General features: G+C 38.6%; 2 protein-coding genes across 2 annotated transcripts; both read right to left on the bottom strand.

The window, feature by feature from the left end:
* Window positions 1-42,593: 42,593 nt before the first annotated feature.
* LOC126700855 (uncharacterized) lies at window positions 42,594-43,124 on the bottom strand. Its single transcript, XM_050399034.1, has one exon. It carries the CDS (start codon window positions 43,122-43,124, stop codon window positions 42,594-42,596), a length of 531 nt encoding a protein of 176 aa, XP_050254991.1.
* A 17,369-nt stretch (window positions 43,125-60,493) lies between these two features.
* Window positions 60,494-61,647, bottom strand: LOC126700854 (uncharacterized). Its single transcript, XM_050399033.1, has 2 exons — window positions 61,599-61,647; window positions 60,494-61,083 (listed from the first exon to the last, which is right to left on the bottom strand). The coding sequence occupies exons 1-2, from the start codon at window positions 61,645-61,647 to the stop codon at window positions 60,494-60,496; spliced, it is 639 nt and encodes a 212-aa protein (XP_050254990.1).
* Window positions 61,648-72,089: the final 10,442 nt, after the last annotated feature.

The raw sequence follows: 72,089 nt of genomic DNA, 5'->3' as shown, positions 1-72,089 counted from the left end.
ATTCACCACCAGCTACAAGCACACCCGCTTGTGTATTCTTTAAGCTTTAATGGCAGCAACTGAATTGATCATCAAGGCGTAGAAAATATCTTCTCCTTAAAAACCCTAAGTTTGTGTAAAGGAAAGCTCCTCTAGATCTCACAATAGATTTACACAAACCGCAAATATAAGCAACACTAAAACGTGGCTAGGGTTTGCCTTTTATACTTAGGACAAATAAGAAACTCTAAAAACGTTTTAAAACAAATAGGACTGAGTTGGACGAATCTGCAGAAAAACATTCTGCCCGAGCTTCGATCGGTCGAGCCTGAGCTTCGATCGGTCGAGCCTGAGCTTCGATCGATCGAGCCAGGCCGAAAGGCATAATCCTTTCTGCTTTCACTCGATTCCAACTTTACATAAAATCACAACTTTGAGCTAGACTTAAATACTTCTAAACACATTGTTTTGATCATGGTTTGCCAACAATACATATTAGAGTTCTAAATACATAAAGTTCTAAACTTTAGAACCAAATAAACTCCCCCTTTGGCAATCCGTGACAAAACACAACTTAGAAGCTCAAATTTTACAAAATGAAAAGCCCTTTACAAAATAATGCTCATAAACCAAATTCAATCCTAACTACTATCTATCAGTTGCAAGTGTAAACAGCAGCTCAATTGAATCAACCTATATATTTCCTGAAACACTAAACAAAATGCATAACCGCATGTGTGGAAATAATACAAGTAAACAAAATAACTTCTTGATTTCAAACAACACACAAATAAAGACATATATCAATGAATAACTCATAAATATAAATCAATAAGCAGTTTAAAACAAGAAACAAATAAAGTACCAATAGAACATAAAACTCCCCTAACATGAATATCCCATCAAAAAACAAGATAAGAGCTAAAAAATGTTAAGTACACAGTGAAGCACCTAGATACAATCTAAAAACTCCACAAGCTCCAACCAAAGACAAATAAACTCTCCCTGAAAACAAAAATCCTACAAAGCAAAGAAGATCCAAAAAACCTACAAGTACTCCGCCTTTTTGTGACGGAATGCCAAAGGGCAAACAAGATATCCATCATCAAAAGGGAGGTGGTCTAAACTACGCCAACTCCGCACGCAAGGCACGGATCTCATCAAGCACATCCACCAAAATCTGTCCTTGAGTCGCCTAAACGGTCAAGACATGATCCAACGTGCGACGAATGTCTAAATCATCCGAAGCAGTAGGTGGAGGAACATCAGCATCAGCATCAGCAGCAGCACCTGAAGTCTTAGCAGCAACTGTACCTGTAGAAGAGGAAGGAGGGGGAACACCACTCGATGACACACCTCTAGTATGAGGAGGAGCAACTCTCAACTGAGCAGCCCTCTAACGAAGAAAGGTGGCACCTATGGGAGCAATCACATGAATAGGCTCACCAGACAGAAAACCATCTAGACCTAAGTAGAGCAAAATCCTATGAATGAAAATAGGATGAATCAGTGCATGCTCTACGGCAGAACTCCTATGAACCTCATTCAAAGAACGAAGGAACAAGTGAGGAAAACTGATAGACGCTCTAGAAGAAAAGGCGTACAAAAACACACATCACTCTAAAGGGATGGTGTGGAAGTGAGAGATAGGCCACAAGGAATGACATGCAATCCTAAAGAAGAGATAGGCTGTCTCGGTAAGCTCAGCGGACGTGATCCAAGGATCAGAACCCTACTAGATAGATGACCCAGTGATATAAGACATGACAACGTCTAATGAGGGTGACTCAGCATAAGGATAGTTAGCATCCCGAACAACCGGCACCTCAAGAGCCTCAGCCACTACCCGAGGGGTAATGGTGAACTCTACATCTCGTATCCAACTCTTAACTAGGGTGTTGAAATCGTAGATGTGGCAAGAGAGGTTCGAGTAGAACTCTCTAATCAGGGCAGTCAGGGGTGGATGATCTATCTCTACGAGAGGCAACCAACCCTTAGACTCAAAATTGGCCCTAATAGTCGGATCAAGCACATCTAACACAAAAGCTCGCTCAGACCAGATCTTACGCTTACAGTTCAAAGTGTCATAGGCTTCTCTACACTTATCATTCTTAAACAGCTCAACTCTAGTGAGAGACTCAGAGGAAGTGGAAGTGGTCCTATGGGCTCTAGTTTTCCTAGGCATGGTGCTAAGATAAGGATCAAAACACAGAGCGAAAGACCAAAGACCAAAAACCACAAAACCAAAACAAAGGGCAGACTGTGAGTTAACACAAAAACAAAATATAGAATCAAAATCTATATGATGCATGAACAAGTTTAAATGTCATGATGCATGTTTTAATACAGTGAATCAAGTCCAAAAGGTTCAAATTACAAAATTGGCTTCAACATTAAGGTTTTTAACACAAAAACCCCAAAATTTAGAAAACCACTTGATCAATTTGAAAAATATTGACGAATTGATCATTACACATGTTATAATAACAAAAATAATGACCAAATACATCAATTGGATAAGCCAATTTCATCAATTTGAGCCAATTTGACAAAATCCCCAATTCGGATCAAATTCAAAACCCTAGAATTTTTAATTTTTCAAAAACCACAAAATTGTTCAAATTAAACTATAGGGAACATCATTATAGCATCATAGCAAAAAAACCCATTGATCAATTTCACAAGAATAGGTTTGAATCATCAAAAACCCCAATATATTGAAAGTTCCGAAAATCCCCATGAAAATGCATGAAATAAAGAAATAAACTTGAAAAAGAAGGGTAAAAGGGACTTACTGGCTTCCAAGGACAAAAACCTTGCAAAATCCATGAAGGAAAACGACAAAAAAATGGATGGTGGAGCCTAGAGCCAACGCGGAGAGAGAGAAAAGCAAAGAACTATTTGAAAAGTGCCTTCGAAAAAGTCTAATTCTGCCTTTTAAAAAATCTGATTCACGAGTTTCGATCGGTCGAAAATTAGCCTTGACCGGTTGAAACAGATAGAGACTCCCTCTCTCAAATTTTAAAAATTTTAAAAATTTCGATCGGTCGAAAAACAAAATGGACCGATCGAATCAGGCAGAGGCTCACCATTTTTGAGGAAAAACACAATTTTTAAAAAACAAGATGATTTAACTTAAAGCATTGAATTTTATTAACAAAAATGCATGAGTATGAGATGATATGATTTTCAAATCAAGGATTTTAAGCCCAAAATTCCCAAAAAAAAAAAAAAAAAAAAAAAAATTTGCATTCTCCACAAATTTTCAAGCAACAATTTAAATTTGCACATAATTCAAAGTATTTGCAATAACTTGGTTGGTCAGACCATAAACACACACAATAACATATACAATGTTTAGTAAAGAATAACTCGTGTAGTGTATGCAACTAGCAAAAACTTGAGATACATGTGAGGTGATATGTGAATAGCAATCAATCACAAAGTCTACAAAATTCATCACAAAGAATTTAAAAGAGACTATCACCTAAAGAGTTACATCATATAACTCCCACATCTCCTAGATCATAAGCTTACAATCATGTAAGTTTCTTGATTTTATACCTCATAATATACATTCCAATTTTAAGTCATGTGAGTTTGGCATCAAGCCTAATAATACACACCAATTTTGATTTTAAGAATTAAGCACTTTAACCGAGGCTTCACCTTATGTTCTTTTTGTGAATGTGCTACACTTTCTCAAGTACAAAATCTTATGATATGCACTAAGGTGTTCATGATTGGCTAGTGAATAGTGGTGAGATAGTTATTTATGCCTTTCTCTAAAAGTTCAAGTCCAACATTTAAAAACATGTGACTTCAAGATTAAGACATAGTAATCAAAAACCATACACATCTTTCCCACACAACATGCACTACAAATCTTCAACTAGTAAAGTGCAATAAATAAGCTCATCAAAGCTAAACAAGGTACAAAAGACAAGTTATGTGAAAATAAATTGACCAACCTTGTTCTCAAAAACCAAGAAGAATAGTGCAAAACAAAATGTGCTTCATTTTTCTTCCATTTTTTTTATTTTATAAAAAAAAAAAAAAAAATCCTAGAATGAAATGCATGAATGTTATGCTATGGAAATCCTAGAAACAAAAAAAAAAAAAAAAAACAAAAAAAAAAAAAAAAACAAAACAAAACAAAACCAAAGAACAATGGTCACAAGGGTAGAGCAATGAAGCACAAGGACCATGTCAGAAAGACTCAGTTAGGTCGAGTCTTTTGCATCCAAAACCTTTTAGATGCACCACGAGCATTGGAGTTTTTATTCACTTAAGAATGATTACCAACTCTAGGATTGGAATAAAGGTTTAAAACCTTTACCAAATCACCAATAAGTACCATAGGATCAAGTGCTTGAGGCACAGGTACTTTTGGTTTGTTTGCTCTCTTAGCAACTTGCAGCTTGTAGCAATTTGGACGAATGTGTCCAGTCTTTCCACAAAAGTGACAAACCCATGCAGGTTTATCATGTGTCTTGTCCTTAGATAAGGTAGGCTTCTTAGGCTTAGATTCTTTCAGATTAACCCTAATCGTCCTAGATGATGAACCTTCTAAGGGTTTAGCAACCTCACTCACAGAGGGTTTGACAGTTTCACTCACTATCACATTCACTGAAGGTTCAGAAGAAGAAGATGAAGGAACAAACTTAGTGGAATGGGGAGCGGACACATAGATGCTATCAACATAACCTAAACCAGTTTTGTCAGAAGACGACTTTTGAATACTCAGCATTTGATCAAGTTTAGAACTAACAAATCTAGTAACAGATAAATCAAGTTCCAAATATTTAACTTTATCAAGAAAAAGCATGTTTTTAGTTCTCACATTGTTCAAAAGATCATTAGCATCAAGCAATTTAACAAGCAAGTTTTTCTTTTCAAGCTCAAGAGATTCAATTTTCTTCAGACCAAGTTCAACATTCATAGCATCCTTTGCAGCAACTTTGCAAAGTTTGTTATAGGCCTCTTGAAGATCTGCATCTTCAGAGAGTTCCCCATCAGAAGGGTTCTCTTCAACAGATATGCTCTCATCAACTACAGCAGTAGCAGTGAAAGTAATGAAGTTTCCATCCTCATCACAATCAGACTCATGATCAGAAACTTCACCATCACTAAGGGTTACAGCCACAGCCTTACCCTTAGACTTCAAATAGGTTGGACATTCAAATTTTATGTGTCCATACCATTGACACCCAAAACACTAAGAGCCCAAGGAATTATTAGAAGCTTGACCTACTCTTTCTCTAGGCTTATCATTGTTGTTAACCTTAGTGGGATCATGCTTCTTAAAATTTCTAGGTTCAGCAGTGTTTGTGCCTCTTGCCTTTCTATTGCTATTCTTGAGAAAGTTTCTAAAGTTTTTGGCAAGATAGGCAATCTCTATAACAGAGAGCTCATCATCAAATCCACCACCTTCAACATCATCAACTGACTTAAGAGCCATTGATTTGGATTTGGTAGTTTTGGGTAGATCCAACTCATAGGATTGAAGAGATCCTACAAGCTCATCAACAGGGATGGAGTCCACATCCTTGCTTTCAGTAATGGCAGTCACCTTAGGTCTAAAGTCTTCAGTCAAAGATCTAAGAATCTTCCTACCAATTTTAGGTTGATCATAGATTTCACCCAAGTTAAAAGCAGAATTAACAATATCATTCAGTTTAGCATAGAATTCATCAAAAGATTCATCATCAGACATCCTAATGCTTTCAAATTTAGAAGTCAATTGCTGCAATTTGTTTATTTTGATAGCCTTTGTGCCTTCATGCACAGTCTGGAGGATATTCCAAGCAGTATGAGCAATCTCAACATTCAGGATTCTCTTAAATTCCTCCATAGAAACAGCGTTAAAAATCGCATTCATAGCCTTGCTATTAAATGAAGCTACTTCTTTCTGAGAAGTTTCCCACTCACTGACAGGAGTAGTGGGCTTCTCCCATCCGTATTCAACGAAGTTCCACACCCTATCATCAATGGATTTCAGGAATGCTTTCATCCTTACTTTCTAGTAAGCATAATTATTCCCATCAAAGTGAGGAGGAATAACTAGAGAGTGTTCGTGTTCCATGACAACAGGGGTCAAGGATCAGCTTAGCGATCAAAGGATCAACAACAAAAGAGCTACCTGCTCTGATACCACTTGATAGTTTTTAGACCCCTTAAACAATTGATTAAACCTAGGTAATTAGCCAAGTTATTACTTAGTCCAATTAAACAAGTCTAGGTTATCACAATAATAAAGATCAAATCATGCAAAGCAGCGGAAAATAAATAAGACAATATATGATCACCCAGGAAACCAAACCGGTAAAAACCTGGGGAGGATTTGACCTAACTATCCTCAAGGTAAACTTGAATCCACTATCTTGAAAGAATCGAAGTTCATACAATAAAACTTACAAGCCCCCATGCTCGAACTTTTATTGCTACCAACCAGTAGAATTTACTGACATGATCACGTGCAAGCTCCGAATCCACAGACTCCTTCTTTCTTGGATTTACCACCAGCTACAAGCACACCCGCTTATGTATTCTTTAAACTTTAATGGCAGTAACTGAATTGATCATCAAGGCGTAGAAAATATCTCGTCCTTGAAAACCCTAAGTTTATGTAAAGGAAATCTCCTCTAGATCTCACAAGAGATTTACACAAACCGCAAATATGAGCAACACTAAAACATGGCTAGGGTTTGCCTTTTACACTTAGGACAAATAAGAAACCCTAAAAACGTTTTAAAACAAATAAGGCTGAGTTGGACGAATCTGCATAAAAACATTACGCCCGAGCTTCAATCGGTTGAGCCTAAGCTTCGATCGATCGAGCCAGGCCGAAAGGCACAATCCTTTCTGCTTTCATTCGATTCCAACTTTACATAAAATCACAACTTTGAGCTAGACTTAAATACTTCTAAACACATTGTTTTGATCATGGTTTGCCAACAATACATATTAGAGTTCTAAATACACAAAGTCCTAAACTTTAGAACCTAACAATATTCATTAAAACACAACAGTAAAATGAAAGCTAAAAGAGTAGGGAAGAAGAATGTTAACACAAGATTACACTTCGATGTGTTATCGAAGAGGAAACCAAAGTACCCGACGTAAAACCTCTCCGCCGCCCTCCAAAAGGTAAATCGATCCACTAGACAATCAGTTAGGATACATGAGTAGCAAGAGAGCCTCCAAACCTAATCTACCTAATGCAACTAAGCCCTCCAAGCTCCTACTCCAACAAGGCTTCTCGGAACTGTGTCTTGTCTAGCTCTCTGGATCCTACAATACGACCGATTGCATCCGCCAAAGCTTGGCTTCTTCCAATGCTTTCCAGCAGCACCAAAACCTCATTTAACACTCTAAAAGGGTGTGGTAAGTGTTTGGGCTATCAACCTCTCAAAGGTATGGAAATGGAGAGGTAGGAGCTGAGGAAAATCCACTATGAATTGTGTAGAGAATTGTGGGTATAACAATCTCTAACTCTCAATGGTTGTGGCTAGGGTTTTCTCTCAAAAGCACTCCTCAACATATGTGGGCAATGGAGGTATAAATAGTGTGGGTACAGAAAGTGTGTATTAGATATGACAGTTTAGCAAAACAAAATGCTTCATTGGTATCTCGCAGGAAGGCCTTACCTGCGAGATACTCACGAAAACCAGCTGTCTCCATCCTGTTTTGACTCTTCACATTCTAGTCATGTGCAGGGCACATGCTTCACTTTGTGGGAAGCTTACTCGTGAGCTACCTACGAAAACAACTTTAGTCTTCAATTGCCTTGAGTCTTCACACTCTCTCTTTTACACACAACCCTTACAAATAAATCCCACATAAAATACAGGGTACATAAGATTGAACATAATTACAATCTAATTTGGCATGAAATTAAAGCCAACATAAACTAGTTGTAAATTACAACTTTACATTATAAAATTTATAACATAAGGATTACAAAGATATATCACCAATTACAAAAATTTATTCAAGAATGCATTTAATTGTTTGTTGAATTCTACGTATCATATTTATTGTCACATCAAATTATAAAAGTTATGTAGTAAAATTCATAATACTTTTAACATTTTTCTCTTTGAATTATTTGTGATTAGTGACGCATTTATTTGTAAGACCTATTTATTTAAGTTTGTCTTATATCTTTCTCTAGTATTACTTAATTCTTTGGGCCTTCTTAATAGTGAAAAAATAAATGTAGACTAATTTTTTTTAATATTTCATGAAAATTTGTTTAAAAAAAAAATCAATTTTTGCCATCCAAATTTGGAGGCCTTTCTATAGTAAGGGCCCTAGGCAATGGCCTATGTGGCCTAAGTCTAGGGCCAGCCATGGGCAAAGTAACAGTGAAAGAACCCACTCGTAAAGATTATCTTTCTTGGAAGTCGACTTCCTTCTTTTTTTTTTTTTTGGCCATGATATTGAGAATCAATCCCAGTCTTTCATTTTATAAATGGTTTAATAGCTAGCATGTGATGCTTTATAAAACAATCTCAATTGTATATTTAAAATCTTTCTATATATGTTTTATTGAAAACAAGTTAATTGAACCATATTGCATAGTAAAAGAAAAAAGAATAAAGTAGAAAATTTACACATGAACCTTGGAATAGGAACAAATGATAGGTGGTAGTGAATACCAATATCATTTTTTGTATTCTATTTTATGTTGGATCAATCATAACTTTTTCCTTATGGATTACCATGATTGGTAGATATTAACTGAAAGCACATAAAGTATCCGGATGGATGATTTGTAACTGGGAAAAACTTATAAGAAGAAGGTATACTTATTTCACTAATCATGTGGCTAATTTATTTCAATTAAACTTGATAGATCATGATGTTATTTCATTAATCATGTCCTTGTGACAAAATTAGCGAAGGTACTTGAGGGGGAAATCCTCTCACTTTCATTTGGGCAGTAATTGGTCTCCAGCTAATCTTTGTCTCTGCAAAACAATAGCAAGAAATGCATGAATACAAATCATCTTCTTCGGCATATTAAGAGATACGATAGCATCGTATGCACAAAGAAAGTATTCTCAGTTTCTCACTCTCTCGCGCACACTTGCATGCATGCAAATGCATACACAATGATAATGGCATGATTAATTCATAGACACAGTTACACATGTAAAAAGAAAACGACTCGCTGGTTCGTAATACAACGTTGCTCTGTTCGGCAGCCATTATTGCAGATGAGAGAGACAAAAATAGGAGCATGTAGATTATCAGAATCCTAATAGATGTCTTGAACTCCATATTTTAGCTTCCTTGTTTTAGCTCTAGCTATCTATATATAGAATCATAGATAGATAGATTATAGAATCATAGATAGATAGATAATAGATTATTGATTATATACTCTTAGAGGCAAGCTATATGTTCAGTTAAATATATCGAAGTCAACAAGCGTTTTTCCTGGAAAACCTTTCAACAAATTTGTCCAAGGGTTTTCTTTTTATAATTTGCCGCCTAACACTAAATAAAAGAAGCAGTTGGGAGATCCATTGCGTATTAATTAAATTTTTTTATTAAAAAATCATTTTGTTTAGAGATTTCATAATTAATTTGTTACCCCTAATGATCAGTTTTGTGATCAAAATGACAAACTTCAAATACAATTTTTAAGATGCAGGGCATTATGTTATCTAGACAAATTCAAACATATTGTCATGACCACATTGGCAAATAAAAAACACAAACGATATCATATTTTTTGAGGAAAACAAAATTCAACATAATTGTTTATTTGAATTTTATCGAGGAATCTAATATAATATAGAAAGCTTCACCTAAGTTTTACCCTAATATAAAATGCTTTTCGGCATCGTCACAATAGCATGTCAACTAAGTAACAGTACCAGTATCTATCAGCATTGAGTAGAAACTAAGTAAATGGGTTATATTAGGTATATACATACATACATCATGCACAATGTAAGCATGTAGAATAGGAAAGTAAAGGCCTACATCCCAAGAGCATGGCCCAAAATATAAGTGTAGGAAAGTAAACAGGGGTCATCATATATTTAGAGATGAGGACAAATGGTACATGGTATGATGTACCTAATAAAACCCATTTAAGAGAGAAATGAGGGAGGAAGGAAGAGGGTTTAAAAGAATACATAACCAAATGAGAGAGGCTAGACCCCTAAATCTACTGAACATGGCCACTTGGCTTATATCGACATGCTTGCATCCTCGTCCTTTTTGTTTGTGCCTGGGAGACTATGCCCTAGCTCTATGCGTCCTCGCTCCATATGTGTACATGCAAAGGCAAGAACAAGAAACCAGCAAACAAGCAATGGAAAGAAAGAGATGCGTAGAGCATATGAAAGAGGCATAAAGTAGATAAGCATGATAGACATGGAAAACAAAGAAATAAGAAAGCAAGCAAACAAACAAGCAAGAAAGTAAAAAAAAAGGTGGTGTCCACGAGGGACAAATGTAAGTTTGGATCGAATGTCGATAACTTCATGGTGTTGAAGCATGAACGACACACTAGCAAGCAAGACTCATGCATGGACATGTGAGCAAGTGTGTAGAGATGCATAGAAAGCCAACAGGTGGTGCAAACAAACATGGTAAGCATAGCATCACACGGAGTAGAAAAGGGAAGGGTACACATGGATCAACCCGACATCTGGAGATGCCTCCCAAATGGTCACATCCAAACAAGACCTCATAGGAGTCAGATGTAACCAAACAAGATCAAGCCCACGGAGGGCGTCAAGCATGGCAAAGCCTAGAATAAAAGAGGCTAGCACAAGCATAAAGCATAGAAGCAAGCAAGCATAGACATGCAAATAGGATGATCCAAACCCTTTGATGTGGGCCTTGGTGTATGGATGATGACAAAGCCCATAGGGTCTAGATCGGGTCTAAACCAATAGACCAAAACACAAGAAAATGCGATAAAGGAACAAAAGGGCTACAATAGAACATGGCATGACAAACAAGGTCTAGTCCTAAGCACATAAACATGGTGTAAAGCACGCAGTCACATAGATGATGGCATAAAGCATGTAGAGAACATCAATCTAGGCATGTAAACACACCAATCTACACATATAAGCATGGAAATGCGCATGTAAGCATGTGGATGTACATCTAATCATGTAGATATAAATATAAAGGCATGGGAGAACGCAAAGCCAAGCATACAAGCATGTGACTAACATGGACATAGGCATAGGAGCATAGAACATATATACAAACATGTAGATCCAAGCAAGGCATAACCATAGACATGATATCAAGCATGTGGGCATGTAGACCCAAACATCAACGCATAAGAAAGAAAGATCTAAACATGGCATAAAGCATGAAGAAAAGGTAACTGACACATGAACAAACATGGAAGCATATGGAAATAAGTTAAAAAGCATGCTAAAAGCAAGATAAATGCTAGAAAAAGATTTAGAAAGTTAGGGGTGTGGATAGTAGCTAAAAAGCTACATCCGCTCCCCTAAACCCCAAATCCAAGGTGTAGAACCAAGGAAAAGAAGATTGGGTATAAGGTCAATACCTTGTATTTTTAGTAAAGTGAAGAATCAAGAGGCTTTGATTTGTTTTGTGTGTAGAAAAATGGTGAGAAAAGAGAGAAAAAAAAAAGCCCAAAAAGATGCCCAAATAGCTCTTAAAAAATTTATTCCCCTCATTCTGAGCTGCCAGGAGCCTTTTATAGGCCCTGGCACACTTTTCAGGGCCCAGCGCACCTTTTTGGTGCACCGGCGGACCTTGTTGGTGTGCTGGGTCGGGCCCAACTAACGTCAGCAATTTCGTCCTTATGCACTTTTTTAGTTTTGAATTTGGACGTGCATTTGAAGGTCTTCCCATATTCAAATTAAGGCGATCTTGGTGTCCCTAGAAAGCTCTAGATGTCTATTTTTCATAAAACTAAAGAAATTAAAATCCAACAGTTGGATCAAAAGTTATGATCTCAGGAAGCATGTTAACGCGCTTTTCACAGTTTTCTCAATATCTCAACCGTTTTAACTCCGATTTCGGCCCATGAATAGTTGTTGGAATAAGAATTTGATTATCTTCATAATGGCATTGATCTCAACTTGTTTTGATGATTGAATCAAGATTAGGGTTTCTAAGACCAACAAGGAGTCAACGATAGTGTCAGGACATATGTGATTCACTTATTAGGAAATATGTCACTATTTTATGTAATTGGCTAATCCTTTGACAAAACACACTTTACTTGTATTTTGGTAGATCTAGAATGTGTTAATACTTCAAGAAACTGCGTTTCTAGATCAAGTGTTGAAGACATACGAGTCTGTCCAAGAAACAAGCTAGAGAAGTGCCAGTCACTAAATCTCGACAGCTAGCTATCCATCGAGCTTAAGAAGCTATTTTAGCACCGTGGCTCGACAGCTACTTGACAGCATCTCCACAGACAGGTATCTGTCGAGCTTTATGAAAAACAGAATTCCAGTTCTGTTTTAACTTCAATCCGGTTTTATGTGTTTGGACTTTCTTTTCTCACAACCCTAGACATATAAAAGGATTATTTTAAGAGCCGTCAAAGTGTTCACAAGTTACACAAGTGTTGAGCAAAGTTTGTTCAAGCAAATTGTGACCGGAGATAGAATTTGCCCTAGTTCATCGTTCTTGAAGAAGTTGCTATGTTTGTGCACCGTAGGGTTTTGTAACCAAGCATCTTCTTGATCTTCATCGTTGGGATGAACTGAAGACCTTTACAGCCAACAACCTTCTCTAGTTGGTGATTGAAGTCACGTACTGGAATCCACGCAATTGGTTAGTCATGTACTTGGGAGTCGTGCATCAAAAGGAGAAATTGTCACTACAGAACAAGTTCAATTGGGTATTGGGATAAGGGTTAAACTGTAGGTTGGTATAAAGTACTGGGATTTCTTTACTTGTAATCGCTTGTTGTGATAATAGTGGAATTTCGGGAGTGATGACCTTAAAATCACTTGGTGGGGTTTTTGCCGTATTGGTTTTCCCCATTTGTAAACAAATCACCGTGTCAAATTTATTTTCCACTGCCTACTTAGTCTATTGGTGATTTGTTTGTACTACCACGCGTTTGCATGTTAATTATCTTAATTAATTCACTTAACTAAATTAATTGGTTAATTTATCACAAGGGGTCAATACGTTATTGCCCACAAAACCAATTGTCCAGCTGCCTCCGAATTGTTCATCCACCTTCAAAATGGTTTATCTATTTGGACCACTATGGTGTGTACTTGGAAGTATGGCTTGAGCTTTGTGGCAGCCATGACCAGGGCGAAAGCTAGCTTCTCCCTAGAGGGTATCTTCCCTCTTCCCCCCGAAGCGCTTGATTGGTGTAGTAGACAGGCAGCTGTACATGAATTTCTTCTCGGATGAGACCTGAACTGACGGTCGTTGGGGATATGGCCAAGTAGAGGAAGTGCTCCTCACCGAGCTTAGGTGGACTAAGTAGGGGAAGGAATGCAAGGTACGTCTTCAGCTCTTCAAAGGCCCTTTAATACTCATTGGTCCATTCAAAGGCTTTCTTCAATGCTTTGAAGAGTGGTAGGCATTTGTCCATCACTCTAGAGATGAACCTGTTGAGAACTACAATCTTGCCATTCAAGCTTTGTACTTCCTTAATGTTCCTTAAGGGTGCCATCTCTAGTATGGCCTGTATTTTCTCGAGGTTAGCCTCCACACCCCATTGCGTTACCATAAAACCTAGAAATTTTCTCGATAATACCCCGAACACACATTTGCTGGGGTTGAGCTTTATATCATAGTGGCATAGGGTATCAAACTTTTCCTGAAGATCGTCAAGGTGATAGTTCTCCTTTGCACTCTTCACAAGCATGTCATCTACGTATACCTCGACATTTCACCCAATCCGCCGAACGAACATCCTATTTACAAGCCTCTAATATGTTGTTCCCGTATTCTTCAATCCAAATGGCATGACCTTATAGCAGAAGAGTCCTTGGCTCATGACGAACAAAGATTTTTCTTAGTCAGTTTCGTCCAAAATGATCTAGTTTTAATCGGAGAATGCTTCCATGAAGCTCAACAGTTGGTGCCCAACTATTGAGTTAACAAGGAGGTTGATAAGTGGGAGTAGGTAACTATCCTTTAGGCAGGCATTTTTCAAGTTGGTGAAGTCTACGCACATCCTCCATTTTCCATTCGTCTATTTCACCATTACTACGTTGGCTAGCCACTTTGGGTAATACATTTCCCTGACAAAGTTTGCTTCTAGCAATTTGTGGACTTCTTCCGCTATGGCTTTGTCTCTTTCTTGGGCAAAAACTCTCTTCTTCTATCATACGGGAGGGAAGGATAGGGATACATTGAGCTTGTGAGCCATGACACTTGGATTGATTCCTGGCATGTCTTTATGACTATAGGCGAAGCCATCCTAATTTGTGGATTGTCGGGTCCGCTTATGCACCAATACGGGTGACCTTACCTAGGAAGTTGTCCTCCAAGGAGATTTCTTCCAAGTCTTCAGTTGGTTCCATCGTAACCCATTGCTCCTCAATGTTCAATGCCTGTAGGTAATCATCCATCTTTAGCATAGCTACGTAGCATTCACAAGCTACCATCTAATTTTCGCATGCTTTTCCTATCCCATACTCCATTGGGAATTTTACTAGTAAGTGGTACGTAGATGGGGCTACTCTCCATGCGTTGAGCGTAGGTCATCTGATGATGGCATTATAGACAGAGAAGCAATCGACAACAAGGAAAATGACCTCCTTAGTGAGCTACTGAGGGGACGTCCTAATGGTTACCCACAAGGTGATAGTCTTGACAAGGAAGACCTTAGTACCACCAAATCCAACTAGCGGTGTGTCTGGTGGGAGGAGATGCTCTTTGTTAATCCTCATCTGGTGGAATGCATGGCAATAGAGGATGTTTGCTGAGCTCCCATTGTCAACGAGCACCCGTTAGGTGTTAAAGTTCGCTATCGTGAGGGTTGTGGAGTCGTTGGGCATCTTCCTCCATGAAGTTAATGGCTAGGTTGTCGACTTTGGTCATTTTAGGCAGTCAACTTGAAATTTGGACACATTGTACCATCCGTAAATATGTCTTCTTCACCTTCTTAGAGGAGCTAGCCAAAGTACTTCTCCCTACTATCACCCTTATCTCTCTGAGTAGAGCCTTCAATTTTTCTTTGACCATTCAATAAGGTTCGAGGTCTCTTGGCGAGTTTTCCCCGCCCTTGACGAATCATTGTAGCTTTCCTTGCTTGATAAGGGCCTCAATCTGCTACTTTAGATCATAACACTTGGAAGTGTCATGCCCATGGTCCTGATGAAAGCAGTAATACTTGTTCTTGGGCATTTTTTTTTAGGTTGCCCTTCAGTTTATCCGACCACGTCAGTGTTGCCTCGTCCCTTATCTGCATGAGAACTTGGTCAAGAGAGGTGATCAATGGCACGAAATTAATCATCCTGCAGGAGGGGGGTCTTGACCCCCTACCATCCCTCCAATCATTCGTCCGCATTGATTTCCTTCCTTTGTCCTGACGGTGGTCTTCTTATCTTTTTCTCTTCTTGGACTAACGCCCTCATGAAATCATGGCATCCTTTACGTTCATGTACTTAGTGGCTTTGTATAATATGTTGGCCATCATCTTTGGGTTGTTCTTGTAGATGGAGAAGAGGAATTCTCCTAATTGGAGCCCATTGGGGAACGTGATGACCAAGACTTTGTCATCGGCCTTGTCAATTAAGAGGGCCTTCTTGTTGAAACAAGTTACAAATGATCTCAAACTTTCATCATCCCACTACTTAATGTTTAGCAGGCTAGTTGAGGACCTCTTGTACCTCTGGCCTCTGATGAAGTGGGTGACAAAATGTCCGCTCAATTCCTTGAAGGTAGAGATGGTTATACACACAAATTTCACAAAAGATAAATCACACGATCACAAAATAGTGTAACAAATTATCAACTCGTATTGATTTGTATATATGTGAATACAATCCTCTATATGAATCTTTACAATGAAAGAGTACAATAAATTCCTCTGATTTGATCTCTAAGAAACTTTATGATCCAAAGGGGCTATGAAGCTTGATCTTGAATCGTGCTTTGATGTCTCCAAGTTGAATGAATATTTGAACGTGCTTGATGTGATGCGAGGGCCGTTGGCTTAATCTCAGATTGGATTAAAGGAGAATCCCCACTTTGATTTGAAGAAGTAGGAATAAGCCTTGATGAATGAAAGTTCAAAAACGTGTACAAAACACCTTTGAACGTTTAGACTCCCAAAATACAACTTAACCAAATCAAGCAATATGTCAAACAACAAGTGTGCGGAAACTTAACACATGCTATAATATGAAATTGGTTAAACAACTATCTAAGCCATAACAAAATAAAACCACAGCAGATAAAATAAAGGCAAAGATAGAGAGGAAGGAAGATGAAAACACAAAGACAACACGCGATGTGTTATCGAAGAGGAAACCGAAGTCCTCGGCGAAAAACCTCTCCGCCGCCCTCCAAGCGGTAATCAATCCACTAGAAAATACAGTTGGGATACAAGGACAGCAATAGACCCTCCAAGCCTAATCTACCCAGTGCACCTAAGCCCTCCAAGCTTCTTGCTCCAACGAGGTTGCGCCGAACCTTTTTCTTTTCTAGCTTCCCGGATTCCGCTACTAGACCGTAGCATCAACCAATGAAGATTGGCTCCTTCCTAACTGCTTTCCAGAACTCCAAACAACTGTCTCACAGAGATAATAATGGTGAGAACCAGGTTTGGTATAATGCCTCTCAAGGATTTGACAATGGAGAGGAAGAGAGTAAGGGAATTTGAAGAGACTCTAAGGTATAGATTGTGGGTGAAGCAACCTGGTTTTTCTTTAGGGTTTCTCTCTCAAAATTCTCTCCGGAAGCTCTCTTTCAATCGTGGGTTAAAGGGGTATTTATACTGGAGTGGGAGAGGAATGTGAAACGTCAGGTTTTTACAAAACAGGGGTGGCTTGCGGCTTAACCTCGCGGCTTGACCAAGTCGCAAGATCAAGTCGCGAGTTAACCGTATGGCCAGTTGTCCTGTTTTGTCCTGTAGTGCTCCAGCTAGCATGACTGTTCATCTTCCAGCATGCTTGGCACGTGTGCAGCTTCTGGCGGCTTGCAGCCGCGAGTCCACCCGCGAGTCCCAGCCGCGAGTCTCTGTTTTCTTGCACACTCTTGAGCAAACTTCACTCTATCTCACTCACTACCCTTACAACACACCCACCTAAATACAGGGTAACTAAATGCTGAATTACAAGCAAATTTGGCACGGAATAAAGCCAATTAGATGGTTGAATAAATTCAACCTTACAATCTCCCCCTTTGGCTATTCCGTGACAAAACCCTAAAACAGACTCTAGACTTAACATGTGAGTTGGGAACAGTTGAACAAAACTCACTCACACCTAACTCTAGAAGCTGTGAAGCACTTGAATCATATGAACATAATACTCCTGAAACACAACAATACACCATGATCATTGTAAGCAGAAAATTATAAATGCATATGAAACAGGCAATATGTGATCAAGCAAAGATGGAGTTAATAAACAAACCATGGCTTGATCAACTAAGTGAACACCACAAGGTAGTGATCACAGTGCTCATTCACACTTGGAATGAACACAAGGACATACAAGTTAACAAGCACAAGGCAAGACACTTGTATGCTCAACACTCAACCAATGCATAACACACAAGGCATATGCATCTAGGAACAATCCTACAAGGGCACAAGAGTGACAGTACATAAACCAAAATGCAGGACATTTAGATTAAAGTACTGATTTCAACATAGCATAAAGGCTGCATTAAGCAAGGTACATACCATAAAGCCTACAAAATATGCATAAAACATAAACCCTAAAAGCTTACAAAAGCACATGGGTACAAACCACAAAATACTGAATATAAACTTAAGCAATATAGACTAAAAGTGCTTAAAATTTCTCCCCTTCAAAGAGATGAGAAGCTGTGATGCACTTGGAACATATATGTACTTGTACCCTGAAACACTTGCACAAAACACATTAGACCCTCAAGGTAAAGCAAGTAATAAATGACAAGTATAGAAATGACTACAATGATCACATAGCAAAGCAAATGATCATCTGAACATGCATTCAATGAAGCATAATCACATAGGGATATATGCATGTCCAAAGCACAAACATGATGCAATGAGAACACCAAAGCATAACACAAAGCACCATAAAGCCAACAAGAAAAACAAATAGAACAAGGTTTTCTAGTTAACACAATGTCTTCTCCCCCTTGGTATATGCATCTCCCCTATGGAATATCTCTCCCCCTACAAATGTGCATGAGAAATAGAATTTCTCCCCCTAAGGATGTGCACAAGAGTCATATAGAAATGACAAAATACTCCGAAACATACTCTAGAGTATACTCTCCCCCTTTTTGTCAGGAATAGACAAAGGGTCAAGAAGAAACGAGGGCAAGAGATGAAGGTATGAACAATGCTAATGATGCATGAGGGGTGCAAGATGAATGAGAAAATGAAGCTCAAACCTAAGACAAAGTAACATGCTACAAAGCATAAGGTAAGCATGACATGCTAGGATGAAGAAATAAGGTAAAGACCAATGCATGACAAAGGTAGCAAAGGTGTGTGCAAGAGGTGGCTAAGTGCAATGCATGACCAATGCATGAAAAATGCACATGTGGGGTAAGGTGTGTTAAAAACACAACCAATGAACCAAACATGTTCCTAATGAGGAAACATGAGAAACCCCAAAGTTTGGTACTCATCGGAGTCCAAACAAGCGAGAAAATGCCTAAGAGACATTTTATCAAACACCTAGCATGCACACTATGAACAATAATGTGAAACAATGCATGAACATCATGAAATTCACCCTTAATACATGTTCTAATTGCCACAAGGGGCCAACATCCAATGCAAAACAACAAAATAAACCAATCCCAAGAAAAAAATTTGACAAAAATTAAGTTTTCCCAACCCTTATGATAAAAATCCCAACCAAGAGCACAAAACTCTCCAAAACATAATCCAAGGATCAAAAATAATGAAAAGAATTTATAATTACCTTAGAAATGTTAATGGAATGAAAAACCATTCAAATTGGTTGGATTTTGATGTAAAAATATTGAAAGAGGGGTTTTAGAGAGGATGGGAGAGGTTTAAAACAAGTTTCCCACAAAAAGCCCTTTAAAAAGCTGTTTCTGGGCATTTCGCGACTGGGCGAGTCGCGAGGTTCAGTTGCGAGCAAGCCGCGAGCCGCGAGTTTCAGCCGCGAAAATTTTCGCGAGTCGCGAGTGAGCCGCGAGCAAGCCGCGAGTGAGTCGCCAAAAGCTTCTGGATGAGCTCGTGACTAGGGTTTCGCGACTGGCGAGTCGCCAGCTGAGCCGCGAAAAACTCTGACACCTTTTTTTCAATTCAGAACATGTTTAAACATTGAAAAACAAAGTAAGCACTAAACATAAACACAAAAAGTGATAAAAATCACTTCAAAAAACATATAAAATGATCAAAAATCTTTTTGGATTAATCCATATAAGATTGAGCACACACACATCACATTTAGACAAGTACAATCTAACAAATGAATAAGACATTCATTGAACATTAGGCATGTGTGTTGTGTGTGTGTATCAAATGTGGAATAGTCCTTAGTCTAGAGTGAAGCTTCAATGATCAATTCAATCAAGTCATACACAACTAGTGCTAAGTCAAGTGGTCTATCTCTGAAAGTTCAAAAACGTGTACAAAACACCTTTGAACGTTTAGACCCCCAAAAACCAACTTAACCAATACAAGCAATATGTCAAACAACTAGTGTGCGGAAACTTAACACATGCTATAATACGAAATTGGTTAAATACTATCTAAGCCATAACAGAATAAAACCACAGCAGATAATATAAAGGCAAAGATAGAGAGGAAGGAAGATGAAAACACAAAGACAACACGCGATGTGTTATCGGAGAGGAAACCGAAGTCCTCGGCGAAAAACCTCTCCGCCGCCCTCCAAGCGGTAATCAATCCACTAGAAAATACAGTTAGGATACAAGGACAGCAATAGACCCTCCAAGCCTAATCTACCCAATGCACCTAAGCCCTCCAAGCTTCTTGCTCCAACGAGGTTGCGCCGAACCTTTTTCTTTTCTAGCTTTCCGAATTCCGCTACTAGACCGTAGCATCAACCAATGAAGATTGGCTCCTTCCTAACTGCTTCCCAGAAATCCAAACAACTGTCTCACAGAGATGATAATGGTGAGAACCAGGTTTGGTATAATGCCTCTCAAGGATTTGACAATGGAGAGGAAGAGAGTAGGGGAATTTGAAGAGACTCTAAGGTATAGATTGTGGGTGAAACAATTTGGTTTTTCTTTAGGGTTTCTCTCTCAAAATTCTCTCTGAAAGCTCTCTTTCAATCGTGGGTTAAAGGGGTATTTATACTGGAGTGGGAGAGGAATGTGAAACGTCAGGTTTTTACAAAACAGGGGTGGCTCGCGGCTTGACCTCACGGCTTGACCAAGTCGCGAGATCCAGTCGCGAGTTAACCGTATGGCCAGTTGTCCTGTTTTGTCCTGTAGTGCTCCAGCTAGCATGACTGTTCATCTTCCAGCATGCTTGGCACGTGTGCAGCTTCTGGCGGCTTGCAGCCGCGAGTCCACCCGCGAGTCCCAGCCGCGAGTCTCTGTTTTCTTGCACACTCTTGAGCAAACTTCACTCTATCTCACTCACTACCCTTACAACACACCCACCTAAATACAGGGTAACTAAATGCTGAATTACAAGCAAATTTAGCACGGAATAAAGCCAATTAGATGGTTGAATAAATTCAACCTTACAATCTCAATTATAGAAATGAGCATATATGACCTCCCACAAGAAAATGATTACATATGATGAAGCTTTTCATTTGGCTTCTTTACAATTCATAACATTTGATCATTTTGAATCAAAACATCTCATTTTGAGATTGATGCCTGAAATTTGTGATATTTCAATTTGATGAACAAGCCTTTGGCTTTTTGGGCATCATACAATTTCATTTAAGTCGCTTTCCCTTTTTCCTAGTCGAATACTAGTATGTGCGACGGCTTTTGCAGCTCATTATCTCTTTTCATTTTGAGATTTACATTTATTGAGCTCTTTAAGCAATAAAAATAAAAGAGTGGGAAGAGATATAAGCACAAGTCTACGCATGTATCAAAACCAACATGACTATTGACAAATCATTCATGACAAGCTTGAAGATCGATTTACAACAATCACACAAAGATGTCAAGATTTTTCCCACAAAGATATAAGTGCAAAAACTAACAAGCTAAGCTCGTAAATGCACAAAGCCACTTGTACAAAGGTACAAGGCCAAACTCACATGTGATATGTGCTCAAACATATACAATCAAACTTTTTGAATTTTTTACTTTTTATGTGGTTTTGGATTTTTTACTCACACAAAACTGAAATATAAAAGTAAGATCAAAATCAAAACAATGCATACAAATAAATGCAAGATGCACAAAATGCATGATGATATGACATTTAATGCAAGAAGGGTCCTACAAAGATCGAAAGAATTAGATCAAGGACCAAAAAGAGCACAAGCTCAACCATATGAACCCTTCCTCATCCAAAAGGAACGATTGTTTGGAATGAGTGTCTCAAGAGAAGCGAGACGAGGGTTGAAAGAATGAGAACCGGAGATGCACATAGTCAAGGAGTTAAGAGCATTAAACATTTTCTTTAACAACATGCTATTTTCACTCAAAACCGGTTTACTCTTTTTAGCACTTCCAAAAAACTCAAGTTTCTCTTTTCTTTTGATTCTTTTAAAAGCATGAAACTTAGAGCATTGAGGTCTTAGATGACCAAAGGCACCACAATGGTGGCAAACAATGCGTTTAGGTCTACTAGGCTTTTTAGAAAGAGATCTAGCAACATTGTTTTGTTCCCTTTTCAACTTGGAGCATTGAGGTCTTATATGACCGATCACACCGCAATGGTGGCAAGTTGGAACAAACTTAGATCCATTCAAAACCTTAGGTTGAGACCTAAATGGAGGCTTTGACTTAACAGCCTTTCTCTCCACATTTTGATTTCTCTTATGTGGAGGAATGTACACCGATTTGTCCTTTAAGGTAGAACACACACTAGGCACAAAATCGGGTACAACAACATGATTGCAACACATATTTTCATCCTTTTTAACAGTAGGTTCAGTAATCAAACACTTGGCATGCATCTTAAGAGATTCATTTTCACATTTAAGATCATCAACAAGTTTGTTAGACAAAACAAGTTTAGCATCCAAGTTCATATTCAAACGTTCAAACTCTTTCAGCTTTTCAAGAGAAATTTCAGCAAGTTTTTTATATTTCTCAACCAATTTGTTGGATTCATTGAGCTTAGCAATCAAATCATCCTTTTCACAAAATAACTTGCTCAAATTCTTTTGAAACTTCTTAGCATTTTTCTTCAAGAATTTGTCAACAACACCCATAGATTCAAATAACATGTCATCACACTTATGAGGATTAACACTCATAGAGGCATTTTCACAAACATGTGGCATGTTACATTCATCACCAACCAAATCATGCAAAGAGTCATACAAAGCACAATCCATGGCAAATAAACACAAGGGGTCAAGGATCACACTTAGGTATTTAAACCACAATAAGTGTACCCGCTCTGATACCAATTGAAAGTTCAAAAACGTGTACAAAACACCTTTGAACGTTTAGACCCCCAAAATACAACTTAACCAAATCAAGCAATATGTCAAACAACAAGTGTGCGGAAACTTAACACATGCTATAATATGAAATTGGTTAAACAACTATCTAAGCCATAACAAAATAAAACCACAGCAGATAAAATAAAGGCAAAGATAGAGAGGAAGGAAGATGCAAACACAAAGACAATACGCGATGTGTTATCGAAGAGGAAACCGAAGTCCTTGGCGAAAAACCTCTTCGCCGCCCTCCAAGCGGTAATCAATCCACTAGAAAATACAGTTGGGATACAAGGACAGCAATAGGCCCTCCAAGCCTAATCTACCCAGTGCACCTAAGCCCTCCAAGCTTCTTGCTCCAACGAGGTTGCGCCGAACCTTTTTCTTTTCTAGCTTCCCGGATTCCGCTACTAGACCGTAGCATCAACCAATGAAGATTGGCTCCTTCCTAACTGCTTCCCAGAACTCCAAACAACTGTCTCACAGAGATGATAATGGTGAGAACCAGGTTTGGTATAATACCTCTCAAGGATTTGACAATGGAGAGGAAGAGAGTAAGGGAATTTGAAGAGACTCTAAGGTATAGATTGTGGGTGAAGCAGTCTGGTTTTTCTTTAGAGTTTCTCTCTCAAAATTCTCTCTGGAAGCTCTCTTTCAATCGTGGGTTAAAGGGGTATTTATACTGGAGTGGGAGAGGAATGTGAAACGTCAGGTTTTTACAAGACAGGGGTGGCTCGCGGCTTGACCTCGTGGCTTGACCAAGTCGCGAGATCCAGTCGCGAGTTAACCGTATGGCCAGTTGTCCTGTTTTGTCCTGTAGTGCTCCAGCTAGCATGACTGTTCATCTTCCAGCATGCTTGGCACGTGTGCAGCTTCTGGAGGCTTGCAGCCGCGAGTCCACCCGCGAGTCCCAGCCGCGAGTCTCTGTTTTCTTGCACACTCTTGAGCAAACTTCACTCTATCTCACTCACTACCCTTACAACACACCCACCTAAATACGGGGTAACTAAATGCTGAATTACAAGCAAATTTGGCACGGAATAAAGCCAATTAGATGGTTGAATAAATTCAACCTTACAATGAACAATGAAATTCTTATGAACTTAAAGATGACTCTCTATTTTGGCAGAGTGTTAGTAGCGTTTTCTCTCTAAGTGTCTCCCCTTTTCTCATATGAGAAGCCTCTATTTATAGGCAACTCAATCATTTTTTATTTGGAATTTTGTCTTAGTATTTATTGAGAGTTAATTATGAATTTAATTTGGTCTCCCATTTAATTAAAACTTTCCATATAGGTATTTTCTTCTGACACTGCCATACGGCATTCTTATTTGATGTTGCCATGTGGCTTGATTTCATTTGTTGATCGTCCACCTCACCAATTGGAGATTAATTTAATCACAAATATTTTATCATGAACAATCTGACGGTTATAAATACATCATAAAATTTTGATGTCTACAAATGCCCCTACTTCAAGATTTGGCTTTGCACCCAATTCTCATGCAAGGAAGACGAGGCTTGAAGTATTTTATTAATCTAAATTCGGACTAAGTTCACGGGAAAGCAAGACCTTCATCCACGTAAAAGAAGAATTTAGCTTCAAATCTTAATGCTATACATTATAGTTTTAGCTTTAGACTGGATAGAAAAAATTGTTCCACTGTTTTAGTTAGGCATACTACCCACTTATCATTTTTTTTTTCTTAGACACTTGACCCTCGTGGTCTTGATTGCACAAAAGACCCTTTTTTTTTTCTTTTTGGACCATAAGCCCACGTCAGTCTTCTTAGTAGAGTTGGTGTTGAAGTTGTCTTAATCGGCAAGCTTTTTTTTTTTCTTTAGCTGCACTCTTACAAATCACTAGGGTTTCCTGTGAACGCCACCTCTATAAAAGGACTTGGTGTTTTATGGGTGGGAATGAAATTAAGCACCATTTTTTGAGTTTTCTTTTCTTTTTCTTCAACCGTAGCAAGTATTCTCCCTTTTTTTTCCATTCTTTCTTGTGCTTGTCTTTGTATTTTCTTTATTATTATTTTTTTTTTTTTTTGTTAAGCCACTTGATTTACTTTGTGCAAGTCATAAAAGTTGGCACTACATGGGCCAAGGTCATAGAAGTTGGTAATGCGTGAGCCAAGCCTCAGTTTCAAGCGAGTCGTAGCATCCTGTTCCTCTTGTCTCGGCATCCAACAGATTGGGCAGTAGTGGTCCTCTTGTCACCTTTGGACTCCGGGTTTGTAAGTGATGAAGTAGGAATTTGCCTAGTCAGTAGGCCCCTCATCAGTATGATGGATGACCTGTAAAACCTATATCATAGAAAGCACTTAACAGGTAAGGGCACCGATTTGGGGCCTGCCAAGGACCGTCCAATGCTTAAGTTAGCTTATTCTCTCTGAAAAAACTGTAATATGTGTAGAAGTTGTGTGTTCATGTCCTTTTACCTATTTTTCTTGGTTTTATATAGCCTTAGCTAGAGTTAATACTCAATATACCGTTATGTTGCAGCTGGGTAATCAATGCTTAATGATTGCAAATTAGCTCCAACATTTTCTATTCATAACCGGTCCTTAATTCTGCATTATTGGACGATGGTGATGGTTTCGTGCTATTCATTGCTTGGTCATTGATTGATGCCTAGAGTTAATGCACCTACGCTCGTCCATACACTTACTTGTCACTATAATGGACGATTTGCAAGTAACGAACAACCATTTATATGCTATTCGTCAATTGCCCCCCTTATTCCTTTATTGTCTGTCATTTGGATGAGATAAGGAATATGGAAAGTCCGTCTTAGGTGGATCGCTTTGTTCGTGCCCCGAGATTCTCATCCCATCATATTTATTGTGGGGCGACATTTTCTTCAACTGATAACCACATTCCATGTTTTTGTTGGCCACACGTGTGTGTTTTCCTTGAGTTTCATGTGCATTGAATTTATTTCCTTTTTTATCAAAAAGCCTTCTCGTATTCTTCTTCTTCTTCTTCGTTATACACTAAGCTTGGAGTCTGAAACTAAAAGAGAGTTCATGCACCTTCTATATGGTAAGACCCATTTTGCTCCCTTAATGGTTGATTTAGATTTCATTAAGAAGGAAACTCCCTCTGTTTCATTTGTCTTCTCTAGGTTAGGAGTGTTTCTTAAGTCTTCTGGTGGACGCCATCCCCACGTTGGTTTATTTGTACCTCAAGACTGTGGGACTTTTAGGCTTGTTTTGATTAGCCTTTTCCTTTTGCTCTGTTGATCTTTAATTGCCCATCATCTAGAGATGACTACAATAAAGTACAGAGACAACGATGTTAGGTCCAATGAGTTAGAAAATGATATTTCGTCAAGTGGTGAGTCCTCTGATAAGGATTTTGAAATCGTAGTGTCAAAACCCCCATCATCTTCAAAAACCCCCTCTTCTTCAAAAGTTCCTTCGTCTTCAATCCCCTTTCATGCTCTCTCTAAGTCTTGCCTTTTATAGTCAAGACATTTGAAATCTATCTGTCAGAGGTTTCAATTCCCTGAAGGGGTAGCTATAAGATTACCTCTTCCAAATGAAAAAGTGTGCACCCTTGCTCATGGCGGGGTGAGTTTTTATGAAGCTACCTTTTCATATGGCCTCTGTTTTCTTGTTCATTCATTTATCATTCAACTCCTTTCTGTTCTTAATGCTGCACCCAGTCAGCTCATCCCTAAGGCATGGAGGATGATTATTGGTTGTATGTCGATCTAGGTATCTATCCATGATAGGGACATGATTACACTAAATAAATTTCTTTATCTGTACCACTTGAAACCTTCCATCCACTATGGGTACTTTGAACTTTTACCTTGGACTAAGGAATCTAGAATCGTCCGTAGTTTCCCTACTTCCTTTCGTGACTGGAAGTCACAATATTTCTTCATTTCTGGCTCTGGATGGGAAGCCATGTCTGACAACCTATAAGGTGAGGTCACATGGTTGCTACGAAAATGGGAAATCCCTTCTTTTGGTGTGTCTCTCTTTCCTCTTCATTAAACTGGCTGTTTTAAGTTTACCGTTCTTCTAATCTCCTTTTTCTTTTTCTTTTTTTGATTTTTTTTTTTCGTCCTCTATTGGAGGAATGCTATCTAGGAAAACTTAAGGCTTCCCTTGAGTTCGTCCTCACAGTTGACGATTTCAATGAGCTAGTTGATCCTCGTCATATGTAAGAGTATTGCCAAGGACCCGAGCCTTTTGTATACTTTTTAAAGAAAATCGCCCAGGAAGAGAAGAGTAGGTTTTTAATTCTTCGTCCTTTCTTATTTTCGCTTATAGAATTTCACCCAACTAACCTTCTTTTTGTAGAAATGGCCACTAGCTATAACAAAGACAAGTATGCCTGTGTCAAGAACTTGAAGAATGAACCCTTATCTCACATTACTTTCGGATCAAAGAAACGCAAGCTAGATGAAGGGAAGGATGAGACTCTTGCCCCCTTATCACTTTTTGGTACTCCGTCTTCTCCCACACCTTCTCTCGAGATGATAACCTTCAGTCCTATGACCACATGCTCTAAAGGGAAAGCCAAGGTTGGTGAGAGTGTTTGGGACGACCCTACTACTGCCTTTGGACGAGCTTATAATGTCATCACTGATGACGAGCTTAAGGGTCTCTCATCCATCCCTTCTCACGAACTGGTTAGCCATCATAGTTACAAACTAGTGCAGGTATTTTACTCAACGTTTCTTCATTACTCCTTAAGTAGTTACACCTATTAAACATTACTAAACTTTCTTTCATTTTTTCAAGTTCTTGGTGAGTCCCTTCGTTTGACAATGGACTACTTAAATAGCAAGGAGAAGGTAGTAGTGGCTAACTCCAAGGTTGATTCTATTGAGGCTGAGAGAAAGGATCTGATCAAAGCTATGGACCAATTGACAAAGGCCATGGAGAAGGTGAAAGAACTGAAGGAGGCACTAAAGGTTAAGAAAAAGCTCGTCATTCAGAAAAATGAGAAAGTTCAAGCTGCCCTCCTGAGAACGGACAAGGAATGTGAGAAGGTGATTTCTAGGTTCCTGGAGTCTAATTGCTTCTTCGACATTTAGTTCGAGCAGTATTTCAAGGGCTTCGAGCTTTTTCATTGGTGGATGATAAAGCACCATAGCCATGTAGCTGATTTTGCAAATTTGGACTTTGAAGCTATTGATATTGAGATCCTTGCCAACGAGGCTAATGAGAAGGAAGGTGAGACCATTGTTGAAGCTACCGATATTGTTTAAGGAGAAGGTGCTGCTATAGGATGAGCTACTGATGAGGTTTTGATAGAGGCGGGCCATGTTGAGGAGATCGTCAATGCTCCTTTTAAAAGTGGGTGCCTCCTGATTTGAGGCTTTTAATTTAGAAACAGTGGGTGCCTTCTATTTTGAGGCTTTTGTTTGAGAAACAATGGGTGCCTCCTATTTTGAGGCTTTTATTTTAAAAACAATGCATTTATCTGGTTTTGAACTTTGAAGTTCTTCTACTTTGATTCATGCTTGCTCTTTTATTACCCTGCTTAAGAATTTAACTCGTCATTTGAGTTTTCACCATGTTCTATGATTTCAGCTCATCGTCAAAGTCATTACCACGTTTACGATTTTTACTCTATTTTGTGATTTTAATTCATCTTGTGAGTTTTTACCACGTCTATGACTTTCAACTAGTCATTTTGAGTTTTTACCGTATGTTGTGATTTTAACTCATCTTGTGAGTTTTTACCACATTTATGGCTTTAACTTGTGATTTTAACTCATCTTGTGAGTTTTTACAACATTTGTGATTTTAACTTGTCATTTTGAGTTTTTACCATATTTTGTGATTTTGACCATTTTTTTTTAGTTTTTACCACACTTATGATTTTCACTCGTCATTCGAGCTTTTACCATTCGTGTTTTTATCATGTTTGTGATTTGAACTTGTTGCTAGATTTCAGATACTTCCTTTTCGTCATTGAACTTAGCTTTGACACTCTGTCAAACTTTATTGAGAAAAAAGGGATGGCTGAACAAGCCTTATTATTTCATGCATCCCTCATATAAGAGGGAATTACAAGGAAACAGCAAACTGAAAATAGCTTTATCAAAATAGTTGAAGGAGAAGAAATACTTAGAAAAACCAATTAAATCTTGTGATCTGATGTGTTGTCAGGCGAGGTGCTCTTACAAACAGAGAATATTAGACCAAGCAATTGCTTTTACTGATAGTATTTCTTGAGATGTTCCACGTTCCACGGACGAGGAAGTGGATTGCCTTCGAAATCCTTCAAATAATAGCTTCCTCGTCTGGAGTAACAGACAACCTTGTATGGGCCTTCTCAAGTAGGCCCTAACTTCCCTTGCACTAGATCCTTAGTAGCTTGCAAGACTTTCTGCAACACCATGTCGTCAGGGTTGAACCTTCTGAGCTTTACCCTCTGATTATAGTACTTCTGCATTTTTCGCTGGTACCGAGCCATTCTCAAGGTTCCCTCATCTCTGACTTCAGCCAAACAAACTAAGCTGAGCCTCAGTTTGTCGTTATTTGTACCCTCATCGTAATAAGCTTGCTTAAGACTGGAGACTCCTACCTCAGCTAGGATAACTACTTCAATGCCAAAGGCCAACTTGAATGGAATTTCTCCTGTTGGTGTTCATGCTGTTGTCCTATAAGCCTATAATACCCAAGCAACTCTTCATGCCATGCACCCTTTGCCCCTTCAAGTCATGCTTTGATAAGTTTAAGCAAAGTACGATTTGTTACTTTTGTTTTCCCATTAGCTTGTAGGTGTCCAGGTGACGAATAGTGATTTTGTATCCTTAGTTCTGCATAAAACTCCTTGAATTTTCGACTATCAAACTGTCGACCATTATCAGATATGATCATCCTAGGGATCCCAAACCTACAGATAATGTTCTTCCAGACAAAGGTTTGTATCTTCTCTTCGGTGATTACCGCTAGTGGTTTTTCTTCGACCCACTTGGTGAAGCAATCAATGGCTATGAACAGAAACTTCACTTGCCACTTTCCCAAAGGGAGCAGACCAATGATATCTATACCCCACCTGGAGAATGGCTATGGTAAGGAGATGCTCGTTAGTAATTCCCTAGGTATATGCTACACGTTGTCAAACCATTGACATTTATTGCATTTCTTCACAAGTTCAACTGCATCCTTTTGCATAGTTGGCCAAAAGTAGCTTGCCCTAACCGTCTTTCCCACCAGAGATCGAGGTCCAAAGTGGCTACCACACACACCTTCGTGTATTTCTCATTGCACATACGTCGCTTCGTCAATAATCAAGCATTTTAGGTATGGCATTGAGAATCCTCTTTTGTAGAGTTCTCCATTCAAAATAGTGAACATTGCTGCTCAGACTCTAACCTTCTTTTCCTTTGATGAGTCAGATGGGAGTTGGTCATCTCTAATGTAGGATATGATTGGTTCCATCCAGTTGCTTGGTTTCTGAATCGAAAGGCCCTACAATCCGTCAATACTATGGATTGTCTAAACCTCCATGAGCAAGCCTAATGTTACTAAAGCATCTTCAGTTAATGCAAGTCTAGCAAACTCGTCAATAGCTGAGTTTTCTTCCCTTGGGATTAGCTCGAGTCTGACGTCATCAAACTCGTCAATGAGCTCGCTCATTAGCTATAGGTATTTCTTCATCCTTTCCTTCTTTGCTTCATATTCATTGGTTATTTGCCTAATAATCTGCTAATAATCAGTCCTCAATCTCAAATTCTTGACTCCTAAGGCTCTTGCGACCCTCAAGTTGGCAAGAAGTGCCTCATACTCTACTTCATTGTTTGTTACTAGAACTGGAGTTGAACCCCATACTTATGTACGTCATTCTCTAGCAACATCATTATGACACCGACACCTCCAATTCCTATGATAGATAAGCCATTGGAGCAAACTGTCCAATATTCTGCTTTCTGATCAGGGTCTAGAAGAGTAAATTCTACAATGAAATCCGCTAAAGCTTGTGCCTTGATTGCAGTTTTTAGCTTGTACTCAACGTCAAACTGGCTTAGCTCAATTGCCCTCTGGACCATAAGACTTGCAACATCTGGTTTGCACATTACTTTTCAGATTGGTTGGTCTGTCATAACTATAATAGTATGAGCCTAGAAGTATGGACAAAACTTTGTCAAAGCCATGATTAATGAGAAGGCCATGTTCTCCATGCATGGATACTTTGCTTCGGCACCCTGAAAAGCCTGACTTGTGTAATACACTAGCTTCTGTATCTTGGATTCCTCGCAAATCAAAGCGAAACTAACCGCTGTTTGTGATACAACCAAGTATAAAAACAAATCTTCTCCTTATACTTAGTAATGGAGGCTTGGCTAGATACTCCTTGAGGCTCTGAAAGGACTGAAAAGCCTGTTTAAGAACTTTAAAGAAGGGAAGACACTTGTTAGTGGCCTTCGAGACAAAAAATTGTTTAATGTTGCTACTTGCTCTGTTAGTCTTTGCAACTATTTGGTTGTCTTGGGAGAAACCATGTCAAGTATGGTTTTGACCTTCTTTGGGTTCGCCTCAATTCCTTGCTGAGATACCATGAAGCGTAGGAATTTCCTGATGAGACTCCAAAAAGGCACTTCGCAGGTTTAACCTTCATTCTATACCTTCTCAAAGTATCGAACGCCTCTTGAAGGTCTGTAAGATGGGTTTTAGCTTCCTTGCTTTTTATGAGCATATCGTGTACATAAACTTCCATATTCCTTCCTATCTGATTGCTGAACATCTGATTCACCAATCTTTGATAGGTGGCACCTGCATTCTTTAATCCGACATGACTAGGCCTTGGCTAATGATGAACGCAATTTTCTCCTGATTTTACTCCTTGATTAGGATTTGGTTATAACCTGAAAAAGCATCCATGAAGGTTAGTAGTTCATGGCCAGTCGTTGAATCAACATACTGGTCAATTCTAGGATGAGGAAAACTGTCTTTGGGACATGCATTGTTCAAATCAGTGAAGTCCACATACATTCTCTATTTTCCATTGGACTTCTTCACCATAACAACATTTGCAAGCCATTTTGGATAGTAGACTTCTCTAATGAATCCAGCAGTTAAAAGTTTTTCCACCTCTTCTATGATTGCTTTGTTTCGCTCTAGAGTGAATACTCGTCTCTTTTGTTGAACGGGCTTCCTTGTTGGGTTGACATTAAGACTATGCTCCATCACTCGTCAATCGATCCCTAACATGTCTTTATGGCTCCATACAAAGAAATCCAAGTTCTTTTTCAAAAACTTCACCAATTCGTCCCTCAAAGTTAGTTGAAGCTCTTTTCCTACCTTATGGTTTTGGATGATTCTCCTTCCACTAGCACAACATTTTCCGCCTCCACCATAGGCTTGGGTGCTTCTTCTTCTACCATCTAAGTGTGATCTTCCCTAGATGCCAAGACTGCCTGGTAACATTCCCGATCTAAAAGTTGGTCCCCTGTGATTTCTCCAATTCTGTGAGGGGTCAAAAATTTCACTTTTAGGTAATATGTGGAAGTCATTACCTTAAGGCGATTAAGGGTTGGTCACCCAAGAATCACACTGTAAGACAAAGGGCAGTCAACAATTAAGAAGTCTACCATTCTCATCACTTGAGCGGGGTAGGTCCTTGCTGCAATCTATAATGAAATAATACCCTTTGGATAAACATGGTCTCCATTAAAGCTGACTAATGGATATCCGAAAGGCTTGAGGTGTTTTGAATCCAACTTCATCTGCTGGAAAGCCGTCATGTACATTACATATGTCGAGCTTCCATTATCCACTAGCATTCTTCGGGTGTTAAACCCTTCAATGGTTAGCATAATGACTAGGGGATCATCATGGGGCTGCCTGATCCCCTTCACATCTTGCTCAGAGAAGATAATGTCGTCATTCCCAGTGCGACGATGTTTTGCCATGTGGTACTTGACATGGATGCTGTTCACCTGCCCTGAACTGCTTTCCTCAGGGACTTGTATGATCCTCCAACGATTGGTCCCCCAATGGTCGTCCTTATCTCTCCCACGATGGGTTTGAGATTGTCCTCTCTTTGGTTGTCAGTAGGTTTCTCCTCTGTTCACTAGCAAGCTTGATAGTCTTTCTTAACAAATTTTTGGAGCTTCCCCCTTTGGACCAACTCCTCCATATGTTCTTTCAAATTCTATAATTCGTCTGTATAATGACCATGATCCTTATGGAGGCGATAGTACTTCTTCGGATCTCTTCGCTCTGAGGACGAGCTCAATGGTTTAGGCCATTTCAAGGTAGAGTCTTCCTTTATCTACACTAGCCTCAAACCCGTGCGATGCACGGGATAGCTATTGAAATGGTACACATAATTGTTTTTCTCTAATTTATTCAAAATAAGGCATGCGCCTTTAAAAATATAGGGAAAAAAGAAAAAAAAAAAAAAAAAAGAGAGATAATTGAAGTAATGAAATTTGATATAAGTAAGAGCCAATATGCCATCATTTTCATTTTATACAAATTATTAAACTTTGTAATAATTATACATATTAAGCATGCATTGCCACCATGTCAAAATATCAAAGCTTGTATAAGAAAGATTAAGGGCATCAAAACTCAGAAAAACTATTGGTCACATGGCACACATCTGACATTCATCATCTAAGACAATTATATTAATGACAATGTAGTGTTGAATTGGTACATCAATTTATGTCTATGCATAACATCAAGTTTATGTTATTCCCAGTAAACTTTTTTGATATGAAACATTGATTACACCATACCATATAATCCTTCTAGATGAGGAAATAATTTTAATAACGAAAAGTCACATTACATCCCAATAAATATAAAACTAATCTGATTATACATGGCTTCCACTTGTCATGAATGACAATGATCATTTATTGTATGCATTGAATCACCGTATGTTGTAGTCTTTTTTTTCACCACAAGATAGGGCAAAGTTAAATCGTGGTCTCAAAGTACAACAGAAAGTGGTTTCCAAGCTCTTGGTAGAGTTCTTCCTTTCCTATGTTGACTTATATGCTCCCAAAAGTGTAGAGCTCACACGCCTTTGGGAAAAAAAATCTTATTAATTTCCTCAAAGAAATAGAAAAGAAAATTTCCTCTTAATAGATTAAATAATCTCTTTCTCTAGTTTCACCATTCAAAAGTTGAATTTAGTAAAAATGAGATCATATGTAGTAGTGTGAGCCTTTTGGTTGGCATTTGTTTTTTGTACCAAACATCCATAACTAACACTCATATTTTGCCATTTCATGCATAAATATACTGAGCATACATGAGATGCACAAAACATGCTATCGGAATAAATACATATTGTGAAACAAATTACAAATATTGATATCATGTAAGAAATTACACTATATGGTTGCACACATTCTCAATAAATAGTATAAACTCAATGAAATGCAGCAAACTACAGGGTACAGACTTGCTCATCAGGTAAACTGTGTAATGCCCTCAAACTGTGCAATAGGTGGGAAGAATACCAACAAGGTGGAAACTAAAACCTACCTTCATTATGTATGCATGAGTATTGCGGACAATAACTCTAGGAACCTTGATCTTTTTCTCAATACTAACATACTAATATTCAGAGGAACATTAAGCTTTATTGGGTATAGCTAACTAAACAGAGACCAAATCTAACTCTTAATTACCAGTTCAAATTACCCAAAACCATATTAATCCAAATATCCAAAACCAAACCAAATCAAAAGAACTACTCTAAGTAGAAACAAATTATAACTGAAATACCTTTATTGAGACCACCCAGACATTTTATCAAAGTTAATGCATAATTCATGTTTTTTTCCTAATTTTTTATTTACTATATAAATAAAACTTTTTAAAAAAAGTTCCAGAAGTATAACAGCTGAGGGAAGAAAGTTTGCCAAGGTAAGGGAAAAATGAGAATTCAAATAAGTTGAACTTCAAGGTATGAAAATATAAAGAGAAAACTTACTTAGTGATGGAGTGAGTTCCAAACCAGGAAGGTGTTGCATTTAGACCAAAATACCTGAAGCACAACCAAAACACCCAAATATAACTTATTAATAACATCCAAATTTTAAAAATTAAAAATAAAACTTTACAGGTAAGGATGTCAGCAATCTAACCATGTGTGAAGACTCTGATTTATATCTTTCTCTGCTTTATAGTCTCAAATCTCTATATCACTATTTTAAAAGCCCCAAATTTTTCCTGTTTCATTCCAAAACGGTTTTTAATTTCAACAGCTTGTACATCTTTGCAATCCTGCCTTTTTAATAACTGCCATAGAAGGCTTGCAGACAAAAAAAAAAAAAAAAAGTAAGGAGGAAGAAAAGAAAAACCAAATAGAATTCAGAGAATGAAAATGAAATTGAAATAAGATGAATGAAGAGAACAATAAACTGATGAAACTAAAGAGACATTGGAATTTCAAGTGCATTCTAAAAGGAAAAAATGTTGCATGGATCTTAGTTAAAAACTAAGTTTTGAACTTTACTCTAAAATCTCCTTTAAAAATTCAAAACCCTTGCTTTTAGTAAGTTAGCTCCTTGCAAAGCACCAGATACCTCTAGCAAGAGATAAAATACAACTTCACCTTATCAAAATAAAGCATAAGCATTCCCTCTGATTGCCTCGATCTAAACCAAGCTTGCTAAAGCATTTGTTAGAACCTACACCAAATTTATCTTTAATGCATTTTATAAGCATGCTGTCTTGATCAAAGTTCCAATCATCTCCAAATGGAGTGACACCCAAAGTAAAACCAAATGCTTCTAGTAATATAAATTTAAAAGTAGCATGAAATTGAACAAATAATAGTAAATCCTCAATTCTCACTATGCAATATAAAATATTTAATCTGGTCAAGAAAACTTTAACTCCCTTTGCAAATGTGGGTATTAGCCTCTCCTCTTTCTTGAAGTCTTTCACCTACTCCAATGACCATATCTCGTCATTGAGTCCCTTCACTCTCTCGTTTTTATTAATGCTACCCGCCATGTTGCTGATTATCAACTAAAACACTATCTGGGTTTGAAATCTTTTATAGACAACATTGGCTTTTTAAAAGTAAGTCACTGGTTCCTAAGATATAATAACAGAGAATATAGGCATTGCAAACCAAATATTTTGGAAGGAAGGAGACTTGGTACAGTTGACAATATTTTTTTGAAACTCCTAGAAGATGTATATAACTCGTCACCCACAAAACCAGTAGACTAACCCACCACAGCACCTAAATTATGACATGCAAAAAGAAAAAAAGAAAAAAGTGAAGAACAGTTGGACATCAAAGAAGAAAAGGAATAGGAGGAAGAGTGAGAGAGAGAAAGAGAGAGAGAGAGTACCACTAACAACACATTCAAAGTATAACGAAACAAGTTTACCAAAAAAAAAGTATAACAAAACAAAGAATAACAGTAACATCAGCTTTCTTGTCTTACACAACAGCAAGCATCACAATTTGTTTTAAAGAATCTCATGCCCAAACATTTTCTTATGTTGAGTTTAATCATAGTTATCTACGAAACTAATGAAGATTCTCTGCCTCTCACATTCAATATATGAATGACTTATATAATCTCTCTAATGGACTATTTCAGGTTATCAGATCTTCTACCTTTAATGACTTAAGTTGAAATCACGTCTATTAAACATTTGAAATCTAAAACCATATTTTAGTAAAACTGGTATTGTACACTATTGTTAGGTTCTAAAGTTTAGGAGTTTGTATATTTAGAACTCTAATATGTATTGTTGGCAAACCATGATCAAAACAATGTGTTTAGAAGTATTTAAGTCTAGCTCAAAGTTGTGATTTTATGTAAAGTTGGAATCGAGTGAAAGCAGAAAGGATTGTGCCTTTCGGCTTGGCTCAATCGATCGAAGCTTAGGCTCGACCAATCGAAGCTCGCGCAGAATGCTTTTCTGCAGATTCGTCCAACTCAGCCCAATTTGTTTTAAAACGTTTTTAGGGTTTCTTATTTGTCCTAAGTATAAAAGGCAAACCCTAGCCACGTTTTAGTATTGCCCATATTTGCGGTTTGTGTAAATCTCTTGTGAGATCTAGAGGAGCTTTCCTTTACACAAACTTAGGGTTTTCAAGAAGGAGATATTTTCTATGCCTTGATGATCAATTCAGTTGCTGCCATTAAAGCTTAAAGAATACACAAGCGGGTGTGCTTGTAGCTGGTGGTGAATCAAAGAAAGAAGGAGTCCGTGGATTTGGAGCTTGCACGTGGTCATGTCAGTAAGTTCTCCTGGTTGGTAGTAATAAAAAGCCGAGCGTGGGGGCTTGTAAGTCTTATTGTATGAATTTTGATTCTTTCTAGTGGATTTGCTTTTTACCTTGAGGATAGTTAGGTTAAATCCTCCCCAGGTTTTTTACCCGTTTGGTTTTCCTAGGTGATCATATCTTGTGTTATTTATTTTCCACTGTTTTGCATGATTTGATCTTTTATATTGTGATAACCTAGACTTGTTTAATTAGACTAAGTAACAACTTGGCTAATTACCTAGGTTAAATCAATTGTTTAAGGGGTCTAAAAACTGTCAAGTGGTATCAAAGCAAGTAGCTCTTTTGTTGTTGATCTTTTGATCACTGAGCTGATCCTTGACCCCTGTTGTCATGGAACATCGACACTCTCTAGTTATTCCTCCTCACTTTGATGGGAATAATTATACTTACTGGAAAGTAAGGATAAAAGTATTCCTGAAATCCATTGATGAGAGGGTGTGGAACTCCATTGAATACGGATAGGAGAAGCCCACTACTCCTGTTAGTGAGTGGGAAAATTCTCAGAAAGAAGCAGTTTCGTTTAATAGCAAGGCTATGAATGCGATTTTTAACGCTGTTTCTATGGAGGAATTTAAGAGAATCTCGAATGTTGAGATTGCTCATATTGCTTGGAATATCCTCCAGACTGTGCATGAAGGCACGAAGGCTGTCAAAATAAACAAATTGCAGCAATTGACTTCTAAATTTGAAAGCATTAGGATGTCTGATGATGAATCTTTTGATGAATTCTATACTAAACTGAATGATATTGTTAATTCTGCTTTTAACTTGGGTGAAATCTATGATCAACCTAAAATTGTTAAGAAGATTCTTAGATCTTTGACTGAAAACTTTAGACCCAAGGTGACTGCCATTACTGAAAGCAAGGATGTAGACTCCATCCCTGTTGATGAGCTTGTAGGATCTCTTTAATCCTATGAGTTGGATCTACCCAAAACTACCAAATCCAAATCAATGGCTCTTAAGTCAGTTGATGATGTTGAAAGTGGTGGATTTGATGATGAGCTCTCTACCACAGAGATTGTCTATCTTGCCAAGAACTTTAAAAACTTTCTCATGAATAGCAATAGAAAGGCAAGAGGCACAAACACTGCTAAACCTAGAAATTTTAGAAAGCATAATCCCACTAAGGTTAACAACAATGATAAGCCTAGAGAAAGAGTAGGTCAAGCTTCTAATAATTCCTTGGGCTCTCAGTGTTTTGGGTGTCAAGGGTATGGACACATGAAATTTGAATGTCCAACCTATTTGAAGTCTAAGGGTAAGGCTATGGCTGTAACCCTTAGTGATGGTGAAGTTTCTAATCATGAGTCTGATTGCGATGAGGATGGAAACTTCATTGCTTTCACTGCTACTGCTATAGTTGATGAGAGCATATCTGTTGAAGAGAACCCTTCTGATGGGGAACTCTCTGAAGATGCAGATCTTCAAGATGCCTATAACAAACTTTGTAAAGTTGCTGCAAAGGATGCTATGAATGTTGAACTTGGCCTGAAGAAAATTGAATCTCTTGAGCTTGAAAAGAAAAACTTGCTTGTTAAATTGCTTGATGCTAATGATCTTTTGAACAATGTGAAAACTGAAAACATGCTTTTGCTTGATAAAGTTAAATCTTTGGAACTTGATTTATCTGTTGCTAGATCTGCTAGTTCTAAACTTGATCAAATGTTGAGTGTTCAAAAGTCGTCTTCTGACAAAACTGGTTTAGGTTATGTTGATAGCATCTGTGTGTCCACTCCCCATTCCACTAAGTTTGTTCCTTCATCTTCTTCTTCTGAACCTTCAGTGAGTGAAACTGTCAAACCCTCTATGAGTGAGGTTGCTAAATCCTTAGAAGGTTCATCATTTAGGAAGATTAAGGTTAATCTGAAAGAATCTAAGCCTAAGAAGCCTACCCTATCTAAGGACAAGACACATGATAAACCTACATGGGTTTGTCACTTTTGTGGAAAGATTGGACACATCTGTCCAAATTGCTACAAGCTGCAAGTTGCTAAGAGAGCAAACAAACCAAAAGTACCTGTGCCTCAAGCACTTGATCCATTGGTACTTATTGGTGATTTGGTAAAGGCTTTAAACCTTTATTCCAATCCTGGAGTTGGTAATCATTCTCAAGTGAATAAAAACTCCAATGCTCGTGGTGCATCTAAAAGGTTTTGGATGCAAAAGACTCGACCTAACTGAGTATTTCTGACATGGTCCTTGTGCTTCATTACTCTACCCTTTGTGACCATTATTCTTTGGTTTTGTTTTGTTTTTATGTTTCTAGGATTTGCATAGCATAACATTCATGCATTTCATTCTAGATGTTTTTTTTATAAAATATATATATATAAAAAAATAAAAATAAAAAAAAAGGAAGCACATTTTGTTTTGCACTATTCTTCTTGGTTTTTGAGAACAAGGTTGGTCAATTTATTTTCACATAACATGTCTTTTGTACCTTGTTTAGCTTTGATGAGCTTATTTATTGCACTTTACTATTTGAAGATTTGTAGTGCATGTTGTGTGGGAAAGATGTGTATGGTTTTTGATTACTATGTCTTAATCTTGAAGACACATGTTTTTAAATGTTGGACTTGAACTTTTAGAGAAATGCATAAATAACCATCTCACCACTGTTCACTAGCCAATCATGAACACCTTAGTGCATATCATAAGATTTTGTGATCGAGAAAGTGTAGCACATGCACAAAAAGAACATAAGGTGAAACCTCGGTTAAAGTGCTTAATTTTTAAAATCAAAATTGGTGTGTACTATTAGGCTTGATGCCAAACTCACATGACTTAAAATTGGAATGTATATTATGAGGCATAAAATCAAGAAACTTACATGATTGCAAGCTTATGATCTAGGAGATGTGAGAGTTATATGATGTAACTCTTTAGGTGATAGTCTCTTTTAAATTCTTTATGATGAATTTTGTAGACTTCGTGATTGATTGTTATTCACATATCACCTCACATGTATCTCAAGTTTTTGCTAGTTGCACACACTACACGAGTTACACTTTACTAAACATTATACATGTTATTGTGTGTGTTTATGGTCTGACCAACCAAGTTATTGCAAATACTTTGAATTATGTGCAAATTTAAATTGTTGCTTGAAAATTTGTGGAGAATGCAAAAATTTTGTTTTTTTTTTTTGTGGGAATTTTGGGCTTTAAATCCTTGATTTGAAAATCATATAATCTCATACTCATGCATTTTTGTTCTTAAAATTCAATGCTTTGAGTTAAATCATCTTGTTATTCAAAAATTGTATTTTTCCTCAAAAATGGTAAGCCTCTGCCTGATTCGATCGGTCCATTCTGTTTTTCGACCGATCGAAATTTTTAAAATTTCTAAAATTTGAGAGAGGGAGTCTCTGTCTGTTTCAACCGGTCGAGGCTGATTTTTGACCGATCGAAACTCGTGAATTGGATTTTTTAAAAGGCAGAATTAGACTTTTTCAAAGGCACTTTTCAAATAGTTCTTTGCTTTTCTCTCTCTCCACGTTGGCTCTAGGCTCCACCATCTATTTTTTTGTCGTTTTCCTTCAAGATTTTTGCAAGGTTTTTGTCCTTGGAAGCCGGTAAGCCCCTTTTGCCCTTCTTTTTCAAGTTTATTTCTTTATTTCATGCATTTTCATGGGGATTTTCGGAGCTTTCAATATGTTGGGTTTTTTGATGATTCAAACCTATTATTGTGAAATTGATCAATGGGTTTTTGTGCTATGATGCTATAATGATGTTCCCTATAGTTTAATTTGATCAATTTTGTGTTTTTTGAAAAATTGAAAATTCTAGGGTTTTGAATTTGATCCGAATTGGGGATTTTGTCAAATTGGCTCAAATTGATGAAATTGGCTTATCCAATTGATGTATTTGGTCATTATTTTTGTTATTATATCATGTGTAATGATCAATTCGTCAATATTTTTCAAATTGATCAAGTGGTTTTCTAAATTTTTGGGATTTTTGTGTTCAAAACGTTAATGTTCAAGCCAATTTTTTAATTTGAACCTTTTGGACTTAATTCACTGCATTAGAACATGCATCATGACATTTAAACTTGTTCATGCATCATATAGATTTTGATTCTATATTTTGTTTTTGTGCTAACTTGCAGTCTGCCCTTGGTTTTGGTTTTGTGGTTTTTGATCTTCCGCTCTGTGTTTTGATCCTTATCTTAGCACCATGCCTAGGAAAACTAGAGCCCATAGGACCACTTCCACTTCCTCTAAGTCTCCTACTAGAGTTGAGCTGTTTAAGAATGATAAGTGTAGAGAAGCCTACGAGACTTTGAACTGTAAGCATAAGATCTGGTCTGAGTGAGCTGTTGTGTTAGATGCGCTTGATCCGGCCATTAGAGCCGATTTTGAGTCTAAGGGTTGGTTGCCTCTCGTAGAGATAGATCATCCACCCCCGACCGCCCTGATTAGAGAATTCTACTCGAACCTCTCTTGCCACATCTATGATTCCAACACCCTAGTTACGAGTTGGATACGAGATGTAGAGTTCACCATTACCCCTAAGGTAGTGGCTGAGGCTCTTGGGGTGCCGGTTGTTCGGGATGCTGACTATCCCTATGATGAGTCACCTTCATTAGACATCGTCATGTCTTACATCACTGGGTCATCTATCCAGTGGGGTTCTGATCCTCGGATCACGTCCGCTGAGCTTACCGAGACGTCCTATCTCTTCTTTAGGATTGCGTGTCATTCCTTATGACCTATCTCTCACTTCCACACCATCCCTTTAGAGCGATGTGTGTTTTTGTACGCCTTTTCTTCTCGAGCATCTATCAGTTTTCCTCACTTGTTCCTTCGTTCTTTGAACGAGGTTCATAGGATTTTTGCCGTAGGGTATGCACTGATTCATCCTATTTTCATTCATAGGATTTTGCTCTATTTAGGTCTAGATGGTTTTCCGTCTGGTGAGCCTGTTCATGTGATTGCTCCCATAGGTGCCACCTTTCTTCGTCAGAGGACTACTCAGTTGAGAGTTGCTCCTCCTCGTACTAGAGATGCGTCATCGAGTGGTGTTCCCCCTCCTTCCTCTTCTACAGGTACAGCTACTGCTGAGACTTCAGGTGCTGTTACTGATGCTGATGCTGATGTTCCTCTATCGACTGCTTTGGATGATTCAGACATTCGTCGCACCAATAAACCTAAATTGTAACCAATCAAACCAAAATAACTGAATCATAAATAATGCCCAAATGATTCCCCAAAAAAAACCCCAATTTGTAAAATTGAAAACAGAACTTATGGGCAGAAGGCCTAACGGTGATGACAGAACTTGTAATGGCACCCCTCAAATTTATCTTTCTGTCTCTCACATCTACTGGATATTCAGACTAATCGTCTCTCTATCGTCCTCTGTCCTTCTATGTCGGTTTATTCCAAACAGTTTTACAAGAATCTTCATACGATGTAACGCACATTCTCTTGTGACTCTAAGCTGACTTGGTGGCAGAAATCTAAGTGGGCAAGCTTGCACTCTATTGCAGAGAAGATCACAAGGAAGGGTTTTTCTTTTGGCCATTTGTGTTTAACAAATGGGAACAACGGATACTAACATTTGTTTTTTTTTTTTTTTGAAACATAAGCATATCATTCAATTAATTAACAAAATTAGCATCTCGGTACACAGCTTCTCTAGGTATTGGAGGAACATCTTCCATCCAATACCTATCCTCAGAAATATTTCTAGCAAATTGAGCTAATACATAAGCAACCCAGTTCCCCCCTCTCCTAATACAATCAATCCTTACCCAATGCAAATTCCGAATCAAATGTTGAATGTCCCTAATCACATTCCCCATCAGTGACTGATCAAGCTGCATCGTCGAAATAGTTGACATGGCCGAGCTGTTATCTCCTTCAATAACAAATTCTGAGAATCCCGCATCCACCGCAAACTCAATCGCCTTCCTACATGCAAGAAGTTCCGCTTCCTCACTGCACAGCACTACCGAACCCTTGGTTACCATGGCTGCCATAACCTCCCCTTTGTCATTGCAAATAACAGCACCAAAACCAGAACTATTGAGGTAGGAAAATACTGCTGCATCAAAATTAAGTTTGAAAACGGACTGCGGAGGAGGCTGCCAGGTATCACGAGCTGGCTGCATCACTGTTTCAGTTCTCATCTAATCTGGGCAGTCCAAAAGTCCTCTAATAGCTCCCTTGCTCGAGTGATCAACCATCCCGGTTCATGAAATTTCCCTCCATATACAACCTGATTTCTTTGATTCCAAATCTGCCAAGCTTGCACCAAAACCTCCTCCAAATCATGTAGCTCAATCCGATCCAGTAAATACTCCATTAGATGCAAAAAATCAGCCATACCCGAAACCCCCTTCTGTAGAATTTTTAAACTACCAGCCCACACATCTTTGGCTGCCTCACATTCCCACAAAGCATGGATAGTTGATTCCGGATAACACAAACATATAGGACACGTCGTATCCTCAATTATGGAATGATGTGTCGTGCGGTTCTTTTAACTTAAAGTTGTATACGTGTCAGTTTTTAAAGTGATCTTTTTTCATAACGTGGTAGCACCTCCTTAAAGGCTTCTGCTATTATATATAGTATATGATACTAGTCGCTAACCCGAGCAATGCGCACAAGATTGTTTTAAATCAAATGTTAACATGTTCAGGTTTAAACATTTCTTTAATTTCAATTATTGAAAGCTAAATTGGCTCTAATATAAGATGAAACATGTAATTATGATGAAACTATCAAAATATTACACAAAATTATTAAAAATGATATAAATACAAATATTATGAAGTAATATATTACAATAATCATAATGTGCTCTTACATTTGGTTTAATAAGTATTACAAAAGAACCAGTAAATAGAATAAATATACAATTGTACTTACATCTTCAATCTTTATCCAATACTTTTCAAGAATCTATTTCCTCCCTTTCTTAGGCTCTTCTCTTTTCTCAACTTCTTCATTTGTATCAAGAATAACACCAAATTATACCAATTCATCAAAGATTTACAATGTATAACCAAACACTCTTAATATCAATAAATTTCATAATAACCCCACCCCAACTATTGAATTATTAAAAAAGTTCAATATGTCTATAATCTTCATGAAAATAAGTATTCCATTGGTTTTCATCATGAAATTCAGAAATAAATAACAAAATAGATTATTCACACACAAAAAGGTATTATCTTTTTGTGAAACATGTTTAAATTGTACTATATTGTTTTATTCAAACATTAAGAATACAAAAGCCACAAATCTAGATATTTATGGCATTTGTTTCAAGTTTATGCCAAACCAAAATTAAAGACATGCTTGAGTGCAGTTCACAAAGGCTTTGTGCTTGGTAGTGTGGTCAAAATTTGTGCAGTCTTCAAAAAAAAAAAAAAATCCAGGAGGGGATAAAAAAAAGAATCAAAATCTGTGTGGTCTTTCAAACTAAAAAACAACCCTAAATAAATAAATAAATAAGGATGCAGATAATATGTGAAAAGATGGGTATTTAATAATGAAAATTAGGAGGGTGTGAGTTAAAAGGGAAACAACCTTGGGGGTGCCTACTATATTTGCCATTTATTTTTAAAAAGTCACAAATTCTGGCCAATAACAAATATGTAAGGTTGAATTTAATCAACCATTTTATTGGTATTATTCCGTGCCAAATTTGTTTGTATTTCAGCATTTAGTAACCTTGTATCTAGGTGGGTTTGTTGTAAGGGTAGTGAGTGAGATTGAGTGTTGGAGGGCTTAGGTGCACTAGGTAGATTAGGCTTAGAGGGTCTATTGCTGTCCTTGTATCCCAACTACATTTTCTAGTAGATTGTTTACCGCTTGGAGGGCGGCAGAGAGGTTTTACACCGAGGGCTTCGGTTTCCTCTTCGATAACACATCGCGTGTTATCTTTGTGTTTGCATCTTCCTTCCCTTTTATCTTTGCCTTTATTATCTGCTGTGGGTTGTGATTTTAATTTGGCTTAGATAATTTATCCAATTCCATATTATAGCTTATGTTCATTTTCCACACACTAGTTGTTTGACATAAAACTTGAATTGGTTAATTTGTAAATTGGGGGTCTAAACGTTCAAGGGTGTTTATACACATATTTGAACTTTCAATTGGTATCAGAATGGGTACACCTCTAGTGGTTTCATTACCATTGTGTGATCCTTGACTCCCTTTTAAGATGGATCAGTCTCAATCTCTAAATGCACCTCCATATTTTGATGGTAGTAATTATGCTTTTTGGAAGGTTCGCATGAGAGCTTTTCTGTGTTCTATTGATGAATATGTTTGGGATGCTGTTGAGATAGGTTGGACCAGGCTTGAGGAAGCCAAATCCACATGGGATAAGGCAGCACTTGCTGCATCTAATACTAACAGTAAAGCACTCAATGCTATTTTCTGTGGTGTGTCACCAGATGAATTTCACAGGATCTCTCACATTACCGTTGCTAAAGAAGCATGGGAGATATTGGAGACCACTTACGAAGGCACGAAGAAGGTAAAAGACACCAAGCTGTAGATGCTAACCACTCGGTTTGAGGAGTTAAAAATGAGTGAGGATGAATCCTTTGATTCTTTCTATAGCAAGCTGAATGAAGTGATTGTCAGCAAGTTCAATTTGGGAGAGAAAACGGAAGACTCTAAAATTGTAAGGAAGATCCTTCGATCATTGCCAGAAAGTTTTCGTGCTAAAGTGACAGCGATTGAAGAGAGCAAGGACCTTGATGACATCAAAGTCCAGGAGTTGGTTGGTTCTCTTCATACCTATGAGATGTTGCTGCCCAATCAACGAAAGAGTAAATCCCTTGCTCTTAAGACCATTAGTGAGAAGGTGGAGGATCATGACTCATCGGGAGAAGATGTGGTTGACAAAGATGTTGCTTACCTTGTGAAAAATTTCAGAAAATTCTTGAAATTCAAAAATAATGGCAAATTTAGTGATAAGGGAAAATTCCAAAGTTCAGGAAGGGAGAAAAGGGAATTCAAAAGGAAAGATGGAAAAGAATCCCAACCTACATAAGGTGTCACTTGTTTCGAATGTAACGGGCATGGACACTTTAAGAAAGAATGTCTGAATTATTTAAAATCAAAAGGCAAAGTGTATGCCACAACATTGAGTGACTCGGATTCATCCGACTCAGAATCTAAAGAAAGCTGTGATAGAGAGGGGAACTACTTAGCTTTTATGACTATTGCTCATGTTAAGTCTTCAGACGAGTTGAATCTGCTTGTACGAGACCTTAGAGAACATAGTGATGAAGAATCAATGGGAATTGTTGAAGAATCAGATGCTGAAGAAGATGAAAGCATAGCCAACCTTCAAGAGAATTATAACTCACTCCTGGAGAAGTCGGGTGAGTACACAAGGGTGGCCAAGGCAGCTGTGAGAAAAATGAAGAAGGCAGAGGAGGATTATAAAAGTCTCCTAATCCAATATAGGGAGGCCAAATGTGAGATAGAAACACTGAATGGTGAGCTGTCAGAAACTTACACAAAAGTGAGATTTCTTGAGCAAAAGGTTGTGCAAGCAAATGCCAAAATTGAGAGGGTCACCACCAAAAAACTAGATGATGTTATTTCATCGCAAAAGTGCTTTTCAGACAAATCCGGATTGGGATATACCGGAGGAAGTAGCTCATCTGGAAATGTCACTAAAGAAGTGAAGTTTATAAAGGCCAAAGAATCAGCTGATGTTGGTCCCACTGCTGAGAAGCCCAAGATAGAGGAGAAGAGAAATGTGGGGAACGAACGGTTGTTGAATTCCCGTAATCAATCTGTGGGCAGGTCTGAATCTCATGCCAAGTCTTGTCCATGACCACAAAGAGGTCCTAGATCAACTTATGTGTGTCATCATTGCGGACTTCAAGGGCATACTCGACCAAATTGCCAAAAGCTGAGAGCAAAGAATAGTGCAACTCCTCAAAGGTCACGAGGACCTAGAAATGATAGAAGAAATTGGGCAGGTGAACAATCGAGAGATCAAAATGGTGATCCCGGAATGATGAACATGATGAAGATGATTGGTGCATTCACCAACTGCTTGGAAAGCTTCTCATGAAGGTTTGAAAGCCCTAACTCCCATACCCAATCCTATAAGGAAATCACCCCAAACGCAAGTGACGTGTGGATGAAAAAGGGTACTCATGCATAAGCATTACAACATGTCCATGCATTAATACCTCCTATGCTTTGTGACAATGTTTGTTTGATTGCTTGTTGTTTATGTTGATGGTTGTGTGTTTGTTTACTTATGCATACTCTTGGTTTTCTTTTGTTTTTGATCAATCCTTTTCTTCTTGTGTCAAAAATCCAAAAATTACATAAAAATCAGAAAATCAAAAAGTTTGATTGACATTGTTGAGTTTATGTCTAAAAACTTGTTTTGCCTTGTACCTTTGTGCTAATGGCTTTGTGCATTTTCGAGCATAGCTTCTTTCATTGCACTCATATCACTGTGGGAGAAATCTTGAAATCTATGTGATTGTTGTAAATAGATCTTCAAACTTGTCATGAATGATTAGTGAATGGTTATGATGATCTTGAGACATGCATAGACTTGTGTCTATATATCTTCCCACTCTTTATTTTTTTGCTAAAAAGAGCTCACCAAATGTAAATCTCCAAATGAAAAGAGATATTGAGCTGCAAAAGCCTGTCGCACACTCTAGTATTTGACTAGGAAAAAAGGTAAGCGACCTAAAATTCAAGTGAATGTTTATTCAAAAAGCCAAAGGCTATCTCATCAAGGTGAAATGTCTAATATCACTCTCACAATGAAAGGTGATTGTCTCAAAAAGAATCAAAAAGATCAAATGTTATATTTGAAAGTGGAGTCCAATGTAAAACTCCAAGATATGTTATCAAGTTTTGTGGGAGGTTATATATACATATTTCTTGAGATAGATTACTTGATCTAGTGCTAATTGTGTATGCCTTGGTTGAATTGATCATTAAAGCTTCACATTAGACTAAGGACTATCTGATTGTTGATATCCACACACAACACACAAGTTTATGTTTGATAAATGCCATAATCATTTGTGTGATTGTACTTGATGAAATGTGTTTTCACATACTCAATCTTTGTTAATTCAAGCACAAAAAGATTTTTGAGTGTTTTAGGTGTTTTTGGAAAGTATTTTGTTCTCAAAATTTGAAAATTTCAGAAATTCAGTTTTGCCCTATTTTGGCGACTCAGTCACGGGTTAGTCAAGTCGCGAGCCTCAGTCGCGTGTTCGCAGGTCATTTTTGGCGACTTATTCGTGAGTGGAAGGTCTAGTCGCGAGGGTTACTCAGAGATTTTTGCGGCTCAGCTCGCAACTCTCTCGCGGGTAGACCTTCCAGTCACGAAAAACACTTACAAAATTTTTTTAAATTTCTATCTTTGTGTGTTTTGGTGGCTTAAACTGGCGACTTGGTGGCGACTCACTTAAGTCACGAAAAACACGTGTTTGGCGAAAATAGGGGCAGTTTTTAAATCTTTTTCAGTTTTCTCTCGAACTTTTGTGACTGTTCATCTTCTTCCTTAACTGTCTCTTTCTCAAACACTCCTTGCACCCACTTTCAAACTCCATTGTTGCTTCATCTCAGCTCAAAATCTTCAAGCAATAGGTATGAGTTTTCTTTCTTGAACTCTATTTTACTTGATTTTGTGGTTTTCCCTCTGGATTGTTCGCATTTGTTTATGATTTTGAGATGGGTTTGTGTTTCATCAGTTACTCTTTGTCCATGCTTAGTCTGTGAAAACTATTGATTTAGTTTGAGCTTAATTTTGGTGTTGGTTTTGTTCTTCATCATGTGCTACTCTAGGGTTTGTTTATTGGTAACTTATTTAGTCTGATCTTATGTTGTTATATTGTTTCATAATGCTCCTATTTTGAATGTGTGGTTCACTGTGCTGAATGTGCTAGTTCTATTGTGTGCATTTATTGGGAGCATCTGTGAGTTTTACTATGCTGTTTATGAGTCATATCATTCTGATCACATTCTTTGTCTCATTGACATTTATATGTCTTTAGGATATTTCCTATCTCTGCTGCTTTAATTCTCCCCTGCATTCTCCCTGCTGTTTTTGTGTTTCCTCTTTTAGGCTTGTTGATCCATGTGGTTGATCTAAGTAGCATAATGTTTAAGTGTTCAAGTTCATCTGTGTGGCTGCAATTTCTTTGTTAATTACATGGTACTGATTAGTTCTACACATATATTGTTCTATGTTGTTGTAGCCTTTTCTGATTACTCATAGATGGCACTTTCATCCCCAAAGAAGAAAACACTTACAAAGAAGGCAGATAAGAGAATGAAAATGGACCCTAATTTATTCAGGTCTGTTTCTCACTTTGAAAGATACAAGGACTTCTTCTTGAAAGCAGGAATTATTCAAGAAAGATTTGTAGATTTGGAGGATTTAAGGAACAACTTTATCCCTAGCTGTTTTGAAGGGAGAGGATGGGAAAAGCTTCTGAGTGATCTCCCTGTAGTGTGTGAACGCCTGATTCAGGAGTTTTATTCAAATGCTGTGATAAGGGAGGATGATTTAAGCTGCTGGGTTAGAGGTAAAGAATTCACTTTGGATGCACATGACATTGATGATGTGCTAGGGCTTGAAGGATTAGAAGATCAGGAGTTTGTCAATTACAAAGATAGGATTGTGTCTATTGAAACTGTCCAACAAAGGATAGGTGGACAGAGAGAAGAGAAATGTCTGAATACCACAACTTTTCCAGTGGACATGAGGTGTCTAACAATAATCATGATGTTTAACCTATATCCCATAAAGAAGTTGACTACAATCAACTGTGCAAGAGCAATCTCTCTGATGGAACTCAAAGAAAAGACATTCATTGACATCAGTTCCCACATATATGACACTATTGTGGATGAGACTGGAACAACTTCTAGGCCAAAACTGATCTTTCCTAATTTGCTGATGAGGATATTTAGAAAGAAGGGTGTTCCAATCCCTTAAGACATTAGTCCCATGTCCACAACCTCTGCAATTAACAGGCTTACCTGCAAAAGGATAAGTGTTCGGCTTCTAGGTGAAGAAGATGAAGGTGATGAAGGAGAAGGTGTCCCTATGGAGACTGAGGCAGAGGCAGCAGGGCATGCATCAACCTCAACACCCAGGAGGAGTGGCAAACGGAATAGAGCATCCACTTCTTCAGATACACCTCTAGATGCTTTTCAAGTCATTCTGGAACGACTTGATGGGATCAGAGGAGTTCAGACTGAGCACTCTGAGAGGATGAGAGCCATGCAGGACCAGATTGATATTTTGTCTGCAAAACTTGACAGATTCACCACCCAGCATGGACAGTGACCCTTTGGCCATTCTGGTCAAAAAGGGGGAGATGTTCTTTCTGTTGTTGATAAGTTTGTTGATGAGAAGCAGAAAAGCAGCTCTTAAGGGGGAGTAATGTGTTGAGGGGGAGTTGTCAAAATCAGAGACAGTGTTTATATATGCTTATGTTTTGGGTATTTAATGTTTATATGGGTTTGATACACTGTGGTTTTTGGTGTTATCTTAATCTTGGTTTAATCTTTTATATACATCGTTAATGTTATTCAGGATATATTGTGTTTTATATTGTTTTTGTACCCATGTGCTTATATAAGCTTTTAGGGTTATGTTTTTATGCATAATTTGTAGGCTTTATGGTTTGTACCTTGCTTATTGCAGCCTTTTATGCTATGTTGAAATCAGTACTTAAATCTAAATGTCTTGCATTTTGTTTTAAGTACTGTCACTCTTATGCCCTTGTAGGATTGTTCCTAGATGCATATACTTAGTGTATTATGCATTGGTTGAGTGTCGAGCATACAAGTACCTTGTTTTGTTCTTGTTAACTTGTATGTTCAAGTGTTCATTCCAAGTGTGAATGAGCACTGTGATCATTACCTTGTGGTGATTACTTGGTTGATCAAGCCATGATTTGATTCTTCACTTCATCTTTGCTTGATCACCTTTAGCTTGTTTTATATGCATTTCATGCTTTTCTGCATACAATGATCATAGTGTATTGTTGTATTTCAGGAGTTTCATGATCTTATGTTTCAAGTGCTACACAGCTTTTAGAGTTAGGTGTGAGTGAGTTTTGTTCAACTATTCCCAACTCACATGTTAAGTCTAGAGTCTATTTTAGGGTTTTGTCACGGAATAGCCAAAGGGGGAGATTGTAAGGTTGAATTTAATCAACCATTTTATTGGCTTTATTCCGTGCCAAATTTTCTTGTATTTCAGCATTTAGTAACCCTGTATTTAGGTGGGTTTGTTGTAAGGGTAGTGAGTGAGATAGAGTGTTGATTGCTCAAGAGTGTGCAAGAAAACAGAGACTCACGGCTTGCTCTCACGGGTAGCTCACGGCTTCAAGCCGCCAAACGCAGCACACGTGCCAAGCGTGCCAGAAGGTGAACAGTCATGCTAGCTGGAGTACTACAGGACCAAACAGGACAACTGGGCATACGGATATCTCGCGACTGGATCTCGCGACTTAGTCAAGCCGCGAGGCCAAGCTGCGAGCCACCCCTATTTTGTAAAACCTGACGTTTCACATTCCTCACTCACTCCAGTATAAATACCCCTTATACTCACAAATGCATGAGAGCTTCCAGAGAGAATTGTGAGAGAGAAACCCTAAAGAGAAACAAGATTGATTCATCAACAATCTATACATTAGAGTCTCTTTAAATTCCTCAACTCTCTTCCTCTCCATTGTCAAATCTTTGTCAAATCCTTGTCAAATCCTTGAGAGGCATTTTACCAAAACCTTGTTCTCACCATATTCATCACTGTAAGAGGGTTGTTTGGTTTGCTGGGAAGCAGTTAGGAAGGAACCAATCTACATTGGTTGATGCTATGGTCTAGTAGCAGAATCCGGGAAGCTAGAAAAGAAAAAGGTTCGGCGCAACCTCGTTGGAGCAAGAAGCTTGGAGGGTTTAGGTGCACTGGATAGATTAGGCTTAGAGGGTCTATTGCTATCCTTGTATCCCAACTACATTTTCTAGTGGATTGTTTACCGCTTGGAGGGCGGCGGAGAGGTTTTACGCTGAGGGCTTCGGTGTCCTCTTCGATAACACATCGCGTGTTATCTTTGTGTTTGCATCTTCCTTCCTTTTTATCTTTGCCTTTATTATCTGCTGTAGGTTGTAATTTTAATTTGGTTTAGATAATTTATCCAATTCCATATTATAGCTTATGTTCATTTTCCGCATACTAGTTGTTTGACATAAAGCTTGAATTGGTTAATTTGTAAATTGGGGGTCTAAACGTTCAAGGGTGTTTATACACATATTTGAAATTTCAAAATAAAAGTAGAAAACTTCTAAAAAATTCATTCAAGCATTGCACAATGTAGGGATGTGTGATTAAATAATGCATATATATTTGTATGTTTCCATAAGTTGCAAGGGTACCAAACAATAGTGATTTATGAACAACACTCTTGGTTGCATTCTAGCAACAGTAGTAGCAGGAGTAGTATTAGCAGTTGTAGCTCTGACAAACTATAAGTACAATACACATTCACACACCAAACATTTAAAACATTAAATACAAGGCACTACAAATGGCACAACAGCCCACATATTTGGTATGAAAAATGCATCTATATGGAGAAAATTTCATTTGATAATTTACCTATTTTTAACTTCCAAACTGCGCATTGGAAGATGGAAATTAGGTATTATAGCTGCTTGTGGAGACCTCCACTTTGTGTTCCTACCTCATAGCAATAGAGAAAATGAAACTTGCAAAATTAACAAAACATAGTTTTTGGCAAGAAAACTTTGCCCCTTTCTCAAGTTTCATGCCAGCACTTGTTAGCATTAGAGTTTAGCAAAGGGACAGCCCTCCATACAAATATAAATCAATCTATAAAGATAAATTATATGTCTAAAAGACTAAGTAAAAAAGTATCAAACCAAGAGAAATTAATTGCAAAAATATATCAAATGTACATAAGACTATGCAGTTGAGCAGAAATTGTATTTCATTTGATTCTCAAAACAAAAGCTTAACACAGTGGTCATTCTAGCTCCCCAACGACACCCCCACCCCCCCAAAAAAAACCCCAAAAAAATAGGCAGTCGAAGGCTCAGTCATAGCAATAGTCACAGCAGTAGTCATCAAAGAGTCAAATTTCTCAGATTTGCCTAGCACAATTTCAATCTAAACTCAGGGGAATAGAAAGTCAAAAACCAAAAAGAAAGAGATTAGAAATAATCATAATTTTTTAAAGCAAATTTAACAAACTGAACCAAGATACCTAAATGCACACCAACCTTCCCCCAAAGAAAAAGAAAAAACCACCTTGGCCTTTTGAACACCATGACCCTTGTTCTTGTCCTTCATGCCAGTAGTAGATGTCAAAACTTCTGTTCAATTCTATAAACAAAAATCATCACTATTATTATGTACATGGAATGATTATCAGCATTGGGACAATGGGATTCTTACTCTTCTCAATAGCCAATCCATCATTCTTCAAAAATCTCAGAGATTGTGACAATCATAGTGATTGTTGTAATGAAATAAAATATGTGAAGAATTTTAGCAAGTATGATAATTCTTAACCCAAAAAAGAACATACAAAATTGAAATAGATGGGGAGAAAAAGCACTGAATTAGAAAGTATACAAAGTTGCACAATGTGAATTATAAAAGTTCCACGATTACCTTATCCTCGATTTTTCTGGAAAACTAAACTCCCATGAGAATTCCAAATTCCCGTCAATCATTGGAAGCCTATTCTTGTAAAGTCCATTCTTCCTCATAGCTCAATAATTAACAAATCTGTTAAAACTATTCCTAGGAGCACATAGTCAAATATATATTACAATAATATAAGGCACATAGTCAAACATATCAAATTCACTGATCTTGGATAAAGAAGAAAACTGAAGAAGTAAGAAAATGAGTACGTATGACATTATAAAAAGTTGCAATTGCTAATCATTCATGAAATCTTCAACCCATAGTTGATTATATATAGCACAAGAAAATCAGATTCAATTAAATTTTGTGTTTTCTTTCTTTTCCCTCAATTATTCAACAAATTGAAAAGAAAAAAAAAAAAAAAAAAACACATCTTTTTCTTGTTTGGGTATAAAACAGAGGAAAATGTAATACAAAGAAAGTTTGAAGAAAACGTACCCATTCCCAAAGTAGAAAGCTCGACCTCATCATGCTGCTGAATGTATCTCTGTAAACATGTAATGATATGTACTCTTAAGTCAACTAATGATTTTTGCTAATTAATCGAATTGAACCCTAGGTTTGATAATGAAAAAAAAAAATCAACTTTATGCAATATTGATCGAAAATCTCAAAAAATAAGAAATAGAAGAAGAAGAAGAAGAAAACGAACCCTAATTTTCTGAAACAAAGTTCTAATTCAACCATTTGATGCAATCTGCCCAGTTTTGATGGCTATAGTCGGCGCTCAAAGGTGGAGATCGATCCTTGTGAGTAGCACCATGGTAAGATCAGTGATGCCTTCTTTCTATTTCAGACCTGACAGTGTGGGGATGGCAGTGAGATTGATTTTCTGTGTTAGGTTTTAGGGAAGGAGAGGGTAGAGAAATAGAGAAATAGAGAAGAAAGAGGAATGGCAGGGTTCAACATTTTAGAGGAAAAAGAAGGCTGGTTTTGTGTTCGGGTTTTGGAAAAGATTTTTTTCGCTTTTCGTTTTTTTTTTTTTTTTTTTTGGTTTCAAAAATGTTTTTATTTTTATTTTTATTTTTATAAATATTGCACTGATGTGGAAAATTGTGGGAACTGCAAAGGCTTCAGTTTATATATATATATATATATATATATATATATATATATATATATATATATTAGATTAGATTAGATTAGATGAGAATCTTGTCTACAGGCATTATCAAAGGGGTGAAATTCAATTTCTTCTTCGATGATACCTCCAGACTACTTTTGCTAGTCTTAGCTTCCGTAAGATTATCTTTGCGCTCCTTTTTTTTTTTATTTGGGACTCTGCACCTTCGTCTTTCTTTCATTTGCCTGTCAGTCCTTTTGCCATCAATGCATCTTCCCCATTCATGTATTTTTTCTCTTTAAACAACAGATCCATTATCGAGGTCAGAGGAGTTTTCCCTGGGGAGAAAACAAGGTTAGGGTTGATCAGCCCAGCCTGAAAGGTCATCATTATCACCTATTTGTCAACCTCATCAGTTTCTAAGGCTGGTTTGTTAAGTCACTTCACATATTCCCTCAGGAAATGGGCCTTTTACGGTGTTGGCCTCTAATGAAGTGACGGACGAAGGAGTCACTCAATTGGTGAAAGTTAGCAATGGATGTTGCAGGTAGTTTACTGAGCCATACCCATGCTGCTCCTCTAAGGGTTGCTGGGAATGTCTTGCAAATAACTTCATCTGGGGTCTACTGGAGGCTCAGAGTTGTTTTGAATGCTCCTATGTGGTCCAGAGGGTCCTTAATGCCATCATAGACCTCCAGTTGAGGGAGACGAAATTTGGGAGGCAAGGGGCACTCCAGAACACTAGCTGTGAAGGGTGAGTTGGTCCTCTTGATCATGCCATCCAGGTTTATTATTGTCTTCCCCTTCATGGCATTCTTAACCTCATCCAAATCCTTTCTCATGATTTTCTTCATTTGCTCACTACCTTGTGTTAACTGCACGGTATGTTCTAAAGTATCTGTTTTGCTATTCTCTTGACTATGGGACTTGTCATCGTTGTCATTGTGATTATGTCGAGACTGTGACTTCATAGAAGTCCCAAGGCACACCTTCCACTTCAATTCTTCATTCTATTTCATCAATTCTTGCACGTTAGTATGAGTGCTTGAATCTGTTGGGCCATTACCACCGGATCCAACGGTGTGGTCAAAGTTGAGTCCATCGGTCTTGAGGAACTTAGTTGATAGAGAATTCAACGGCATATTGTTAAATTCCCATAGACGGTGCCAAACTGATGAAGCAAGAATTTGCTTCTTCAGTATGCCCCTCGTCAGTATGATGGATGACCTATAAAACTTGTATCACAGAAAGCACTCAACAGGTAAAGGCACTGGTTTGGGGCCTGCCAAGGACCCTTCGATGCTTAAGTTAGCTTATTGTCTTTGGAAAAACTGTAATTGGTGTAGCAGTTGTGTGTTCATGTCCTTTTACCTATTTTTCTTGGCTTTATATAGCCTTAGGCTGAGTTAATACTCAATATACTGTTATGTAGTGGTTGGGTAATCAATGCTTAATGATTGCAAATTAACTCCAATGTTTTCTATTCGTAACCGGTCCTTAATTCTGCATTATTGGACGATGGTAACAGTTTCATGCTATTCATTGCTTAGTCATTGATTGCTACCTGGAGTGAATGCACCGACACTTGTCCATACCCATACTCGTCACTATAATGGATGGTTTGTAAGTAATGGATGACCATTTATATGCTACTCATCAGTAAGCTTCATTAGCATATCCATCCCACTGCCCTTTGTCTCGCAACAGTTGGAGTGAGTGCTTTGTCTGCACAACCTTCTCACAACCTTCGTCTTACAACCATCAGTGTGAGAGATTTGTCGACGCATCCTTCCATCAGTGTGAGCTTCATTGGTGCATCCTTCTAACTGCCTTTGCCACTGCCTTTGTAGTGCAAGAGCTTTGTCGGCGCATCCTTTTGACTACCTTCGCCTACGGCCATCAATGTGAAGACTTTGTCGGCGCATTCTTCCATTAGTATGAGAGCTTTGTCGGTGCATCCTTCTAACTGCTTTCGCTGCTACCTTCGTCTTGCGATCATCGATGCTTATCTTCGTATCCTTCTTACTGCCTTCGTCACTGCCTTTATCTTGTAACCATTGGCGCGAAAGTTCCGTCCACACATCCTTCTCACTGCCTTTGCCTCGTTCTTCTTTTCACGATCACTAGTACAAGAGCTTCATCTGCATATCATTCCCACAATTGTCATCTTGCAACTATCAATAGTCCTCTCTAAACTATGACACTAAGCCTTTTGACTTTAGGTACTCCAAGTCTATCTTAATGGTGTGTCGAATCATCTCACGATCTGTACGATCCAACTAGAAAGGATTCGTATGTCATTTCAAGGACGTTTACTTTGGCCTCCAACCTTCATTCAACCGCGGATCACATCAATCCATTTCCTCTCTTTCATTGTCAGATAAGTGTAGGAAAAGTGCAATGGGCCCTACCTACTTCCAAGACTCCTCCACTCCAATATAAGTGTGAGTTTTCCTACCTCCCTAAATATTGGGAGTGGCTAGAAGACATATTGAGCCGCAATACTAAAGTCTTAAGTGATGACAAGCTTTACGAGCTGCTACTTGCATCGTTATTCACATAAGATTGGAACACTCATGTCATGCAAGCCTTCTTAGAGTGTTGGTGTGCGGCTACGAACACATTGCACACGTCTATAGGAGAGGTCTTCATTAGCTTATAGGACTTACATTCGATCGGTAGGCTTCCTATGTACAACTCATTTTACAATGAGGTCATTCCAAATGCGAAGGACATATCATCTCTCCCCTCATGTTGTCATCATCTATTTGCCGCCTTCCATCACCTGAGTCTTAAGCTTAGTGGTTTGCACTTGGTCACTACAGCCACATGGGTGAAGTTTTGGTTCCGTGGCAAGTCTAAATATCATAAACAACCGACTAGAAGGTCAATAAAGTGGACTACAAGAGGCAAGCAATCTCATAAACCCTTTGGTAAAATTGATTCCCTCAGAATTTTGACAGTAGAAGATGAGGCTCCCTTCGATGTGCTCAAAGTGGAGAGAAGGCTCATGAAAGAGACTTGGTTAGCTACTTTAATCTTGTGTTGGTTGTGTGAGTTCACTTTTCCCAATGGGGGACCAAAGTTAAACAGGCCTAACATCTTCAAGAGTGCAAGTGTGATGGCTTATGGTAAGACATACTACCTTGCAGCCCCAATCTTAGCCAACATGTATTAGGGCTTAAATGAAATTGCGTCTTCTAAGACTCCTAGTAAATGTGATGCCACTATCCTTGCACACTACTTGATTGCTTGGTTGGCCGAATACTTTAACACTCACTTTGAACCTGAAGGGTCTTGCTTTAAGGCTGTTCCGTGCATGTTTAGATACTCCGAGGAAGGTGTAGCCAAGCATTATGATGAGGTTATCGCTCATAAGCTATTTTGTGCTATTAGTAGTTTCAAGTTTCATCGCTTTGGCCTTTTTAAAGGCCATTGAAAGATCCTAGTGGATGATGACAAGCTACCTAGCTCCTATGCAGAATATTTCATCAGCCAACAGTCCAACTACTTGGCCTCTTGCCGCGAAAGCATATGCATAGTTGAACCGTATAGCCCTCACCTCTTTGGTCGATAGTTTGGTTTCAATCAACACATCCCTGGGGAGCTTAACAAGGACTTTTGCACTGTCACCTTAGAGCAAGTAGTATGCTTCTAGCGCCGATGCCTTTGTCTTGTTACCAATTTGGAGTTCTTGATCCCTGCCAGCCCATCTAAGCATCGGGCATCATGCATGAAGGACTATATGAATTGGTGGGCTAGAAGATCTGATGGTTTCTTTTCAAGTGGGACTGAGAAACTGATTGGGAATATTAACCTAAGCAAGATAAAACTCAAAATAAAACAGCCTAATGAAGTAGTTGAACCTGTGAAGCGCCAAAGCAATGGGAGGCCATCTTTTGGGATTTCAGAGGCTACAGATAAGTTTTTAGGAAGAGCATGTGTGGACAAGGCACATTCTCCTAAACATGTGCCTTCTTGCATAGTTTCAATGCCTCAAAACATGGAGGTGACCAAAGGTAAGGACATGTCAGATTTAGAGCAGAATAGTGGCAACTCAGATTCTTACTAGAGACGCAAAAGGAAAATGGACAATTCTAGTAAGAATCTAGATCATGAGGGGGTCACCCAGGCAACTGACTTTGGTGTCGATATGGATTCACTTCTCGACCCTTCTGGTGGCAGTGCACAAATGAGTCTTAATTCTCTTTTTGATGATTTTGATCTTGAACCCATTAAAGATCTTAGTTACCTTGAAGCTATTTTTGGTATCCAAGAACTTTTTAAGAATGAAAATCTTGGTATTCCTTTAATGCAGGATGACAATTATCCTTCAAAAAGAGCTGGAAAGAAGTGTACACCAATTGCCACTAGCCTTTCTATAAGCGAGTTTTCCATTCAAGATCCGACGGCCTTTGATTTGGCTACTAACGAAATTGACCAACCACATTTGGGGAAGACCAAAGACACTCTTTTTTCTGACCCCTTTCACAAGTCTTCAAAGGACATGACTTGAAATAAATCCATTATGTGTAGTTTAAGCATCCCAGCCACTTCAATTATCACAAAGTTTGACCCTGATGATTTGATTTTGAAGGCCAATTGACAGCATGAAAAAATGTTAGGAGGGGACCTAATTGAGAAGGTCGTCAAAGCCCCTTTTACTTTTGTGACTTCACTTAGGGATGGAGTCAAGAAGGTCCTCCAAGTTATCATACGAATAAAAGTTATGGATGCAACGCCTTTAAGAGAGCATATTTCGAATTATATAAATGATGCAGATTGATATTCTTCCCTCCATCATGCTCTTTCACAAGGTATCGCATTTGAAGTCAAGGAACGGAAGCTCACTGATGCTCGGCATCATCTTACTCTTGCCCTCGACTCTGTTAAGATCAATCAAAAAGTTGCAATCAAGGCAAACTTGGACAAGGCCTTAGCTAGGGAGATTGAATTGAAGAAGAAACTTGAGTTGCTTTCAATGCAAAAGGCAGAGTTTACAGCGTCAAGCACCCTCTGTGATGCAGAGCTAGCCCAGCAACAAGTGATCATTTCTCTAATCAATAGAGAAGTTTCCAAGATTATGGCTACTCCAACTTTAGAAGCTTCTAATGATGCAAAACTTAGAAAGCTACAAGGGTTACTAGAGACTAGCAAAGCGGAGTTGAGGCCTGTACATTGGATAGGTTAATCTTTTTTCTTTTTCTTTTTTCCATTGATGTAGTCATTATTAATAAAAAATTCATTTATTTCCAGATCAATGTTTGCTCCTTCTTTCTTTTCTTTTCTTTTTTTCTCCCTAACTTTTGCCTAGGTTGCCTCTTTCAAGGTTTTCAACTAGCGGGAATTTTATTTATTTATTTATTTATTTCTGTCCCTAACTTTTGCCTAGGTTGCCTCTTTCAAGATTTTCAACCTAGTGGGATTTATTTTTTTTTAGTGGGTAGTTTAAGCTCTTACCAAGGAGCAACTTCAAAACTTCATGCATAGTATCGCTTCAAAAACTTCACATTTGTGCGACCTACCCTCAGGCCATCTCCATCGACTATCTTATAAGTGCCATTAGTGTAGACCTCCTGCACGACATAGGGGCCATTCCATTTTTATGGGAAATTGTTCCCAATCTTATAGGAGATGTTGATGGGTCTTTGCACTGCAAGTACTAGGTCCCCTACTTGGAAAGATCGAGGTCAGACTCTCTTGTTGAACGCTTGCAAAAGCCGCACTTAGTAGAATTCAAGACGTTGTTGAGCTTCCAATCTCTTTTCATCGAGTGCTTCCAACTCTTCAAATCTTAAACGGGCATTTGCTTCGTTTGTAAGCCCTTCTTGGATAGCAATTCCAAGTGACAGAATTTGTCGCTCCAAATGCAGGATTGCTTCAACACCATATACTAATGAATACGAAGTGGCTTGCGTAGGTGTCCTGTATGTTGTTTGGTATACCCATAAAGCTTCTCCAGTCCTTTTGTGCCAATCCCTCTTCGAGTGCTCTACTACCTTTTTCAACAAATTGCAAAGTGTCTTGTTGAAAGCCTTAACAAGACCATTGGCTGGCACGTTATACATGGATGACTTGTACTGTTCGAACTCGAACTTTTTGCACAGTTGGGCCACCAAACTATTGTAGAATGGCTTACCGTTATCTGTGATGATATAGCGAGGGACACCATACCCATAGATCAATTGGGTTTGGATGAAGTTCACCACATTTTCCTTTTTAACTTCCTTGAGAGGTACAGCTTTAGCCCATTTAGAAAAATAGTCAGCCACAGCTAGTATGTATAGATGCCTACCCGACGACTTAGCCAATGGTCCTACAACATCAAGTCCCCATACATCAAAAGGCTAGGATGTAACTATAGGGTGCAGGGGCTTCGGTGGTTGATGGATGTAGTTTTCATGAAGCCGGTATGCTTCACATGTCTTTTCATAGTCCATACAATCCTTGACCATGGTGGGCCAACAGTAACCTATTTATTTTATTTGGTGATACAATTTAAGGCCAGAGTGATAGGCACCACACACTCTCAAATGAGCTTCTTCCATGGCTTGATCACCTTCTTCCTTGCCAAGACATTGTAAGAATAGACCGTCAAAAGACCTCCTCTATAATGTGCCCTTGTAGTGTATAAAACAAGGCGCCCTTTGTTGTGCATCCATTTTATGGCTGGGATCTTCGAGTAGCTTACCATGTTCTAAGAAATCAATCAAGGGTTGGCACCAATCCTCATCCTCCACTATAGATATCGATACGGCATTCGTCTCGCTTGCATATTCTCTTATGTAAGAGAGCACCCAACGGTTTAGATGGGGACATTTTCCTTTTTACCCTCCAACAAAGCCAACATGGTGGCTAGGTTGGCAAGAACATCTGCCATCCTATTCTTATTTATGGGATATGCTCTAAAGAAACTTTGTTGAACTTCTCAATTAGTCACGTAGCCATTAGAATGTAAGGGATCAAACCTTCATGTTTAACTTCATAGTGTGTCAAAAGTTGATTGATTACTAACTTAGAATGGTCGTAGACCTCGAAGTATGAGATCTTCATATCGAGGACAATTTGGAGGCCAGCAATAAGGGCTTAATACTTAGCAACATTGTTTGAACATGGTTCACTAAGCACAAAGGCAATTGGTAACACTTGCCTTTGTGGTGACACAAAAACAACCCGAGCTCCAGATTCTTCTTACCACACAGCCCCATCGAAGAACATCATCCAAGGTGGGAGGACTTTGGTGTACAACACATCTTCATCTAGAAAATAATCCGAGAGCTCCCAATCGGTAGGAATAGGATGATCGGAAAGGAAATTGTCTAGTGCTTGCCCTTTGATGGCCTTTTGGGGCACATACGCAATCTCAAACTCTTGAAAGGCCACAACCCATTTTTCCAACTGTCTAGGCATGATTGCCCTAGACAGGACGTATTTAATTGGATCTATCTTTGCAACCAAGTGTATTACATGTGCTTGCATGTAATGCCTTAATTTTTGAATGGAGAAGAAAAGCACAAGACACATCTTCTCTATTGGAGAATACCTTAACTCTACCCCAGTAAGCTTTTGACTAAGGTAATACAATGCTTTCTCTTTCTCTTTTTCATTTTTTTTGGGCTAAAAGGGCCCCAAGTGATTGTTCTTGTGCAACAATGTAGAGCACTAGAGGTTTTCTTGGCATAGGCACTCTTAAGCCTGGCGGGTTAAGTAGATACCTTTTAATAATTTCAAAAAATTCCTGCAAGCCTCATCCCATTCAAAGGTGGCATCTTTCCTCATCAATCGATTGAATGGTTGATACGTCCTGCTAGATTCGATATGAAATGTCAAATGTATTCAAGATGGCCTTGAAAGTTTCGAAGCTCTCATAAGTTCTTTGGTTCGGGCATCTTTTGGATAGCGTTTATTTTATATTGATCCACCTCAATACCTCGATGTTGGACTATAAATCCTAGAAACTTCCTAGACATGATGCCAAACGTGCATTTGAGAGGATTCATTTTGAGTTGATATTTCCTTAGTCAATTAAATACAATGTGCAAGTCTCGTAAACGATCCCCTCTCTTCTTTGTCATAACAACTAGATCGTCAACGTAACATTGAACAATTTCGTGGAGCATGTCATTGAAAATTCTTTGCATTGCCCGTTGATATGTTGCGCTGGCATTCTTGAGCGCAAAAGGCATCACCTTATAACAGTAGATCCCCTTTGGAGTTCGAAAGGCAATGAGCTCTTCATCCTTAGGTGCCATTCGAATTTGGTTGTATCCTGATGAGCCATCCATGAATGATAATACTTCATGACCACTAGCTACGTCAACCATGAGCTCTATATTTGGAAGTGGGATGTCATCCTTTGGGCACGCTCTATTCAAGTCTCGAAAATCAACACAAACTAGAATTTATCCATTTTTCTTTTTGATAGGGACAATGTTTGCAATCCACTTTGGGAATTGCACTTCCTAGATGAATCCTGCCTGCTCGAGTTTGTTAACTTCTACCTCAATTTGGGGAGGATTTCTGTTCGAAAGCGGCATTAGGCCTACTTGATTGGGCACACTTCTTGCTTTATCGTTAATCGATGAATTGCAATTGTTAGGTCTAAACCCGGTATTTCTTTGTATTTCCAGGTGAAAACATCTTTATACTACATTAAAAGCTTAAAGTATTTGCTTTCTTCCTCCGATGTCAAAACCAAACTCACGTTGATTGGGCAAGGTTCTTCGTCAGTCCCTAAGTTTAATTCTTTGAGCTTATCTTTAGGCTTCATTTAGTTCATCGTCTAATGCGTCTAATTCAGAATCTGTTTCCACTGTCACATGGTAAGAAGGAAGGATTAGTGTCTCATGATCCTTCTCCCCATCACTAACTTGCTTCTCGAACTCCCGTGTGTGCACAATAGTCTGCTGCTTTAATTTAAGGGAGTTTCATGTACTAACTTCTACAATTAACTTACGTTTCATGTGCAAAGGGATAAGGCTATAGGCCTCGGTGGCATCTCTCTTTTGTAGGCCATTTTTCTCCTCCTTGGGTCATGGGGTGTCAGCTGAGCTACTCGTAGACCTAAGCCTATCAAATGCCAACCTATGTGCATGTGAGGTTCCTTCCTTTGTAGGGAGAGAAATGCTTAATCTATTAAATGCTGACTCTTGAGGAGTAGATGTTCCTAGATGGTCGAATACAAAAGATCTTGACACAGGCTTCGGCTTCTCCTCCTCCTTAACTTCAAAGGTGATGTGTTGTGTTGTCGCCTTTTTTCCTTTCCTTTTGACCAAGATTCGAACTGGCTTTCGTGATGAATACCCCAGACCAGTTCTAGGAATCTCGATCGCATAGCCTTATTACTTTAATTTACTTTAGGTCGAGTTAAGCCCATGTGACTTCTCTTCCACGTAATTTGAATAAAGTTGCCCCAATTGTGAAGGATTTTTGAAATCATAGCCCGATTTTGCCAAAATTTTATATGCTTTAAGGTCAAAACCCTCTTCTGTTCTCCTGACTGGTAATGAATCTTATTCGACAAGGTTATGTGTGGCTCTAGTGAAACCTTTGAGTGGGGGTTTTGTTGACGCCACTTGGTCTAACTTTGGTAATGGCAAGGTGAAATCACTTTTAAGGATAGCGATATCTTCCTCTTTGTAAGGTTGAATTTATTCAACCATCTAATTGGCTTTATTCCGTGCCAAATTTGCTTGTAATTCAGCATTTAGTAACCCTGTATTTAGGTGGGATTGTTGTAAGGGTAGTGAGTGAGATAGTGTGAAGATTGCTCAAGAGTGTGCAAGAAAACAGAGTGTCGCGGCTGGGACTCGCGGCTGGACTCGCGGCTTCAACCCGCCAGAAGATGCACACGTGCCAAGCATGCTGGAAGATGAACAGTCATGCTAGCTGGAGCACTACAGGACAAAACAGGACAACTGGCCATACGGTTAACTCGCGACTGGAACTCGCGACTTAGTCAAGCCGTGAGGTCAAGCCGCGAGCCACCCCTGTTTTGGAAAAACCTGACGTTTCGCATTCCTCTTCACTCCAGTATAAATACCCTTTTAACCCACGATTGAAAGAGAGCTTCCAGAGAGAATTTTGAGAGAGAAACCCTAAAGAAAAACCAGATTATTTTACCCACAATCTCTACCTTAGAGTCTCATCAAATTCCCTCACTCTCTTCCTCTCCATTGTCAAATCCTTGAGAGGCCTTTATACCAAACCTGGTTCTCACCATTATCATCTCTGTGAGACAGTCGTTTGGAGTTCTGGGAAGCAGTTAGGAAGGAGCCAATATTCATTGGTTGATGCTACCGTGTAGTAGCGGAATCCGGAAAGCTAGAAAAGAAAAAGGTTCGGCGCAACCTCGTTGGAGCAAGAAGCTTGGAGGGCTTAGGTGCATTGGGTAGATTAGGCTTGGAGGGTCTATTGCTATCCTTGTATCCCAACTGTATTTTCTAGTGGATTGATTACCGCTTGGAGGGCGGCGGAGAGGTTTTTCGCCGAGGTCTTCGGTTTCCTCTTCGATAACATATCTGGTGTTATCGCTGTGTTTGCATCTTCCTTCCTCTCTATCTCTGCCTTTACATTATCTGCTGTGGTTTATTTTGTTGTGGCTTAGATAGTTGTTTAATCAATTCCATGTTATAGCATATGTTAAGTTTCCGCACACTAGTTGTTTAACATATTGCATGTGTTGATTAAATTGGTTTTTGGGGGTCTAAACGTTCAAAAGTGTTTTTGTACACGTTTTTGAACTTTCAATTGGTATCAGAGCGGGTACACATCTGTTTGGTTTCATTACCATTGTGTGATCCTTGACTCCCTTTCTTTTTGAGATGGATAGGTCTCAATCCCTTAATGCACCTCCATATTTTGATGGAAGTAATTATGCATTTTGGAAGGTTCGTATGAGAGCCTTTTTATGCTCTATTGATGAATCCGTGTGGGATGCTGTTGAGATTGGTTGGGCCAAACCTGAGGCAGCCAAATCCACATGGGATAAGGCAGCACTTGCTGCATCTAATGCTAACAGTAAAGCTCTAAATGCTATTTTCTGTGGTGTGTCTCCAGATGAATTTCACAGGATTTCTCACATTACTATTGCCAAAGATGCATGGGAGATTCTGGAAACAACTTATGAAGGCACGAAGAAGGTGAAAGATACCAAGTTACAAATGCTGACCACTCGGTTTGAGGAGCTCAAGATGAGTGAGGATGAGTCTTTCGACTCGTTCTATGGGAAGTTAAATGAAGTGGTTGTCCGTAAGTTTAACTTGGGGGAGAAGATGGAGGACTCTAAGATTGTAAGGAAGATCCTTCGATCATTGCCGGAAAGTTTCCGTGCTAAGGTGACAGCCATTGAAGAGAGCAAGGATCTTGACGACATCAAGGTACAGGAGCTGGTTGGATCTCTACAGACCTATGAGATGTCGCTGCCAAATCAACGGAAGGGAAAATCCCTTGCTCTAAAGACCACTAATGAGAAGGTCGAAGATCAAGGCTCGTCAGGAGAAGATATGGTGGACAAGGATGTAGCCTATCTTGTTAAAAATTTCAAGAAGTTTTTGAAATTCAAAAACAATGGAAAATTTGATGATAAGAGAAAATTCCAAAATTCTGGAAGGGAGAAGAGGGATTTCCAAAGGAAAGATGGAAAAGAATCCCAATCCACACAAGGTGTCGTTTGTTTTGAATGCAACGGGCATGGACACTTCAAGAAGGAATGTCCTAATTATTTGAAATCGAAAGGCAAGGTGTATGCCACGACCTTGAGTGATTCAGACTCATCCGACTCAGAATCTGAAGAGAGCTGTGATGGAGAAGGGAACTACTCCGCTTTCATGACTATTGCTCATGTTGAGTCTTCGGATGAATTGAATGTGCTTGTTCAAGACCTTGGAGAACCAAGTGAGGATGACTCACTAGGAATTGTTGAAGAATCGGAAGCTGAAAAAGAAGAAAGCACTGAAACTCTTCAAGAAAATTACAACTCACTTTTGGAGAAATCTGGTGAATACACAAGGGTGGCCAAGGCTGCTGTGAGAAAGATGAAGAAGGTTGAGGAGGACTACAAAAGTCTCCTAATCCGGTATAGGGAGGCCAAATGCGAGATTGAAACCTTGAATGGTGAGCTCTCCGAAGCTTACACTAAAGTGAGATTTCTTGAAAGTGAGGTTGTTCAAGCAAATGCAAAAATAGAGAGGGTCACCACCAAGAAGCTAGACGATGTTATATCTTCTCAAAAGAGCTTCTCAGACAAATCCGGACTGGGATATAGCGGAGAAAGTAGTTCAACTGGAAATGTCACCAAAGAAGTGAAGTTTGTCAAAGCCAAAGATCCAGTTGTAGCTGACTCTACTGGTGTGAAGCTCAAGGTGGAGGAGAAGAAGAATGTGGTGGACCAACGGATGCTGAATCATCGTAATCAGTATGTGGGCAGGTCTGAGTCTCGTGCCATGTCACGTCCTCGACCACAGAGAGGTCCTAGAGGAATGTATGTGTGCCATTATTGCGGACTTCAAGGGCACACTCGACCGAATTGCCAAAAGCTGAGAGCAAAGAACAGTGCTACTCCTCAAAGGTCAGGAGGACCAAGAATTGATAGGAGAACTTGTGCAGGGGATCAACCTAGAGAGCAAAATGGAGATCCCGGAATGATGGACGTGATGAAGATGATTGGTGCATTCACCAACTGATTGGAAAGCTTCTCACGAAAGTTTGAAAGCCCTAACTCTCGTACCCAATCCTTTAAGGAAATCACCCCAAACGCAAGTGACGTGTGGGTGAAAAGGGGTACTCATGCATAAGCATTACAACATGTCCATGCATTTATACTTCCTATGCTTTGTGACTATGTTTGTTTGGTATGCTTGTTGTTTTTGATTTTGGTTGTTTGTTTGTGAATATTTCTTAATTGTGTTTTATCAATCTTTTTGTTTCTTGAGTCAAAAAATCCAAAAATTACATAAAAATTTGAAAATCAAAAAGCTTGATTGACTTTGTTGAGTTTTGTCTTAAAAACTCGTTTTGCCTTGTACCTTTGTGCTAATGGCTTTGTGCATTTTCGAGCATTACTTGTTTTCATGCACTCATATCACTATGGGAAAAATCTTGAAATCTATGTGATTGTTGTAAATAGATCTTCAAACTTGTCATGAATGATTAGTGAATGGTTATGTTGATCTTGAAACATGCATAGACTTGTGTCTATATCTCTTCCCACTTTTTTATTTTTTTTGCTAAAAAGAGCTCACCAAATGTAAATCTCCAAATGAAAAGAGATATTGAGCTGCAAAAGCCTGTCGCACATTCTAGTATTTGACTAGGAAAAAGGGTAAGCGACCGTATATTAAAAGTGAAATTTCTTTCAAAAAGGCCAAAGGCCTGTTCTCCAAAGAGAAATGTTACATATTCCTCTCACAATGAGAGATGATTGTCTCAAAAAGATCAAAAAGATCAAATGCTATGGCTGAAAGTGGAGTCAAATGAACAGCTCCAAGTTATGTTATCAGGTTATGTGGGAGGTCATATATTCATATTTCTATAATTGAGATTGGTCACATGATCTAGTGCTAATTGTGTATGCCTTGGTTGAATTGATCATTGAAGCTTCACATTAGACAAAGGACTATCTCATTGTTGATATCCACACACAACACACAAGTTTATGTTCAATAAATGCCATATTCATTTGTGTGATTGTACTTGATAAAATGTGTTTTCACATGCTCAATCTTTGTTAATTCAAGCACAAAAAGATTTTTGAGTGTTTTAGGTGTTTTTGGAAAGTATTTTGTTGAAAAATCTGAAAAATTTCAAAAAATCCTGTTTTTGCCCTGTTTTGGCGGCTCAGTCGTGGGTATGTCAAGTCGCGAGCCTCAGTCGCTTCTTCGCTGGTCAGTTTTGGCGACTTGTTCGCGAGTGGAAGGTCCAGTCGCGAGATTCACTCAGAGATTTTCGCGGCTCAGCTCGCGACTCACTCGCGGGTAGACCTTCCAGTCGCGAAAAACACTTAGAAAAATTTTTCAAAATTTTGTTTTTGTGTTCTTTGGCGGCTTAATCTGGCGACTGTGTGGCGACTTGTCTCAGTCGCGAAAATCGCGTGTTTTGGACATACAGGGGCAGTTTTTAAAATTTTCTGTTTTTCCCTCGATCTTTTTGTGACTGTTCATTGTCTTTTTCTTCTGCACTTTCCCTTTCTCACCGTGCCTCCATCGTCGATCTCCATTGTTTGCTTCTTCTCAGCTAAAAATCATCGACTCACAGGTATGGTTCTTTGTCTTGCACTCTATGTTTCCTGTTGTCAGGGTTTTCCCTCTGGATTATTCTCTTTTGAGTGTGTTTTTGTGATGGGTTTTGTGATGTCATCGTTAGCTTATGGAAACTTGATCGCATTGTTTCCTCTGTCCATGAGTTGAATACAAAGATGTCTGGACTCACTGCTTCTCTACACCATCAAAGCAACCGATGGGATATGAAGCTTACTTCTCTTCAGACTCAGTTGGATCAAATTCAGAGAAAACTAGAAGAGGATGACTAGCCTATTCCATGACAAAAAGGGGGAGTGATAGGCAGCATAATCAGAGGGGGAGGATATTACCCTAAGGGGGAGTGTCTTTATTTTTTTTGTTTCCTTCTTCTCTTTAAGTTGATATATTATGTTTTGTAAAACTGTTATTCAGGTATTTGTTGGTTTGTACCCATATGCTTTTGTAAGCTTTTAGGGTTTATGGTTTATGCATAGTTTGTAGGCCTTGTGGTTTGTACCATGCTTAAGTGCAGCCTTTATGCTATGTTGAAATCAGTACTTTAAATCTAAATGTTCTGCATTATGGTTTATGTACTGTCACTCTTGTGCCCTTGTAGGATTGTTCCTAGATGCATATGCCATGTGAGCTATGCATTGGTTGAGTGTTGTACATACAAGTGTCTTGCCTTGTGCTTGTTAACTTGTATGTCCTTGTGTTCATTCCAAGTGTGAATGAACACTGTGATCACTACCTTGTGGTGTTCACTTGGTTGATCAAGCCATGGTTTGTTTATTAACCCCATTTTTGCTTGATCTCATATTGCCTGTTTCATATGCATTTATAATTTTCTGCTTACAATGATCATGGTGTATTGTTGTGTTTCAGGAGTTTATGTTCATATGATTCAAGTGCTTCACAGCTTCTAGAATTAGGTGTGAGTGAGTTTTGATCAACTGTTCCCAACTCACATGTTAAGTCTAGAGTCTGTTTTAGGGTTTTGTCACGGAATAGCCAAAGGGGGAGATTGTAAGGTTGAATTTATTCAACCATCTAATTGGCTTTATTCCGTGTCAAATTTGCTTGTAATTCAGCATTTAGTAACCCTGTATTTAGGTGGGATTGTTGTAAGGGTAGTGAGTGAGATAGTGTGAAGATTGCTCAAGAGTGTGCAAGAAAACAGAGTGTCGCGGCTGGGACTCGCGGCTGGACTCGCGGCTTCAACCCGCCAGAAGATGCACACGTGCCAAGCATGCTGGAAGATGAACAGTCATGCTAGCTGGAGCACTACAGGACAAAACAGGACAACTGGCCATACGGTTAACTCGCGACTGGAACTCGCGACTTAGTCAAGCCGCGAGGTCAAGCCGCGAGCCACCCCTGTTTTGGAAAAACCTGACGTTTCGCATTCCTCTTCAATCCAGTATAAATACCCTTTTAACCCACGATTGAAAGAGAGCTTCTAGAGAGAATTTTGAGAGAGAAACCCTAAAGAAAAACCAGATTGTTTTACCCACAATCTCTACCTTAGAGTCTCATCAAATTCCCTCACTCTCTTCCTCTCCATTGTCAAATCCTTGAGAGGCCTTTATACCAAACCTGGTTCTCACCATTATCATCTCTGTGAGACAGTCGTTTGGAGTTCTGGGAAGCAGTTAGGAAGGAGCCAATATTCATTGGTTGATGCTACGGTGTAGTAGCGGAATCCGGAAAGCTAGAAAAGAAAAAGGTTCGGCGCAACCTCGTTGGAGTAAGAAGCTTGGAGGGCTTAGGTGCATTGGGTAGATTAGGCTTGGAGGGTCTATTGCTGTCCTTGTATCCCAACTGTATTTTCTAGTGGATTGATTACCGCTTGGAGGGCGGCGGAGAGGTTTTTCGCCGAGGTCTTCGGTTTCCTCTTCGATAACATATCTGGTGTTATCGCTGTGTTTGCATCTTCCTTCCTCTCTATCTCTGCCTTTACATTATCTGCTGTGGTTTATTTTGTTGTGGCTTAGATAGTTGTTTAATCAATTCCATGTTATAGCATATGTTAAGTTTCCGCACACTAGTTGTTTAACATATTGCATGTGTTGATTAAATTGGTTTTTGGGGGTCTAAACGTTCAAAAGTGTTTTTGTACACGTTTTTGAACTTTCACTCTTGAATAGACTTTTTGCACTTATCCTTAGTCTTCATCGTTAACCCGAATGGGGATTGCCCTTCCTTTTGTTTAGATGCGGGCATATATCGTAAGACCATGGGTGCCTTTTTCTCCTTTTCACGAAACTTCTGTCTCACTTTAGAGTTAGGTTAGGGACCTTCCGTGAAGGGCTTGCCTACTTCCTTACGTTTTGCGTTCTTCTTTTCTGTAGACTCTTCTTGTAATACATCCTAAGTTGTGTCACAATCCAAGTAAAACTTGGGGCAGCAAAGTTAGATTTTGTCGCTGCAAATGGTTGCAAATTTTCTTTCACCACCTTTATTTGCTTGCCATCGCAATACGTGAAGCATTGATGTAATGTAGAAGGTACAACACCATTCCCATGAATCCATGGTCATCCTAACAACAAGTTAAAAGAAGTCTTTGAATCAATCACAGGGAAGAAAAGTCTTGCTTTCAACTCATCAATAGTCACATCTAACCAAATCATGTCGATTGCCTTTTGACCTTCTTGGTTGAAGCCTTGGATGATGAGTCACCTTTTGGATAACTATTCCATGGATATGCCTAGGCATCTCATTGTTCCTTGTGGGCATTATGTTGGCGGCAAACCCGTCGTCTATAAGGATGTAACTTACTTTTCACCCCTACGTGTAACTTGAGACAAAAAGTGGTCGATTGTGTGGTTTGGATCCCAAGAGGAGATCCGCATCAGCGAATGTCATCTTGTCGCAACAGTGAGCACATAATGAAACCGATTCTTCTAAGGTGGGGGTTTCACTTTCCTCTTCCTATGTTACTCTGGTTTCTTCAAGGTACACTTTTTCCTTCTTTTCGATAAGGTCTTCTCGATCATCAGTATCATGGCAAGAGACCATGTAAGTGGTTTTCATTGGGCCTTCTGTAAGAAAGCCTTTAGGGAAAAACTCATGCAACGCGACCGAC

Source organism: Quercus robur, chromosome 9 (genome assembly GCF_932294415.1).
Source record: "Quercus robur chromosome 9, dhQueRobu3.1, whole genome shotgun sequence".
In the NCBI taxonomy this organism is placed as follows: domain Eukaryota; kingdom Viridiplantae; phylum Streptophyta; class Magnoliopsida; order Fagales; family Fagaceae; genus Quercus; species Quercus robur.
The sequence above is the reverse complement of the archived record's forward strand: the minus strand, read 5'-3'. Positions and strand labels throughout refer to the sequence as shown.

Coding starts and splice junctions, on each gene's coding strand:
- LOC126700855 (XM_050399034.1), bottom strand. CDS start 43,124: ATGAGAACTGAAACAGTGATGCAGCCAGCTCGTGATACCTGGCAGCCT.
- LOC126700854 (XM_050399033.1), bottom strand. CDS start 61,647: ATGGCAGATGTTCTTGCCAACCTAGCCACCATGTTGGCTTTGTTGGAG. Junction 61,084..61,598: donor CATGTTGGCTTTGTTGGAGG/GTAAAAAGGAAA, acceptor TTGATGTTGTAG/GACCATTGGCTAAGTCGTCG.